This window comes from Clupea harengus, unplaced genomic scaffold, assembly GCF_900700415.2.
Source record: "Clupea harengus unplaced genomic scaffold, Ch_v2.0.2, whole genome shotgun sequence".
Lineage (NCBI taxonomy): Eukaryota > Metazoa > Chordata > Actinopteri > Clupeiformes > Clupeidae > Clupea > Clupea harengus.
Genome location: NW_024879900.1, coordinates 1 through 53050, shown reverse-complemented (window position 1 = coordinate 53050; position 53050 = coordinate 1). Strand labels below are relative to the sequence as shown.

The 53050-nt window shown below is 41.5% G+C and overlaps 2 protein-coding genes and 1 long non-coding RNA gene across 3 annotated transcripts; all 3 read left to right on the top strand.

The window, feature by feature from the left end:
- The first annotated feature begins 17841 nt into the window (after nt 1–17841).
- LOC122130682 lies at nt 17842–20840 on the top strand. The gene is made up of 5 exons (XR_006151942.1): nt 17842–17964; nt 18075–18194; nt 18459–18483; nt 19149–19281; nt 19594–20840. It is a non-coding gene; the product is annotated as an uncharacterized LOC122130682 (long non-coding RNA).
- A 9523-nt stretch (nt 20841–30363) lies between these two features.
- On the top strand, nt 30364–33021 carry LOC122130681. Its single transcript, XM_042705411.1, has 5 exons — nt 30364–30489; nt 30599–30718; nt 30958–30982; nt 31740–32271; nt 32548–33021. Exons 2-5 carry the CDS (start codon nt 30602–30604, stop codon nt 32633–32635), a joined length of 762 nt encoding a protein of 253 aa, XP_042561345.1. The 5' UTR covers nt 30364–30489; nt 30599–30601; the 3' UTR covers nt 32636–33021.
- A 14110-nt stretch (nt 33022–47131) lies between these two features.
- Nucleotides 47132–48829, top strand: LOC116222397 (probable E3 ubiquitin-protein ligase TRIML1). The gene is made up of 2 exons (XM_031576222.2): nt 47132–47836; nt 48123–48829. The coding sequence occupies exons 1-2, from the start codon at nt 47815–47817 to the stop codon at nt 48395–48397; spliced, it is 297 nt and encodes a 98-aa protein (XP_031432082.2). The 5' UTR covers nt 47132–47814; the 3' UTR covers nt 48398–48829.
- Nucleotides 48830–53050: the final 4221 nt, after the last annotated feature.

The window sequence follows — 53050 nt, the reverse complement described above, 5'->3', positions numbered from 1 at the left end:
GTCGATGATGAAAAAGGAGATAATGCAGAGAGCCAACTCATGCTGTGCTTGATGACTGTCATGCATCTTTACAACATAAAGAGAGGGGTGACTGACTGACACGTGTCATCCTGTTACAATGTCAGCTGCTAGTGAAAATCAGCTTCAGCAGATTCTTTTTGCAGTGTGCATCTTCAAAAGAAGAAGAAAATCCATCTATTGTCATGTTAATCCTGAAAGTGCATTTCCTCTAGCTTTAGTCATTGGTAGGCAAAGCAGTTGGGCTGATACTGATCAATGGATATATGGGGTATGGCCTATACTGTTTCGTATGCGGAGTGTGGTAAATACAATTTTCAGTTCACATAAACCTTGATGAATGCAGCCAGGAAGAAATTCTGAAGAGGTTGAAGGTTAGGATAAACAGTTGTGGCGTTAGCAATGAGGACACGTGGATAACGCACTTGCCACCAGTCCTTAATTAGCAATTTCAGAGGTTACCAGAATACTGAGTGGCAACAGATCAGGCACGTCAGTGTAGGGGGAATGACAAAAAAGAAATTAAAAATGTCATTAGCCTCTACACTACAGTAAGGCCACACAAGGCCAAAATATTGTTTCTTGTACGATCCTATTGATCAGCCAGCCACAATAGACTGTGCATGCGTAAGTGATAATAATAGAATAAGCATCAAGTGCTATGTATGCACAGTGCATTGGGAATAACACGGCTAGAGGCTACGTAAACTATAAAAGCTGTTAACCTGTTCTGTTCAATAGCCAGCATTCCATCACATGGGAGTATACAGATCTCCCACTTCACCACACTATACATTACAAATGATGAACAATAATCTGACCATGCTGGTTCTAAACTCATGCACTCAAACCTTTTATAAGGATTGTAGGTATACAAAACATGACAGAAATACTACAATGAGCCCTGTGTAACCCCTTTCCAGGGTGGCCTCTGCCTAGCATAATAAAGTCTGCATTTACAAAGACTGAGTTCTCCTTTAAAGCTAGAGGGTAGTATACTAAAATATAAGGCAACAGGATCCTTAATTCTCAGCAGCTTAAGTGTAACATTGCAGTATTAGTGTATTAAGTGTAGCATTATAGCATTCGTGTTAGTGAAGGTAAGTATTACATGTAGGTTAGAGAATTACTATCTGAGGAGTTATACCAAAGAAAGTATTTAAAGTAATGAATTAAGAAAATTATGTGATTCTGTCACTGTGGAAATACAACACTTATAATCTTTATATATCAGAATTTAATACAGTACGTTCTGTATTTTCCCCAGAGTAATTAATTAGTTAATTAGATAGTGCAGTAAAGACGATAAAGCACATTTTAGCACTACACATGTAAGTTGCATATGCTTACTGTGGCAGTGACAAGTTTCCTGGCACATTTTTAGCACCATAGCATCTCTGTGTCCCATTTACAAATAACATAACACTACATCTTATGTAACATGATTGTTGATGTACTATTCATTCAGTGGATGTATAAAAAGTACATACCAAACACTGTCAGTGATGTGCCTCCCTGGTATCCTACACCACTGATGAGGAAGCTCACAGTGTACTGCCCAGTGTCATTGTGAGTCAGGCCCCTGAGCTTCAGTGAAGCGGTGGTTTTGTTCACAGAGATTCTGCCAACATAATCAACATGTGTTTCATTTCCACCACTGAAGGAATTAACGATTATATTCTCTGTATATCCAGTAAACCTCCAGGTGATTAAATTAGGTGGTGGAGATGGTGGGTTAATGAGGGTGAACTCCACACTCCCTCCTACTGCTCCATCCAGAGGTCCATTCAGTAGTAACTCATTTTTGCACGAGCAAAATCCTGAAGGACCAGGAAAGGCACAGATTGAATTTCTCATAGTGGCTAAAAATACTACAGAGCACCATATACTTACAACAGGATTTCAACACTTCAGTGTACTTCAACCAAATCCTTTGGCAAAATCAAGACAGTGTTTGCAACATAGTTGGAAACACAATTATCAACAACCATGAAAGTATGAGTAATAATGATGTGCTCTGATGTGATCATTTGAAATAAACTTTCCCTGAGCAAGATATGGCATTAAAAAAAATTGTGTATGTTAGCACAGAATTATAAAGCTTTACACATACATTACCTAATAAAAGAAATGCAGTGGTTTTGTAGAGTAAATACTCCATTTAGAACTAACTATGATCAACTCTTAGGGTCCTGCTAAATGTAGTGTTTGCAAATGACCATCAATTCAGTTTCAAACAGGAACACTTCCTTTTAATTACTGAAACTCCCTTCACAAAAAATCCCGCCTCCCTAGGGTAATAAAATCAGACACTAAGACACTGACTTGAAAGTTTTTTTGTTTTAAATCTTTCCAAAAACATTTGATACCACATTTTAAATAAACTTTACCTGAGCAAGATATGCCAGAACCATATTATGACACATATTATGACTTCCAACAAATTAAACTATCATATCCCTACATGTAAAACAACAACACCACCATTACTGATCCAGTTTCAACGCAGATCCAGATTGCTTTCAGCTCCAAAAGCCACATGATGCTGGATTCCACTGTAAGAGGATCGGAAGGAAAACATCTCCTTGGAGACAACTCGGACAAGTTCCATGCCAGGGGTTATGTGGTCTGTCATCCCAGTCAGATGATACTGGTGGTAGGAGACTGGCTACTGCATTATTTCATTGCAGAGCTGTTATTACAAACATATCGATACACCCACTGGCTATATGTCGATGGGCATAGTCAACTAAGCTAAAAACTCTGTTCATGAATCATCTGGCCACATTAGAGGCCACCAATGAAAATTACAATAAAAAACGTCCAGTTTGCATTGCAAATATTACTCTGGTGCTGTAACTATTGCAACATGCAGCATCATTTCAAATGCATAATCTCATTAATGTCAATCCTTGCCGTAAAAGGAAAAAGTGCTCTAAACAAAAGGCAGCAAAAACATGTCTCGTAAATTGTGTACAAATATTTTTGATGCATCTGATTTGATGCAACCTTTGAAAAATTAAATTTTTCTTTACTTGAAAACCATGATTTGTTTTATCAAATATGTAGCTTAAAGCCTTACATTCTGATAACTTGAATACTGATAATAACGATGCATGCCCATTGCTCATAGCCTGCATGTTTGAAAAGTCTTACAGCCAACATCATAAGGGATACTAATGACCTGTGGTACTGTGCTGTCATTAAAGCAGGCCATCATTTTTAAGGTTGCTGTAAAGTTTCCCTAAACATACAATTTGTCCTCAAAGTATACATTGTTGTTGAAGCAAATCACACCTGCAGTTTTATCCTTCATGTATTAAAACATTAATCTCATGTCTCTTACCGATTGCTGATAGTATCCCTACGGTGAGTAAAGCGTGAGAATCCATTCAGCACGATGGGAACACACTGACTGAGCTCTCGTGTTAATGGAACTTATCTTTAGAATATCAAGGCTACAAAGCTTCCGTATTTTGTATTGTACCTGTACCCTTACATTTGTTCCATTTTTGTGATGTGATCACGGGACATCGACACAGCGACACCTTTTACTGACCTCTGCTGGACACAAATCTGAATTGCATTTGCTAATCCCAGAGGAGGACGAGAAAAACTAAACAAAATCTGTGAATTGATTGTTACCTGTGCGTGCCCAGTATTTGAATCATATGAGGGACCCCCAGAGATGGGTGAAGCACTAGTGTGTGGGGCACCCTGGGATGGGAGAAGTACAGCTGGACGATGCGTGAGGGATGCCTGAGTGTGTGTGCTTCCCGACGGAGTGCTGCATGCCCATGGCCTCTCCTCAACGTGTTCCTGTCTGTGCAGATAAACATGAAATACTTGGTAGCGTGTCAAAACATGTCAAATTCCATGAAACTTGTAGTTGATGCATGCAACATGCAGGGTTGGGTGGGTTACTTTAAAATGTATTAATTACCTGTTAAAATTGTATTCAGTAATCCAAGTATCACAACAATAAAGTAATGTAACTTGATTACTTTCCATTACTTTTGGATCACCTTAATGCCAAATATGCAAATGTCTACATCAGGGGTATTCAATTAAAATTCAACAAGGTCCAGTTAGAGTAAATTTCCTCAAGCAGAGGTCTGGAACATCATAATGTCTAACTTGCGTTATGATTCAGTGCCATATATATTAAGTACCCCAGTCATGGACGGATTAAGAAACCATGGGCCCCTGGGCCTGGACAGGTTAAAGCCCCCCCTTCGCAAACATTTTTTTATTGTGCGCTCGCAAAACACGCACGCACACACAAACACCATTAGGCGTATATATATATTTTACCAACAATGTGTTGGATTTAACGGTTGAATTAGATACTTTGGCTATTGTATTGGGAAAGTAAACAGGTTTACTCCGTAACATCCAACTTTGGTGCACTGCCCTGCTATTGTTTCTGACATTACATGTGACATGTGACAGAGCAACAGCCGAGTGATTCTTTTCCAAATTGAAACTGATTAAGACCTACCTGAGCAGCATGGGGCAGGAGAGGCTGCATGGGCTGGCTATCCTGTCCATTGAAAGAGCAAATCATGCATTAGCCTACCACTTTTATGTTTGAAAGGCGTCGTTCGGCAAGTGTACAGTGCCTCTGACTGTGCTCAGTCAGCTTGTAGGTCTTGACGTTCAGATTCTGCGCCTAAATTAGCTATATCGTATCGTCTCGTCACATGATCAAATAGAGACTTGACATTGGCGAACAAGATACATATTACCCAGCAATCATCATTACATATCTGTATATGACAAAAATAACAAATTAAATAAGAAATTATTCATTTAAGTGAATCGGCTTTTTAATAGTGTATGTACGATAAGCATATAATTGTGTTATAGATTGCTACTGACGATTTCCCCCTAAAAATTATGAAAACCATGACAGAGACAAAAACTGACTGTCAAATCAAATAAAGAAAGTACAATTCAGGGGCTCCATCTGTGGTTATTAAAACCACTTGTTTCGGGTCTATTACCCTCTTTGTTAACATCTCCTTTATGACCAGGTAGATGTCCTCTCCTCTTGTACTGGTCTGAAGGGGTTTAACACCTAACAAGTCTTCACAGAACTCTTTCTTCTCCTTTTTGAAGAACCTTACAAATTAACAGCTGAGCATTGTCACACACATCAGTGGACTCATCTACAGCTAAGCCTACACATGGTGCCTAATGAATTGCTTCATCCAGCTGTGCTAGCACATCCTGGGTTAATATTTATTTTTAATAAAATTTCTTTGTGGCTGATGATGTGGACATAGGTATTTGCTTGATTTTTTCACGTAACTCTTATTTTTGTTTTCCCTCAAGTAAGGTTTCAGCTACCGCACTCATGCACTACCTGACAACCCCTCCGTCAGTAAATGTTTATTTATTTTTATTCCTGTATCATACACGAATACAACCGTTGGCATACGCAGCATCGCAGACAGGCAAACGTATTGTCTTATTCTATACAACAGGGGTTCTCAAACTTTTTGGGGCCAGGGACCCCTCAAAGGGTAGAACATTTTCCGAGGACCCCCTCATAATCACATCCCAAATTAAACCATATAGGCTTATATGTAATGTTTTATGCTTTTGGACTCTTTTACTCTAAAATCATATAGTACTAATATTACAAGAGTTTTAGATAATCATTGTATTACATTCGGCATTACTTGACAGTATGTAGGATAGATTTGTAAATTATTTTTTGGAAAATGTGCTGAGAAGCTAAATAATGTTTACCTTACATAAAAACCAAATATTGATGGAATACATTTTTTTATCAAAGCAGATTGTAGGGTTTTCCAATACAACTCAGATTGTAGGGTTTTCCAACGGAGATGATTCTGAAGATTTATTTTTAACAAAGACATTAACAAACATGAAATATGTTATCCAATGTTATCCAAAACTGGTATCCCAGACTGACACTCCTGTGTGTGTGTGTGTGTGTGTGTCATCAATGAGAAGGGTGTTCCTGTCTCTCAGCACATAGTTTGTCCAGTGCAGTTTATTTACCCGGTCTTGTTGTCACTGAACGATGGCAACCTTTGGAAACCAGAAATCTGCAGTTGTTTTATGGCTGATGTGATGAGCACTTGTCTGTATTAGCGTTGTCACGAACACTTAACAAATGGCATTTATAGTATTATCCTCCAGCAAGATACTAATGGAAACAACATGGTGACATCACTGCATTGATTATACACGTATAGCGTTTTCTTTCTAGAGGTTAATTTTGACAATGAACTGGGCTACGTTCTTGCAGCCAAATTGAAAGCTAGATCAACGTCTTAAACGAGAATAGCTACATGCAATAGGGCTAACCTATCTTTAAAAAAGGGCCTTCTGCAACGATAAACACGACCTGTACTGATGGAAGATTAAATGCATCACTTGCAGATTATGGCAGTTAACATTACTAGCGTGAAAAGTGCGGTTTAGTTACGTTAACCACACTGCATTATGATCATTGTACTACGCATAGTCAAAATTTGTGATGGGGAAAATCGCTTGTCGCTAAACTAGGCTAAGGCTACTCGTGTTAGGCTGTATATGGGTGACCTTGTGGGTGTTCATGTTTTTAATCACATTTGCTAACCTGTCGTTCTTTGAACTCTCTGAAAAGTTCGGGGTGTCTGTCTGAGAGGTCCTTAGCCATATTTTACGTGTTACCTCCCTTTGCCTGAGTGGCTTTGAAGCATGTTTTACAGACGGGTCTCTGTGTGTCGATGGGCTTTCCTTCACAGTCTGCTTCGTATCCGAAGTAATTCCAGATCTCACTTATTTTTTTAAAACAAGCCGAGGACGGTCGGCCAGAGCTCCTGCACATGAGGCCATGTCTCCCCTGAGATGAGTGAAGGCTGTCTGTTGCATGGGTGAGAGTTGGGCAGCCCCGCCCTTGCAGTCAATGCGTGCAGGCAGCCTGACAGGGAGCGGAACAGTGAGTGCGCTCTGATTGCGTGCTTTTTAATGAAGTAACTATACTTATAACTTGTCTAGTATCGGTACAGCGTGTAACATTAGTCTACATGTTTTGTATACTGTATTGCAATTAAAAAAACACTTTCGAAGCCATACTTTTTCGCGGACCCCCAGGCAAGGCGTCGCGGACACCAAGGGGTCCGCGGACCCCAGTTTGAGAACCGCTGCTATACAACACATTAATCACATACAAGTAAACCAGTGCACAAACAATTCAAACAACCATGCACATATTACACACATATAACACACACATTTCGCTATTGGAGCAACATACCTGTGTCATACACAAATACAACCGGTGGCATACGCAGCATCTCCACAAGTAAAATAAAATGACAAAATACATCAGGTTCAGTATGGCAGCACGGTTAGCTAGCTAACGGAACGTAAGCAATGGGAAGTTCCCAGCGAACTAGCGATAGCTAGGTAATCACAGTGTTTATATATAATGAACCTCGTGGTACACAAAAATACAATCAAACTTTCTGCCCATTGACAAAACTACTTTACAACCAACACAATACATACTAATCATAGAAAATACACATTACTTGTCGAAGTTCTCGACATTCACTGCATCTACCAATCTAAAAGTTTACAAATTGTGATGGTCATTTTGCATAGTGGACCTAAACTTCTTCTGTCTAGTTACGGCAACAGCACACGAATATAAGCTGCAGACCTGCAGTACACCACAGCTCCAAAGGTGGCTCTAAAACACCAACACCCAATTATGGCGAAAACTCATTATACAGTTAAACAGATTTTTCAACTCCGTTACACAGGCTCCCAAACCCAAACTATTGTGGCAAGCTGGCCCAGAAGAACGGGGCGGACCCAAAGATCTCTGCACAATCCCGGGAACGCCGTTTATTGGCCACTGAACAGACTAAATGGCAACAGCATTGTGCACTAACACAGGCGCATTCTAAATTTGAACACTAATCACAGAAGTAACATTGACATCGAGCACACAATCACGGGAACTACACAGGCACGCTACAGTGATATTGCTCTCCGGCACGGACGTGCACAGGAATTTTGAAGGGCCATTGCTCTGACCAGAAAAAAGGGCAACCCCCCCCCCCCCAGCAAAAAACTGTATGGAGAACTGGGAAGAAAAGGGTCTTTATTAATAGTAATAAAAATAACACTTAAATACAGCAATTAATTTGCGCATGGCATCATTCTGTGGAGAATATTCCAGCCAGGGGTCATCATCATACCAGTGGGCTTGAAAAGAACGCCCTTCTGCATTTTTGGGGAACTTCACAATAGGACGGCCGACTGAATGTGAACATTTGATAAAGGCCTGCTTGTACTAAAATCTGTATTCATGGATTATGCCTCACTCTCCATCTCAATATCCTCCCTTGTTGGCATCCTGTCCTGACTTTCTGTGTCGTCTCTCCTTTCCCTGTTCTCCAAGTCTGTTCTGTTGTCATCTGGGTCTGGCTATGGCTCTTTGTCTTTGTCTGCAGTTGATATACTTGGCTCATCATCTGTCCAATTATATATTATTGTTATTACCTTTATCATTACTATTATAAGGCCCACTAAAAGCAGTGGTATGTTATTTTTGTTCTGCTCAGGCAAGATCTTTGGATGGATCTCTCAAATAGCACATACTTTTTTAAAGATTACAATAATTTAGTATGTGGCTCTTTATCCCTGTACTTTCTAGCATGGTCCTTTCATCTCATAGTTGGTGATCAGCACTACCTGTCCTATATGTTTCCTGGTCCACATTTTCCTCTGGTCTGGAGGCTTGTGGTTTCTGTCATACAACTGCTCTGATTCCAGACAGGCTCTCGCTGAAGTTGTCCACTCCTGGTGACAGGCCAGGCCAGGTATGTCTGTGCATACATTTATCAGATAGGGCAAACAGCAGCTGCAGGCAGACCATGGAGACCCAAGCTAGTGAGGGTCTCTCCACCACTGAGCCACTGGTTGTAGGGGGAAGAGGAGGTCCTGTGGTTGTAGGAGGTGCTGTGGGGAAAACACCATCTGAATATATTAACAGTCTGACTCAGTTGGCCCGGCCTGGGTGCATCAAACAAGACTCTGCGCTGCACTTCACTACATGGCACAGGAGCGCCCCCACTAGGCAGACAGGACAAACAGCAGCTGCAGGCAGACCATGGAGACCAGAGCTAGTGAAGGTCTCTCCCATAGACATATATAGACCCATAGACATATATAGATGTACAGATATATATCTATGTATAGACTTATATATGTCTATGGTCTCTCCACCACCGAGCCACTGGTTGCAGGGGGTTGTAGGAGGTGCTGTTAGTGAAACATACCAGATCTGAGTGAAAACTGTCTTTTAGAGACCAAATCTTATGGGTTCACTTGTGACATTTACTGAGTTGTTTCAATTTGCTACTTTTACGTTTTCTGGTGAGTAAACAATAATGTTGACTCGTGATGCTGATATATGAGGGTAAAAACTCAAATGATAAAAGTGGTCCATGATATTAGAGGTTTACTTGATTTTATCGATTGAAACACAAACGTCAACTACCAGAAGATGGCAGCAGACCCTTAGTCTCCTTTCTGATGAAACACACACCCACTGTACAGACACACACCGTACAGACACACACACACACACACACACACAGACACACACACTTTACACACAGACACACACACACCGTACACACAGACACACAGACACAGACACACACACGCCCACCGTACAGACACACACACACACACACACACACACACACACACTGTGTCCCCAGTGCATACTATTATGAAGGGCCCTAGTGCACGCTAGTTACTAGTTAAGAGGCGCGCGCACACACACACCATTAGGCGTATATGTATATATATATGATGTTTAACTATGTTGTTATTATGTATAATCCATTGTATGCTTGTGTAAGAGACACACGTGTAATGATAAAAGAATGTGTTCTGTGAAACGCTCCTGCTGCAATACATACACATACTGTTTTCATGCTTCTGCACGCGATATTCTGAGCTAAAGGCCAGTTGCGGTTGAAACCACTTCTGCAAATCGATATTGTTGAGAATCATGGTATTAATACAGTTGTCAGGTTCCTGCGGAACTCCGCTCCGGCCACGCCCCCTTCAGCTCACTAACTCTCCCAGCTGCACGCTCATCAGCTGCATTCAGGTCCCCAATCACACAAGCACATACACCTGTTCCACTCTCTCGCTTCACTCACCGGAATACTGATCACGTACACCTGTATCCTCACTCACCTGCACCGCGTTTACATTCACCGGGTTCATAATCACCCACACCTGTCACAGCCCCTACATATACCTCACACTCCCTTCACTCAGGTGTCTGGTATCGCACTTCAACGGATTCACAACCCTTGGATGTCCCGCGGCCTGACTTGCATGAGGATTACTTACTCTCCCGCCATAGTTTGTTCGGTTCGTTCCGTGACAACAGTAGTGTGGTGAACATGAAGCAGTTTTCAACAACAAGTGTCATTAGTAGTGATGGGCAAATGAAGCTTTGGTGAAGCATTGAACCATTAGGCACATTGTTTCAAAAATCGGTTCATTACTTGAAGCTTCAGTAACAGTGACCTCTCCTGGTGATGTGCCAAGCCAGACAGTGGCACGAATCTTTAAAACAATGACAATCTAGTGTGCACGCACCAAATCCCCCCCCCCCGCACACACACACACTCACACACACACATGCACCCGTATACAAAGATTGTGATATATTTTTTTTTTTTTACAAATAAAGATTAATTATTTTTTGTATATTGTGTTATTGAAGAGAGAGTGCTTGGGGAAAGGATGTGCTGGACAAATATGGCACAAGTTGGGTGTAACCATGTTGGATAGGGAACAGTCAAAGATTTTGATTTAAAACATTATTTGTTCTACACTTTTTGGACTGAGCCTGTTGATATAGTCTACTTTTCCTATAGCCTAAATATTTAACAGCCAGCGCACCTTATCATGAGCGATCAGAATAAAGTGTTCACACATGTCAGAACGACCTCTCTTCCTAGATGCTTTCATAATGATGATAAATCAATACGAACGTAATGACTGTCACAGAATGAGATAGGCTACTACGAACCAAACGCAATGTTGTGCGCGGAAGTTTTTATGCTTTGAAGGCGCTACAATTCAGACTCAAAACGAGGCAACTGACTGTTTCGTGCGTGGCGCTGTGAACCACTCAGCTGGTTCATTCGGAGTAAGAAGCAGTTGCTGTTTCGCACGTAATATGTCACGTGATTTTTCCGTACCAAAGCAACCTTCGAAGCAGTGGTTTTATGGTTGGTGTAGTTAAGGTATGAAGCACGTTCCGGCGCTTCAGTGTCAGGCTGCCATCACTAGTCATTAGGCCCGTGCGCCGAGACTAGTGTCTTGTTAGGTCAGTCAGAATGGCCCCTATGCAGAGGTGGGTGTCTTGTAAGGTCAAGCAGAAAGGCCTGTTCCCAGGGATGAGACTTGTTTTCGAAAAACAAGCCTACAGGTGCAGGCCGATGGAGACAGCCAAGCAGTCATGGAGGGGTCCCGGGATAAGAGATGCAGACAAATCAAGGACAGGCAAAGCCTCCCAAGAAGTTGTAGATGGGCTCTTTGCCATATTGGCAAGGACACCAACCTGCTATCACGAGTTACCATTGTCCTATATTCTGATTCTGAGTTTTAGGTGTTCAATTGGTTCAATTTGGATACTTTTTAGGCTTTTGATTGGAAAAGCATAATGATGAAATATGCCCTTTAAAAAGTTAGTTTACAAGGTTTTTGACAGAGCTGCTCCATGGACCACCACTCTGATTGAATGAAATGTCTGCAAAATTAAAACAAACTTTAGCTCATCGCATTCGGTCTTCTGACTCATTTAAGTATCAACTCTGATACTTGAAGAGGTTGTTCTCGCTACAACAATATCTTGCACGCACAGACATTTGCAGAAGGGACACCACTCTGAGCAGAATGTACAGAATATGAACATGCCCATATAAGCTTATGTGAGCACTTGTATAAAAGCTGGCTGCGCCCAGCTGCACTTTGGAGTCATGTGCATGATCTTGTTTGTGTCATCTCTACCCTTTTGCAAAAGATAAAGCAAATTCTGATTGCTGGTCTCTGTCTCATTAATATTAACTTCTTAATATTAATTTATCTAACAATATATATTACCAATTTATATATATATATTACCGATTTTACGGTCAAATTAGTTACTTCTACTATTGTTTTGGGGAAGTTGACAGGTCAAACAGAAAGCTATCAGAAACATGGATAGCACTCTTACACACTAACGTTAACAGACGGTCAAAGTGCTGAAAGGTTCTTTAAAAACACTGATGAAAGGCACGATTTGTTGTGGCTGCACACACAGCAGCTTTACCCACAAATGAAAAACACATACACAATCAAACAGGCGCTCGACCTGACTCCGAAATTATAACAACCTGTTAAATAGGGGCAAGGCAGCTTGAATGATAGCAGCTGTGCAGGAGACGTTATTGCTATGTCCCTGTTGTAGTGGTCATCAGCTCGTGATGATGATCTATATGACAGGGTAAAACTAGGGTGACCAGATTTGAGTTTGTGAAAAAGAGGACACTTCAGCAGAGACGGCCGGGAGGGGGGGGGGGGTTGGATGGATTGGTAGTGTAAAGCACAGTGGCGTACGGTAGTTACGACGGGCCCCAGTGCATGCTATTATGAAGGGCCCTAGTGTGCGCTAGTTACTAGTTAAGAGGCGCGCGCGCACACACACACACCATTATGTATATATATATACACTACCGTTCAAAAGTTTGGGGTCACCCAGATCATTTTGTGTTTTCCATGAAAACTCACACTTTTATTTATCAAATGAGTTGCAAAATGAATAGAAAATATAGTCAAGACATTGACAAGGTTAGAAATAATGATTTTTATTTGAAATATTAATTTTGTTCTTCAAACTTTGCTTTCGTCAATGAATGCTCCATTTGCAGCAATTACAGCATTGCAGACCTTTGGCATTCTAGCTGTTAATTTGTTGAGGTAATCTGTAGAAATTTCACCCCACGCTTCCTGAAGCACCTCCCACAAGCTGGATTGGCTTGATGGGCACTTCTTGCGTACCATACGGTCAAGCTGCTCCCACAACAGCTCAATGGGGTTGAGATCTGGTGACTGCGCTGGCCACTCTATTACAGACATACCAGCTGCCTGCTTCTTCCCTAAATATTTCTTGCATAATTTGGAGGTGTGCTTTGGGTCATTGTCCTGTTGTAGGAGGAAATTGGCTCCAATCAAGCGCTGTACACAGGGTATGGCATGGCGTTGCAAAATGGAGTGATAGCCTTCCTTATTTAAAATCCCTTTTACCTCATACAAATCTCCCACTTCACCAGCACCAAAGCAGCCCCAGACCATCACATTGCCTCCACCATGCTTGACAGATGGCGTCAGGCACTCTTCCAGCATCTTTTCACCTGTTCTGCGTCTCACAAATGTTCTTCTGTGTGATCCAAACACCTCAAACTTTGATTCGTCTGCAGGTACCATTTAAAGAAGCTGCCAGTTGAGGACCTGTGAGGTAGTGATGGCAGCCTGACACTGAAGCGCCGGAACGTGCTTCATACCTTAACTACACCAACCATAAAACCACTGCTTCGAAGGTTGCTTTGGTACGGAAAAATCACGTGACATATTACGTGCGAAACAGCAACTGCTTCTTACTCCGAATGAACCAGCTGAGTGGTTCACAGCGCCACGCACGAAACAGTCAGTTGCCTCGTTTCGAGTCTGAATTGTAGCACCTTCAAAGCATAAAAACTTCAGCGCACAAAATTGCGTTTGGTTCGTAGTAGCCTATCTCATTCTGTGACAGTCATTACGTTCGTATTGATTCATCATCATTATGGAAGCATCTAGGAGGAGAGGTCGTTCTGACATGTGGGAACACTTTATTCTGATCGCTCATGATGGCGATTTATATACATACTTTTCCTATGGCTGTTAAATATTGAGGCTATAGGAAAAGTAGACTATATCAACAGGCTCAGTCCAAAAAGTGTAGAACAAATAATGTTTTTAAATCAAAATCTTTGACTGTTCCCTATCCAACATGGTTACACAAGCACACCCAACTTGTGCCATATTTTTCCAGCACCTCCTTTCCCCAAGCACTCTCTCCTCAATAACACAATATACAAAAAAGAATGAATCTTTAATTATATCATAATCTTTGTATACGGGTGCATGTGTGTGTGTGTGAGTGTGTCCGTGTGTAGAAGACACGTCTCCGAAGCAGGGGCGGTTTTAGGCACGGGCGAACCGGGCAGCCGCCCGGGGGGGCACTTTTTCATAAGACGTGGGGGGCGGCACGAGCACTTAAAAAAAAATACATCTGGGCCGCGAAGCGGTTTTCTATTATCTATCATATTGTGTGTGGAATTGGCAAATTGGCGCCCCCTGCAGCTGCAGGCGCCTCTGCTCGCTAAGAAGGTGCCGTGGACAGATCCTAAGGGAGAAGGGGGAAGGGGAGGGGGCGCGGGGGACAGTTCACCTCTGGGTCTCCCAAATGGAACAGCAGCGTTCAGTGAGCAACTATAGGCAAATGAGCTCGAGCGACTTCCGGTTACGATTTTTCAAAATAAAAGTCCCTTATTAGCCCCGTGTTTTCTTAAACTATCAGAGATATTAATTTCATAGTAACATCAAAATGGGTTAAAAACGATTCACTGATGTTACAAAAGTATGGTTTTCTTGTTTTAATATAATGAACAATGACTAAACAGACAATATTGTATTAAGAAAAAGTAAAACACACCCCATTATGCTGATAAAAGGATTATGACTTCATTAAAGTTGGTTGAACTTGTTCAGAACTGTAAAGAAAGGGTAAAATATGTTTAGCAGGCATTATTCTGGTCATTCACTGTGAAAAAACACTTGACACACAGATCACACAGGTGAAAAGGGATTATCTCCAATGCCAGGGTATTGCCATGTGACACGTATCACTCTTTGCTGAAAAAACTAAAGATTGTCTCTCAATGAAAGGGGGGTGGAATATGTTCAGGACACTCCAAACATTAAATAAAATGTGTGAAGTAGTTCAGATTTGCGTCCCTGAAGGCTCCACAATACTTTAAACATAGGTGATCAGACAGGCGAAAATGCATTATCTTCAATGGCAGGGCCATGTGACATGTATCACTCTTTGCTGAAAAAACTAAAGATTGTGTCTCAATGAAAGGGGGGTGGAATATGTTCAGGACACTCCAAACATTAAATAAAATGTGTGAAGTAGTTCAGATTTGCGTCCCTGAAGGCTCCACAATACTTTAAACATAGGTGATCAGACAGGCGAAAATGCATTATTTTCAATGGCAGGGCCATGTGACATGTATCACTCTTTGCTGAAAAAACTAAAGATTGTGTCTCAATGAAAGGGGGTGGAATATGTTCAGGACACTCCAAACATTAAATAAAATGTGTGAAGTAGTTCAGATTTGCGTCCCTGAATGCTCCACAATACTTTAAACATAGGTGATCAGAGACACAATCATTTAGTTTCATCAGCAAAGAGTGATACATGTCACTATGGCCCTACCATTGAAAGATAATGGCATTTTCGGCCATGTCTGATCACCTATGGTTTAAAGTATTGTGGAGCATTCAGGGACGTAAAATCTCAACTACTTCACAAATTTTATTTAATGTTTGGAATGTCCTAAACATATTCCACCCCCCTTTCATTGAGACACAATCTTTAGTTTCATCAGCAAAGTTTTGATACGTGTCACATGGCAATACCCTGGCATTGGAGATAATCCCTTTTCACCTGTGTGATCTGTGTGTCAAGTGTTTTTTTCACAGTGAATGGCCAGATTAATTACTGCTAAACATTTTTTACCCTTTCTTTACAGTGTTCTGAACATGTTCAACCAACTTTATTGAAGACATAATCCTTTTTATCAGCAGATTGTTGTGTGTTTTACTGTTTTCTTACTACAATTTTGCAATGATGCCTGTTTAGTCAGTGTTCCCTATATTTAAACAAGAAAATCATACTTTTGTAACATCAGTGAATCGTTTTTAACCCATTTTGATGTTACTATGAAAGTAATATTAATTGTCAATTTTCAGCTACATCTTAGTCATTATCAAAGTATCCTGTACGCTTAAAATTAACTCACTATATCTTACCTTGTTTTAAAGCAAGTTAATATAATGCACAGTTAACAAAATACCATTATAAAGTCTGAGCTAGCGAGTAGACAGATTAGGACTTTATAATGACAAATAGGCTACTATAACTTTCAAACACGCTTTTAACTATTTTCCCGATCATTAGGACAAATGGAACAATAAAACTCGTTGCATATAAAAGGTTTTTATATTACCCAGTCGATTAACAGGGTTGTTTGTTGTAAAAACCTTTCATTTGATACAACAAACTCATTTTACTTCCTCGTTTCGTTTTACTTCCTGGGGTTATTGTGGGTTATCGTTGCTAGCAGAACGGAACTCACTTGACGAATGTCGATGGATTCCCCTATCTCTTGAAGCTCTTGCGTGACCTCTCCGATGACGAAATCCGGAAGCTACACTGGATTGGTGCAAACCAATAATTTTGCAAATAACTTACGAACAATCGACCCATGTCTGCCATATCATAAAGGGGTCTGAATACTTTTATGGATCTAAAAATGAATCTCTCACAGGTCTATGCTTTCCTTTTTACCAAGAGCAGTTTTTTTTTTTTACATCATCGGTCATGTGAGCGCATCACGCGATGGGGAATTCCTGTATACACACGAGACTCCAATGCACAGCCAGCACAGAGGTTAAAAGAAAAACACAGCCCTGCGAGAATGGCTCGTTGTACAGGTGAGTTAGACATTTTACTTAGCCCCTAATCTTATTTAGATCTCTCTGTCTGAACTGGCATGAATCAACTGAATCTATCTGGCTAGCAATTGTGTGTGTGGTCAAGTGCATAGTATTGTAGGATATGACTGACTGACTAAGAGATTGCCGGGGTACAGACAAGATGAATTGACTTAGCCACGAGTCAGAGTTGAGTAAAAGTTAGAGGATGGGTATGGGGCCAAACACAAGAGAATGGGAGTTAAAGTTTCTTTATAAAGACTGACCCGTCATTAATACGGTGAGATCATCCATGGAACATCTACTTATTGTGGCTTATTGATTACAATAAAACTTCATATTTCTACATTCAGCCTTCGGTCTTCTGATTGCAAAGTACTAGGAAGTTGCATTTTCGCTGATACAGCATCACAACTATGACTACTGGCGATTTATAATTGTGTGTAGCTTGCTAACCAGTAGCAGGTCATCGGCACATCTGATGCAATGTCTTGCAATGTCCGTTTGGTACCTATCTGCGTAGTTTGAGGACGTGCGTCTTCCAAAACTGTGATTACGCATGTTCCTCCTGGGCGGGGGGAGGAACTTTTTTTCCAGCCTGTTCCAGTCTGCAGACACATCCCTCGGGATCACTGTGTTAGTCCTTTGATACTTTAGACAGTACCCTACGGCAAGTTCAGAAACTTTAGAAAGTCTTTCAGTGGTGCTATATTATCAATGTTCTGGACCTCTCAGACCAGAATTTGCATTTTAAAGGGCTACTTTATCGTTAGATAAGTTATAAATTATGTTAGATCCCACACTATGGAAAGGAATTCCTATTGGAAGTAAATACATACGGCTAGTTAGTATTTTTCTTTTTTGTAATTGTTGACTTATAGTATGCATCTTTCTCTTTGTCATCTTTGTCACCCCCCCCTCTCCCCCTTAGGTAAATGGCTGGTGGTGGTGGTGTGTCTGAGTGGGATTAGGACTGCAGAAAGTCTGAACTGTACAGTTCACCTGCAGGATGATGGAACTGCTCTGTATAAGATCAGTGAACTTCCAAAGCCCAACTGTGATGCTGACTGGGCTATCGACGTAAGAACAAATCTTGCTCATTTTCCTTTAGGTGGGAACTCTGCACGTAACAAAGTCTGTGATATAGTCTTTATCTTATTTTGTGTGTGTGTGTCCCTCTCTGTGTTAAGGGTACAGTTGTTGCCTATGAGGGACACGTCAACGAAACTCTAGTGCAGCTGCTCACACAAGACTCTCTTCGTCTCATTCACCGTTATCCTAATGTCACTTATACAGTGGACTGTGAAAAGGTATGATAGTGGGAAAGCTTTGCATCATTGAAGTGGGTTGGCAGTAGGGGTTGGAATCATACAGGATATCACAATTTTCACTCTTGAGTTATTATAGAGTAAAGTCGATACATGGATTTGTATCTATGACTCATTTTCTTTATAATCTTAGTGACATAGAGGACTTTATGTAATATGTTATAACCATATAGTGAACTATAGGGAAAAATCCTTTATTCCCTCTTCTGTCGTTACTTATTTTTCTCCATCTGACTCTCTGGACAGGGGCTCGTTGAAGTCTCCTGCAATGGTGAGTAATGTGTAGCTTCTCTCTCCCAATTCCCTGTGGTTTTTGTCAGAGCAGAGGATGGAGCACACACACGCAGATGTAGACTGGTAGTAGCAGCATCTTTACTGAATTCCACAAACAGAGAAAATGAGGGGGGCAAGAGGGGTACACAAACAGCCCCTGCGGAGGGTAAGAGGCGTACACAAACAGCCCCTGAGGAAGGCAAGAGGCGTACACAAACATCCTCTGTAATACTTTCAAGAAGAATCAAATCTGTTGGACAATCCATAACGTGGGCAGACAAGCTAAAGCTCATCAGATCCACAAACAAACGAACACAAACACACCATCACCTGCGGGAGTACTCATAGGCAGTCTGAGATCAAACCAATCCAAAAGGGCAACCCGTGTCATAGTCAGACAAGCAACAGTTCAGTGGTCGGGCCGTCAGGAGAGTCAGAGATAATCCGTGACGCCCCAGGAAGATCAGGATGGGAGTTGTAGAATTCCTGGACCAGGGCAGCGTCCAGAATGTCACACAGAGGAACCCAGGACCTCTCTGTGACCGTGTTTTATAGAATTAGATTTAATATGCAGAGAGAGACAATATTTCATTAAATGTGTTTTGTTAGGGGCTGTGGTAGGTTGTATTAAAATAGATATGTGATTGGCTTTATATATTACAGGCCCTGCCTCTTCAAGTCTGAGGGAGGCTCCACATGATGCCAACCAGCGAAGTCGGGGAGCCATTTTGGCTGGTGGTGTCATTGCCCTCCTTGTCCTCCTATCAGTTGGTGTCTGCTGGTGGAAAAATAAGGGGTAAGGAACTGTTTCAGCTTAAGATTTTTTGTCAAATTCAGTGCTGTAAATGAGGAAACTAATGTAGTGGCTTGGACTGAGACATAAACAGTTCTAGGCAATCAGCATGTTGCTTCAGGAGCACAGAAGGGAGGAGTGTAATTTGACATTACCGTTCTTGCACGTATTCCCACAAGATTCCAACTTGTGGGGTCAGGCCCATTTCAGCACCCAATCAACATAAAATATAAATAAGTACGCACAAGAAAATGTAACAAGGAAATGGAAAGAATTGAAAGCATGATAATGGTTACATTTCATTCTTCCCTGTAGATGTGGCCGCAGCAGTCATGAGATGGTGTGAGCCAGCCAACCTCCATTTTAACGGTGCCAGTACCCTCGGGTCCAACCTCTCCATCTGGTCTTTTCTTTCCGTTTTTCAATGTTTGTCATGTCACTTTTTTAGGAGGCTAATGCTTAGGTACTGCGTTTCATGTATTTAAACTGCAATGGTTTAGTGAAATGCACAGGGTACTATGTGCTATGCAGCGCTGCTTTGTAAGATATATTATGCACATAGTGTTCAATATATTACATGCTACTAGCAAGCATTCATCACATCTGATGAAGTGGCTCATTACTAAGAAGGGCTGTTTTCTCAGTACTGTAAATGCCATACAACAACAGTGGTCAAAAGCAGACAGAAAGAGGCACGTTAAGGCACTGAGTTTGTATTTCAGATTAGCTTGTATTTTAGCTTAAAGGTTAAAGGTTGAAATTACTTTGTAGGGAGTGTGTGTGTGTGTGTGTGTGTGTGTGTGTGTGTCTGTGTGTGTCTGTGTGAAGTAGCAGAAAATGCATTACAGAAAATCCCCTTGGATAATATTATGAACCGTGAAGGTAGAGTGATGACAAAAGGGTAGACAATCTCCTATGCAGCAAAGGTTGCCAGTCAGTCACCAGCCTTTGAGCTGTGGAAGCGTCAAAGCTGTGCCAGTGAGCACACAATGAGTTAAAGCCTTTAGTGTAAATCAGTTCTGTTTCTATTCAAGATAGCATAGCATATTAACTTTTGATTCACAGTTATCAACATGGATAACTCCAGCTTTACTCTGGGCTTTAACAATGAATTAAACCTTTTAGTGTAAATCAGTACTATTTCTAATCAACATAGATGAGATTGTAGTGTAAGAAAACTGTTCTGGGCAGTATGTGCCAGGAGCATCTTTACAAGGAGTAAACTGCAGTGCTTCTTTTGTTGTTCAAAACAATTACATTTGCTGTAGCTTGTCAGACATGTTTTATATACCCTAGCCATATCCATTTGAACTGAATGTTATATTGTTAATCAAGGTGTGTGATTTTGAGCCTGTAAAAAAGAGGCTCCTATGCTGCCAATGTTGCCAGTCAGTCACCAGCTTTTGAGCTGTGGAAGCCTCAAAGCTGTGCCAGTGTGCACACAATGGGCCTCATTCTCGAACATTTTCTGAAGTTTCTTCTAAAATGTTTCTTACAGGCTTCGGAAAAACAATGTAAGGAAAAGACATCTGCCAAATTCATAAACGCTTGAAAATGTGTTCCTATGCAGCCGAAGTGTTCTGAGCTGTGCTCCACTGGAAGAGTTTTCCTAAATTGAAAGCGCGTTCTCGTGCTCCTGAATTTGCATACATACACGCCCCGACAGCTGCTTATAAGGGCACGCAACCGTAGTGACGTGTGCAGTCGGAATCGACCGAATCTACACGAAAGCAACTCGTAAACCAGTAATTGCATTTAGTCATTTAGCAGACGCTTTTGTCCAAAGCGACGTACAAGGGAGAGAACAGTCAAGCTATGGGCAATAGAGACCTAGTGTAACAATAAATAGCCTACTACTTTACATAAGAAATAAATAATAATAAATACGAAGGGCAGGAATGTAACTGCTGTAAGTGCAAGTTAAGCACTAGTCGAAGTGCCAGTTAGGAAGGGAGGTGCTCTCTGAAGAGTTGGGTCTTCAAAAGCTTCTTAAATGTAGAGAAGGACGCCCCTGCTCTGGTAGTGCTAGGCAGTTCGTACCACCAATGTGGAACTACAAATGAAAATAGTCTGGATTGCCGTACTTGCACAGACGGCAGTGCCAATCGACGCTCACGAGACGAGCGCAGCATTCTGGTGTAGTCCTTTTATTTATTTATTTATTTATTTATTTTATGACATCACGGTGCCTCATAGAATCATGACTATACATGTGAAACGTAATTGTTAATGAGACAAACCAATGAGTTAAACCCTTTAGATGCTAACTGCATTTCGTTGCCTCAGTACCTGTACTCTGTGCAATGACAATAAAGTTGAATCTAATCTAATCTAATCTAATCTAAATCAGTTCTGTTTCTAAGTAAGAGAGCATAGCATACCATCTCTTGTTTCGCAGTAATCAACGTGGATAACTCCAGCTTTGCTCTGGGCTTTCGAAGCAGAGACTCAAAGCTTTGTCAGTGAACACACAAAATGAGTTGAACCCTGTAGTGGAAATCAATACCGGTTTGACCCAGGTGAAATAAAAGTAAAATAAAAGAATTAAGACACACTAATGCTAATAAGGAGAGAAAACAAAGACAGTTGTTTTGTGAAACAACTGAAGTGCCTAAAGCTTTTACATCAAACTTTTATGTCTGTTTATGTATGTTTCTCAATTGATCCAAATTATTGAAAAGCTGATGCGCTCTTGTCAGTACTGCAATCTTTTTTTTGTTGGATTAAGTAAAAGTGTGTCCATTTTGTCATCGTATGAAATCCTCTGCCCGCTTTCATTTTGAGAGTGCAGAGATCTGGTTCAATTCATGTGGCTCAATTTAATATATCCAGACTAAATCGCCACTCAAAACTGATCTGATTTTGTAGTGTGGCAATCACTGACATCACTCAGGTATATTTGAACTTAGGAGATCATTCTTACCCCAATTGTGTGTGTGTGAGTGTTTGTGTTGTAATAGTGTCATTGTTGTTGTTTAGTTTGTTAGGATTTGTTAGAAAAAAGTGCCTTTTTATTTTTCATACGTCACTGCATTACATGGTAGGACAAATACATGATCTCTTAGTAAGCAGAAATGAAAAGCTACTGTTTGACTAACCCCAAGATGTTGTAATTGGAGAACTGTAAATTCCTCCTCGAAGGTCAGCCAGGGTTGCAAATGGGTAATATTATCCACTTCCTTGTTGTGATCTAGCGTGCCTTAACCACTTACACATACAACTTGTCATGACTCACTGTTTAGTTTGTGGATACACATACAGTACTGCAAGTGAGGAATTCAATGACATATACGAGACATTTGTGGAATTGGATTGATGGCACAACACATCTCTATCAGCCAAAGAATACAGTAACTGTGTACATTGCCATTAGTGCCTTAGAGCAAGCATGGCACTTTCAAACATGCACCTTTTTAGTGGTGGTTTGGCCAAAGGTAGAATGGTAGTGACAAGGGCTCCAGCTTTGTGTTGAACTGTGGAAGCTGACACTCAAAGCTGTGCCAGTGAGCACACTAAATGAGCAAGCAGCTCTTCAAGCCGTTATTATCACAGCGATGACGTTATTATCACAGGGATGTCTGATATATATATATGATATATAGTTTGATATATATTTATAATATTATAATTAGGTCATTAATAAGCTCTTATGAGCTATTTATTATTATACATACATTCATTCCACATATTTTACTGTATTCCCTCAGAGCATGATAACAGTTGAATTACAGTCTTCTGAATCCTAAGTAAAGTTTCTCTCTGTTTACTTTTCATATGTTTTGTGTTGGTCAGTTGGTTTCTGTATTGTGTGCAGTTTTTCTCCTGTTCAATTGTATCCTGTCATGGCACTGTTACATTAAAACTCTATATGGACATTTCTGCCTTTCCTGTCGATTTTGTGTGAGTGGTGGACTATCAATGTGTTGTGGGAATGGGCCCTCTGTTGAAATGAAATCAACCCTTGTACGTCGCTTTGGACAAAAGCGTCTGCTAAATGACTAAATGTAAATGTATTTCATTACCCCTTTTTTGACTCGCATACAGGCTGAAACCTCAAGGTGTCTCAAAAGGTCAGGTTTGCACGACAAGAACTGAGACAATCTGACTGAACTTGAAATGGCAGGGTTTAAATACACAGAGTAACTAACAGATTCTTCTGCTGAGGAAATCTAGGTACAAAAAAAAAAAAAGTATACTAAAAAGTAACACTATATTGTTCTTATTCAATTCTCTGCGACGTGTAAAAGTAACATATAGGGCACGGGACACGTTTGGATTACTTACTCATCATTGACCGACTAATTATTTTTTCAAATGATCAAAAGAAGTTTAAATGATGGAGTAAATAAAATGCAATCTGAATAACAGCTTTGAACAGCTGGCTTATGCATTACATACTGGACCATTGAGGTAAAACCATAAAGTAGTAGGCTAGACAGTTTCCTTTGAATGTCATGTGCTGTGGTCTACTGACATTTTGATACATGGTATACAGCAATAATTAAAGTATATAATTTTGTAAACTGAGATGGATTAATTCCTATTTAGCCAAATATTGCAGCAACGTCATACAGTGGTGTGATGAAATTTCCGGATGCGATCGCGTGATTCGGTGACGATGGGAAAGTTACAGACCTTCAAGTGACAGACCTTTCAGACGAACCCGTTGGAATGCGTTGATCCGTCAGGGTTGACGGATCCCCATTCACTTTGAATGGGGTGACGTCATCATTTGCCGAACTGAATTGTGGCTCCGTTGGGTTCCCGTGCGTTGCGTTTCATGCTTTGCTTGCAGCAAGAGTTGAAGAATGTTCAACTTTTCGTGAGGCAATGCATGCGTCAGCCAATCAAATTGCCTTTCATGCATAACTGACAGCACAGGCGCTAGCCAATCAGATCCCGTATATGCTCAGGTCTAAAATGCGGCAATCTAAAAAAAAAAAAGATGGCGACCAAACTCCGTAATGTTAGCATGCTACTGCTAACAAGGTAAGCAGCTTGCTAGTGGCGTGATTGGTTTGTTGACCTGTTAATCTCACTATAACTCTGGTATCAACAGTGTAGTATTAGTTAGAATACGGGGTAGGAACCTTCTGCATGTAACCCGTGTAACCACTAGGTGGAGGGCAATAAAGTAACACAGGTCTTAAGATGCAGTCACGTCTCTGCGAGTCTCCCTGTTATAAGTACCTATTGCAAGGCTAACTGAACATGGTGTCAGAAGTTAAGACAGTAAGCTGCACAGTATTAGTGTAGAGTCAACTGCATATTGCACAAGTTTAGAGCGCATTGTTTGCGTGCATATTCGTCGAGTGAAATTAGTTAAGCTAGTCAGATAGTTAGCGTTAGCATCACCAAGACGGGAGCAACGATGGCTCATTATCAAGTTAAGCCTCCAGAGAAGTTTTCGTTCAAGTCGGAAGAGTGGACGAAATGGATTAAACGGTTCGAGAGATTTCGCATCGCATCTGGGTTGGACCTACAGGATGAGGAAAACCAGGTGAATGCGTTGATTTATTCAATGGGAGAAGAGGCAGAAGACATTATAGTTTCCCTGCACTTAAACGATGAAGAAGCGGGTGAATATGCAACAGTGAAGGATAAACTGGATGCGCATTTCGTAGCGCGCAGGAACATTATATTTGAACGGGCTAAGTTTAACCAAAGACAGCAAGAAGTCGGCGAGTCAGCAGACAGCTTCCACACCGCGCTGCATTGCCTAGCGGAATTCTGCGGATACGATGCTCTGCACGACGACATGGTGAGAGATCGTCTAGTCGTGGGCCTGAGAGATAAACGCCTATCAGAACAGTTGCAGATGGACCCTGAACTGACGTTGGAGAAGGCAATTAACAAGGCGCGAACAGGTAAAGAAGCAACTTGAAATGCTGAAAACAAACTTTAAAGCAGAAGCCAGTAGCACTCAGCTAGACAGTATGCACGCGTGGCAGCTCAAAGCAAAGCAATGAGCAAAGTAGGCAGACATTTCATAAAAAGACACTGGATAGACAAACACAATGCAACAGATGCGGAGACACACGAGGGCATCATCCGCAGCAGTGTCCAGCTAGAGAAGCTGTGTGTAACCAGTGCAGACAGAAAGGACATTATGCTAGAGTCTGCAAAACTAAAAAGAAACTGGGAGTTCATGTAGCTGCAGTGAGTGAGGAGGACAGCGATGAGGACATCGCGTTCTTGAGCCCTGTGGAGTCCACAGGGGCCAGTCCATGGATGACAGAGGTAAAAGTGGACAATCACAAAGCAGTGTTTAAGATGGACACTGGAGCTGATGTCACTGCAATCCCAGCAAAACTGTACACACAGGGCCAGTTCAGTAAACTGTCCAGAGCCACAAAGATTCTTTATGGGCCAGGAGGGACAGCATTAAAGGTAAATGGAAAATTCACAGCTACTCTCAGTAAGGTCAATAAAAGCACAGAAGAAGAAGTTTATGTTGTTGATGGGCTACGTACACCACTCCTGGGTGGACTAGCCGCCATGAAACTCCAACTGGTCGCTCGATTGAATACCATTAGCCTGGATACCAAAGAGACTGTAAAAAGAGAGTTTCCAAAGCTTTTCTCTGGATTAGGGAAAATGAAGGGGGCGTACACCATCGTACTGAAGCCTGGAGCAAAGCCCTTTTCCCTCTCCACACCGCGACGCATATCCCTCCCACTCATGCCAAAAGTGAAAGAAGAGCTCACACGCATGGAGCAGCAAGGAGTGATTTCGAAGGTGGAGGAGCCTACAGCATGGTGCGCACCAATGGTTGTGGTGCCCAAGCGCACCGGCAAAGTAAGGATTTGCACAGACCTCACAGAGCTGAACAAGTCAGTGATGAGGGAGAAGCATCCGTTGCCATCAGTCGAACACACTTTAGGACAGCTCGCAGGAGCCAGGATCTTTTCTAAGCTCGACGCCAATGCTGGATTCTGGCAGATTCCGCTATCTAAAGATTCCTCTCTCCTCACCACCTTTATAACACCATTTGGGCGTTACTGCTACAATCGTCTCTGTTTTGGGATTTCGTCTGCTCCAGAACACTTCCAGAAACGCATGTCTCGTATTCTGGAAGGCCTGGAAGGTGTTCTGTGTCAGATGGACGATGTGCTCATCTGGGGTGCTACGCAGAGAGAGCATGACGAGAGGCTCAGGAAGACGTTGACACGTCTGCAGGAGGCAAAAGTGACACTCAACGACAAATGTGAGTTCTCAAAGAGCAGGATAAAGTTCCTGGGACAAGTTATCGATGCCTCAGGAGTCAGTGCAGACCCCGACAAGGTGGGCGCCGTGAAAGCCATGGCAGAGCCCAGAAACATCAGTGAGGTGAGGCGCTTCCTGGGAATGACCAATCACCTGGGAAAATTCCTACCTCACCTGGCTGAGAAAACGCGCCCTCTCAGAGACCTGTTGAGAAAATCCAATATGTGGGCCTGGGGTCCACAACAGCAGCAAGCCTTTGAACAGATTAAGACTGAGCTTACGACACCGCCGGGTCTTGCCTTGTATGACCCAAATGCTGACACACTCGTATCAGCCGATTCATCTTCATACGGCATGGGTGCCGTTCTCCTCCAGCGACGAAATGAAACAGACTGGAAGCCGGTGGCATATGCTTCGAGAGCCCTGAGCAACACCGAACAGCGGTACGCTCAAATTGAAAAGGAAGCTTTAGCCACAACATGGGCCTGTGAGAGATTTTCTGAGTTCCTCATTGGGAAGGACTTCCACATAGAGACAGATCACAAGCCTTTGGTTCCCCTGCTAGGCTCAAAGAGTCTGGATGAACTGCCACCTCGCATACAGCGTCTACGTATGAGACTCATGAGGTTCTCTTACACCATCTCGCATGTGCCAGGCAAGGACATCGCCACTGCTGACGTGCTCTCCAGAGCGCCAATCGAGAACACTGCAGACGGCTTACAGGAAGAAGAGGTGAACCTGTATGTGGATACTGTGATGGCAAGCCTGCCAGCTACAGACAAAAGACTTAAAGAAATAGAAACACATCAGGACAAAGACACTCTACTCCACACATTGAAGAGATACTGCGAGGAGGGCTGGCCGGATAAATTCTCCATACAAAGAGCATTCTGTCCCTACCTGCCATACTCAGGTGAGCTAACAGTTAATGGGGGTTTGCTACTTTACGGCTGTAGAATAGTAATTCCAGCGTCACTTAGAGCAGACATACTGAACAAACTGCATGAGGGCCACCTGGGACTCACTAAATGCAGAGAGAGGGCCAAGCAATCTGTTTGGTGGCCGGGCCTTAGCAAAGACCTGACACGACTGATAGAGAACTGTGACATATGCAGTCGTGAGAGAACCAACTTTAAAGAGACACTGCAACCCACCGAGTTCCCAGCAAGACCATGGTCCACTGTGGGGGCAGATTTGTTTCAGACAGAAAATAACAAACATTATCTGGTCATCGTAGACTACTTTTCCAGATTCTTTGAAGTGGTCAAACTCACCTATACAACATCTGAGGCTGTGGTGGAGCACTTCAAATCCATATTCGCGCGTCATGGCATACCAGATGTGGTGCGCTCAGACAATGGGCCACAATTTGCATCTGAGTACTTCCAGCCCCCACTTCCCACAAAGCAACGGAGAGGCAGAGCGGGCCGTAAGGACAATCAAAGGTATCCTGAAGAAATCCAGTGATCCTTACCTTGGCCTCATGGCCTACCGCGCCGCACCTCTGGCGAATGGACACAGTCCAGCAGAGCTCCTCATGGGCAGAAAGATTAGAACACCTATGCCTGTCATCCCATCCCAGCTTAACCCAGGCTGGACAGACATGGACAATCTGAAAAGAACTGAACAAACATACAGACAGAAGCAGAAACAGAACTACGACCGTCGTCACAGAGCACACGACATGCCACTCCTGCAACAAGGTGACCATGTGTGGGTCAAGGACACCCTTGAGAGGGGCACAGTGGTGTCCAATGCAAGCACTCCGAGATCCTACATTGTAGAGACGCCTAGGGGCACTCTGCGAAGAAACCGATACCATCTCTCGCCCACTCCTATAGCACCAGCAACACACACCAACTTACCCGAGGATGCCGCACCCGCTGCAGTGAACACACCTGTCACACCTGCAATCCCCTGTTACTCCGGGCAGCGGACACCAGTAAAAGAAAGACATGTCCCTTCCAGAGTGAGAGTACCTCCAGTGTACTTAAATGACTATGACTGTTCATAAAAATAAAAAAAAAATTAAAAAAAAGGAGATGAGTACTGTAAAAATGTTGACTGCTGTTTGGTAAAGTTATGATTGAATGATGTTCAAAAACATGAGGTGCAATGTTGAAAGTGAATGCCAACTGTTGGATATGATTTCATATTTCCAGTAACACTAGTTCATAAAGGTTAAAAGGTTATGAGATTAACACAAAACAGTCTTAGTTTATAAATCTGTTTATGCTTGAATATGTGAAGTGTTGAGTTAAATATTCAAGAGGACTGAAAGAAAAATATTCACTGTTTTCTTAACATGAGTTTTATTGTTTAGTCATGCATCTTCTTAGACAGCATCTTGAAGTCAGACAGGGGGATGTAGTATTAGTTAGAATACGGGGTAGGAACCTTCTGCATGTAACCCGTGTAACCACTAGGTGGAGGGCAATAAAGCAACACAGGTCTTAAGATGCAGTCACGTCTCTGCGAGTCTCCCTGTTATAAGTACCTATTGCAAGGCTAACTGAACAAACAGAACCCCACGCGCCAGACTCCTTCTCCGCCATCCGTTGGCGCAACGCATTCCAACGTGCACGTCTGAATGCTCCGTGTGGCTTCCTGCCTTGCAGTATGAAATGGGAACCTTCTACACGTGCGAGACATTAGCTTGCGCTTAATGAAATGATAGAAACTGGGGGATATTTTCATATGAATAAGGAATGGATTTACCAGATACCTGTTGAATGAGTGTAAAGATTAACTTTGGGTTACATTTCTATAAGTTTATGAGTATCTTTTGCTTTTTGCGTTGTTGAGCGTACTCCTTCTAAACTCGGAATGACACCTTGTTGCACAGGTGAGTTAGCCATTGTTTTTACTTTTACATACCGGTACAAGCGTATAACGATCCTGTATGAAAAGGGCATATGGGCATACTATCACAAGTATGTTTTTCTAACGACTTCATGTAGCTTGCTAACCTCTTGTCAGTAACAGTGCGTATTCACATCTGATGCAATGTCTACGCAACGCTTTAGTTTTTTGGCTTTTTGTTACATATCGAGACTGAAGACGTCCCTCTTTAGTGCATCCCATAGTCATGAATAAGTAGGAGTGGGCTACAGACAACGCATGTTGTCATTTCACGGGGGTAGCCAAATATTGCAGCAATGTCATACAGTGTTAATTATGATCTCAACAATCGATCCGAGACATTAGCTTGCGCTTAATGAAATGATAGAAACTTAAAATCAATCGCTGATTGGAGTGGATTTCAGTCTATGAGTTTATGAGTATCTTTTGCTTTTTGCGTTGTTGAGCGTATTTCTACTAAACTCGGAATGACACATCGAGGCACAGGTGAGCGGGGGGGGGGGGGGGGGGGGGGTTGGGTGGCTTCTGGGGCTCAATTCCCTGATACAATGTCTACACAACGTTATTTAGCCTCCTATCTTTTTTGTTGCGTATCTGCTTAGATGTTTGAGGATGTCTTCCAAATCCGTGATCACACCTGTTCCTCTTCTGCACACTGATGTCTCGGGCGCGTACTTTATTTCTGAGAAGCTGCTCGAGATCAGTCCTTTAGTACTTTAGACAGTAGCCCACGGCCAGTTCAGAAACTTCAGACAGTCTTTCAGTGGTGCTGTATTATAATTGTGTTGGACCTCTCAGACCAGAAGTTTGTATTTTAAAGGGCTACTTTATAGTTAGACAAGTTATAAATTATGTTAGATCCCGCACTATGGAAAGGAATTCCTATTGGAAGTAAATACATAAGTTAGTATTTTTCTTTTTTGTAATTATTGGCTTATAGTATGCATTTTTCTCATGCCCCCCCCCCCCCCCCCCCCCCCCCCCCCCCCCTTAGGTAAATGGCTGCTGGTGGTGGTGTGTCTGTTTGGGATTAGGGCTGCAGAAGGTCTGACCTGTACAGCTCACCTGCAGGGAGATGGAACTGCTCTGTATAAGATCAGTGAACCAGCAGAGCCCAGCTCTGACATTGACTGGGCTATCAACGTAAGAACAAATCTTGCTCATTTTCCTTTAGGTGGAAACTCTGCACCTAACAAAGTCTGTAATATAGTGTTTATCTTATTTCATGTGTTATGTCCCTCTCTGTGTTAAGGGTATGGTTGTTGCCTATGAGGGACACGTCAACGAAGCTATGGTGGTGCAGAACACGGGAAACAGTCTTCTTCTCAAAGCCTATTACCCCAATACCACTTATACAGCGTACAACCTAAAGGTATGATTGTGGGAAAACGTTGCATCATTGAAGTGGGTTGGCATCATACAGGATATCACAATTTTCACAAGAGTTATTATAGTCGATACATGTTTTTTTTATTGATGACCCATTTGTTTTATAATCTTAGGAACATATGTAATATGTTATTATGTAATATGTTATTACCGTATAGTGAACCATAGTGTAAAATGCTTTATTCCCTCTTCTTATTTTTCTCCATCTGACTCTCTTGACAGTGGCTCGTTGAAGTCTCCTGCAATGGTGAGTAATGTGTAGCTTCTCTCTCCCAATTCCCTGTGGTTTTTGTCAGAGCAGAGGACAGAGCACACATGCAGATGTAGACTAGTAGCAGCAGCATGTTGACTGAGTTCCACAAACACACAGAAGGAGAAAATGAGGGGGGAAAGAGGCGTACACAAACAGCTCCTGAGGGGGGAAAGAGGCGTACACAAACAGCCCCTGAGGAGGGCAAGAGGCGTACACAAACATCCCCTGAGGAAGGCAAGAGGCGTACACAAACATCCCCTGAGGAGGGCAAGGGGGGTACACAAACAGCCCCTGAGGAGGGCAAGGGGGGTACACAAACAGCCCCTGTAATACTCTCAAAAAGAATCAAATCTGTTGGACAATCCATAATGTGGTCAGACAAGCTAAAGCTCATCAGATCCACAAACAAACGAACACAAACACACCATCACTTGCTGGAGTACTCATAGGCAGTTCGAGATCAAACCAATCCAAAAGGGCAACCCGTGTCATAGACAGACAAGCAACAGTTCAGTGGACGGGCAGTCAGGAGAGTCAGAGATAATCCGTGACGCCCCAGGAAGATCAGGTTGGGAGTCGTGGAATTCCTGGACCAGGGCAGCGTCCAGAATGTCACGTCCAGAACCCAGGACCTCTCTGTGACCGTGTTCTATAGAAATGTAGACAGAGACAATATTTATTAAATGTGTTTTGTTAGGGGCTGTGGTAGGTTGTATTAAAATAGGTATGTGATTGGCTTTATATATTACAGACCCTGCGTCTATAAGTCTGAGTGAGGCTCCACATGATGCCAACAACAGAAGTCGGGGATTGGCTTTTTCTACTACAGGCCCTGCTTCTTCAAGTCTGAGTGAGGATCCACATGATGCCAACAACAGAAGTCGGGGATTGGCTTTTTCTACTACAGGCCCTGCTTCTTCAAGTCTGAGTGAGGATCCACATGATGCCAACAACAGAAGTCGGGGATTGGCTTTTTCTACTACAGGCCCTGCTTCTTCAAGTCTGAGTGAGGCTCCACATGATGCCAACAAGCTAAATTGGGGAGCCAAATTGGCTGTGGTTGTCATTGCCCTCCTCCTATTCCAGGCCTACCCTGTTCTCGCCCTCATTGTCGCCCTCATTGTCCTCCCCTGCCTTGTCCCCACCCTCTTTATCCTCGTCCTCCTTGTCCTCGCCAGTCTTGTCCCCACCCTCTTCATCGTCTTCCTCCATGTCTTCGGCGTCCTTGTCCACGTCCACCTTGTCATCCTACCTGTTGGTGTCCGCTGGTGGAAAAAGAAGAGGTAAGGAACTGTTTCAGCTTAAGATTTTATGTCAAATTCAGTGCTGTAAATGAGGAAACTGACATGGTGGCTTGGACTGAGACATAAACAATTCCAGGCAATCAACATGTTGCTTCAGGAGCACAGAAGGGAGGGATGTCATTTGACATTACCGCTCTTGCACGTATTCCCACAAGGTTCCAACTTCAAATATACATAATTACGCACAAGCAATTAATCACGGGAATGGAAAGAATTGACAGCATGAAAATGGTTACATTTCATTCTTCCCTGTAGTGGTTTCTGGAAGAAAAAACAGGAGCAAGGAGATCCTGAGGCCTCTGAGCAGCTGAAGGATGACATCATCAGTATTGAGATGGTGTGAGCCGGCTGACCCCCATTAGTACAGTGCCAGTACCCTCCGGTCCAACCTCTCCTTCTGGTCTTTTCCGTCACCAAGCCATTGTTACTACGTTTGGAGTAGTCCTTTTTTCCCAGCTATGTGGGACATTGTTTAAGTATGGCTGCTGCCTATGACAATCCAGCAATTAATTATTGGCATGAGCCAATTGTAGGCTAGTGTCTAGGCTATTTAAACTTGCCTGTTCTTTGAGTCGGGAGAGTTTCCGTTTGATAAGATGTAAGTCTTAGTAGCTCTCACGTTGACCAGTGTGGTCTTTTTATGATCTAGTCGGCTTCTTATTTAGCTATAAAGTATTTAAGATGAATATGATGTCAATTTATTTTCCTTATTGAAATGTATTTCTTTGTATTAAGTATTGTTTTTACTGCCTTTGGGCCTTATTTGGAAATAAAGAATCCCATTGTTCTACCAACTTGAACCTCCTGAGTCCTTCCTGAGAGTTTTCCATCTTGCTCTAACCGGCTCACGACCCCTACCTTTAACATGAGCATTAAAAACCTATTTCATTATAATAATATATAATAATAATAATAATAAATAATATATAATAATAATATATGAAATACTGCGATGCTGTTTTGTCTTTTTTTTTCTTTTCTCGTTCCCTTAGGTCTGTCTGTCATATGTCATGTGAAATGTCAATTGTTGTTGTAACATCATTTTATATGTGTGGGTGTGTAGCAGAAAATACATAACAGAAAATCCACTTGGATAATATTATGAACCGTAAATGTAGAGTGATGACGAAAGGGTAGACAATCTCCTATGCAGCAAATGTTGCCAGTCAGTCACCAGCTTTTGAGCTGTGGAAGCGTCAAAGCTGTGCCAGTGAGCACACAATGAGTTAAAGCCTTTAGTGTAAATCAGTTCTGTTTCTATCCAAGAGAGCATATTTAATAACTTTTGATTCACAGTTATAAACATGGATAACTCCAGCTTTACTCTGGGCTTTAACAATGAGTTAAACCCTTTAGTGTTCCCCCCTGTATTCCTGTATTCCCCCCTCTATACCCTGGCCTGACTGCCACACACCTACCTCCAGCCACTGAACATTTGCACTAAATTGTTCATTGTATATATCTATTTTTTTTTAATTGTTGTCATATTCATCGTACTTATATATTATCATGTCTCCTACTTAATTTATAACTTTATAACTTCTACTGCCATCTTCACCTGTACTTCACCTGCACTTTACATATCTATATCACATCTGCACTAATCACCATTATTGCTGCTCATGTTCTTACTGCTCATACCACTTATATTTTATGTCATACTGTATATACCCTATTTATCTATATTTATATTACCATTATGCACATACTCTGCACTCTTCTGCTTTGCACTTCTGGTTAGATGCTAACTGCATTTCGTTGCCTCAGTACTTGTACTCTGTGCAATGACAATAAAGTTGAATCTAATCTAATCTAATCTAATCTAGTGAAAATCACTTCTGTTTCTATCCAAGAGAGCATAGCATACTAACTCTTGTTTCGCAGCCATCAACATGGATAACTCCAGCTTTACTCTGGGCTTTAACAATGAGTGGTGGCTTGGCCAAAGGTAGAAAGGTAGTAACAAGGGCTCCAGCTTTGTGTTGAACTGTGGAAGCCGAGACTCGAAGCTGTGCCAGTGAGCAGACTAAATGAGCAAGCAGCTCTTCAAGCCTTCAAGCCAAGTTATTATCACAGGGATCACGTTATCATCTCAGGGATCACGTTATCATCACAGGGATCACGTTATCATCACAGGGATGTCTTAAAGGCATTATTATCACAGGGATCACGTGCTTATGTGGGGATGTCTTAGACTTCTTAGCAGGCCACTCGTTGATCCGTGTCATTCATGTGTGCGGATGTCAAGGTGCAAACAATCACAGAGGCCCAATGAGTAATGAATGAATTCACTGTTTTAAATGTTTTATTCCCAAGTGCATTACAAGCAGCTCACTCACACTGATTGAAAGATTTGAGTATGCTTATGGTTAGATGTATTCATTTTTAAATATAAGTATGTGATATACTAATATATATATATATATATTATATATATATATATATATATATATATATATATATATTATATGCCTATAATATATAATATATGCCTATAAATGTGCAATATGTAGTTGTAGTTGTCAAAACCCAAAACAACAATGCCCGTGCCATCTCTTTGAGGCCATGATGAGAGGCCACATTACCGCTATTCCTGCCCACTGCCTCTTCTCTTTGACACTGCCATTGTTTGTAGTTTTGTGGCCCTGAAACATCAATGGGAAACTCTGTAGCAAAGAATCCAGATGCACTGAATCCACTTTTAAACAGCTTTTAAGTCCTTGAGAACAGCATTTTTTGTTCGCTCTAAAAGGACTTGACAATAAAACCCACATATTGCACTTTTAAGAGTTAAAGTTTGATATATATTTATAATATTTATAATAATATAATAAGGTCATTAATAAGCTCTTAAGAGCTATTTGTTATTATACATACATACATACATTCCACATATTTTACTGTTTTCCCTGATATCATGAAGAACAGTTGAATTACAGTCTTCTGAATCCAAAGTAAAGTTTCTTTCTGTTAACTTTTTATATTTGTTGTTTTGGTCAGAGTTGGTTTCTTTCTCCTGTTCAATTGTGTCCTATCATGGCACTGTTACATTAAACTTCTATATAGACATTTCTGCCTTTCCTGTCGATTTTGTGTGAATGGACTAGCAATGTGTTGTGGGAATGGGCCCTCTGTTAAAATGAAATCAACCCTTGTACGTCGCTTTGGACAAAAGCGTCTGCTAAATGACTAAATGTAAATGTATTTCATTACCCCTTTTTTGACACGCATACAGGCTGAAACCTTAAGGTGTCGCAAAAGGTCAGGTTTGCACGACAAGAACTGAGACAATCTGACTGAACTTGAAAGGGCATGGTTTAAATACACGAGTAACTAACAGATTCTGCTGCTGAGGAGATCTAGGCACAAAACTCAAAAAAGTAAAAACACTATATTGTCTTGTTCAATTGTCTGGGACGCATAAAAGTAACATTATAGGGCACGGGACACGTTTCGATTACTTACTCATCATTTACCGACTACTTATTATTTTTTCAAATAATCAAAAGAAGTTTAAATGACAGAGTAAATAAAATGCAATCAGAATGACAGCTTTGAACAGCTGGCCTGTGCATTACATACTGGACCATTGAGGTAAAACCATAAAGTAGTAGGCTAGACAGTTTCCTTTGAATGTCATGTGCTGTGGTCTACTGACATTTTTATACATTTTATACAGCATTAATTAAAGTATATCATTTAGCAAACTGAGATGGATTGATTCCTATTTCGCCAAATATTGCAGATATGTCATTGTTACGACCCAGCTCCTGAGCCTCAGAGAGACACAGAGTGTACACATTTTTTATTTATTTCTATACAACACAAAATAGTGAATGCAAAACACCAGGACCAAACACATGGTGTTCACCAGCCTCCAAAGCACGGTGAGAATGCAAGGCCTTTTCTGAGGGCGACCAGCATGGCTTCCTGGAGGTGTGGACAATGGAGCTGATTACGCCCAGTCACCACCCAAAGGCTGTTGCACTGCCACTGACTGCAAAGCCAGTAGAGTCCATGGATCTCATGGTCTGATTGGGGACCATTGAAAAATGTCGGTGTATGGTGTGATGAAATCAACTGAGGCGATCGCGTGACTCGATGACGATGGGGAAGGTATAGCACCTGCCAGTGACGCTTCCTGTTTGCAGCATGAAAAAAGTAAAACATGATATATTCAGACTACTTAAAAAAGTTTAAATGAAGGAGTAAATAAAGTGCAATCCGAATAACAGTCAGGATCCATTATTCTGGCTAGGGATGTCGTCACATACAAGGAATTTAGTTCTGAACGTTGGTGACTAAAGCAATTTCTGTTGTTCAGCGGAAAAGATGTTAAATTCCTTGTGAACCCACAGCGGCCAAACCACTCAATGACAATACAGGCAAGATACAGCTTTTATTTAAAGACTATACGCAATATACAGATAAAATACAAGTTTGTGTGGCAGTGCAAACGGTATTCTACAAGATGTAGATGTGATGTGTGTAATGAATGCATATGAAATTAGAAACGATAACGATAACTTTGATGATTCTGGTTAGCTGATCCATGCTGAATCGACCCATGTCTGCCATATCATAAAGGGGTGTGAATACTGTTTTATGGATCTCATGTTCTGCACTCACTGGCACTAGAAGTCTGTGTGATGTAATCCCCCATCTCAGCCATGCGCTGTCGTCACTGTGCTCATGGTGTGCACTCCTTGCGCGAATGAGGAAATGATCGGAGTTTACTGTAATCTGAGTTCAACAGCACATGTATTTCCCCGTGCTCAAGTTATTCCTTCAAAACGCAGAATGACAACTCGTTGTAGAGGTGAGTTAGCAATTGTTTTTACTTTTAAATAACAGCGTTATAGATCCTGTATGGAAAAGGGCATATGGACATAGTATCCCAACTATGTTTTTCTGTAACGTCTTTAATATGTAGCTTGCTTACCCCTCGCCAGTAACAGTGCGTCGGCAGGGACAATTATCATTGTGTGATAATAATATTTCACTCACAAAAGAAAATATTAACAGATTGAAATGAACAGATTGTTCACGTAGCACGACACAGACACGTGAACGTCCGTGTCGTGCTACGTGAACGTTGGCGTTACCTGACGATTGAAGGAGAAAAGAGAGATAGTGCACTGTCAAAGTCAAAGTTAAGCAGTAATATCAACAAATTCACGGTAATGCATTGGTTTTTGATACCCACATTTCCACGAGTAGAAGAATCATGTGACGTTGAAGAAGAAGAAGAAATGCAAGGGGTATCGGAATCTGATTTAGAAGAAGAGGAACTGCTACACCTGGCCTGCTGGCTTGCCCGGATTTTGGTTTTGCTTATGGCTTTTCGAACATAGTTTTGTTTGCAATTTTGCCTGTTCTTTAATACTTTAATTGTACAGTGATCTAGCTCTGATTAGTGTGGGTTTGAGTGCCTACTGTTTGGTTTCATTCACTTTTAAAAGGGGCCTGCATCTTTACAACGCTTAAGATTTAAGGTGGAACAGTCTTGTTAGATGTGTAACATTAATAAATGCGGTCTCTTTTTGGGTTTTTCTGAATCCGCCTTAAATGTAATGGCATTTCTTTTCAACAGTACAATAACTAAATGCACCTGTACCTCAACAGGATTTACAGCGCACATACACATTTTCTAACACACACACCATTAGGCGTATATATATTACCAACAATGTGTTGGATTTTACGGTCGAACTAGTTACTTCGGCTATTGTATTGGGAAAGTAGACAGGTCAAAAAGAAAGCTATCAGAAACATGGATAGCACTCTGACACGGTAACGTAAACAGACGGTCAAAGTGCTGAAGCGTTCTTAAAAACACTGATGAAAGGCACGATTTGGTGCGGCGACACACACAGCAGCTTTACCCACATCTGAAAAACACACACACTCGGAGGCGACCTGACTCCGAAATTATAACAACCTCCTAAATAGGGGCCCGGCAGCTTGAATGATAGCAGCTGTGCAGGAGACGTTATTGCTATTTCCCTGTTGTAGTGATCATCAGCTTGTAAGCGATGATGAGCTGATGACAAGGCAAAACGTCTGTCTGACCACTACAACAGGGACATAGCAATAACGTTTCCTGCACAACTCCTATCATTCAGGGCCTGTTTAGAGTAGAGATTGCTCAGCAGTCCGCAGTCTCCCAACTTGCCAAGATGCTGATAGTGGATTATCACTCCGTAACATCCACCTTCGGTAAGGTGTGCACTGCCCTGCTATTGCTTCTGACATCTGTGACAGTTGCAACAGCCGAGTGATCCTTTTCCAAATTGAAACTCATTAAGACCTACCTGAGGGGCAGTATGGAGCAGGATACTCTGAATGGGCTGTCTATCCTGTCCATTGAAAAAGCATATCATGCATCACCACTTTTATGTTTGAAAGGCATCGTTCGGCTTGCAGGTGTGCTGTGCCTTTGGCTGTGCTCAGTCAGCCTGTCCGTCTTGACGTTTAGATTTTGCGCCTAAACTAGCTATATCATATCGTCTCCTCACATGATCAAATAGAGACTTGACATTGGACAACAATATATATATATTACCTAGCAATCATCATTGCATATCTGTATATGACAAAAATACCAAAGAAAATAAGAAATTATTCATTTAATTTTAATTTTTTAATAGTTTCCATGGTATATAATTGTGTTATAGATTACTACTGACTATTTCACTCCCCCAAAATAATGAAAACCATGAGAGAGATAGGTTTGCCATTTCGAGGGGATATATAGCATAAGGTACTCTTTAAGATGTATTATAATTCATCTTTGATCACAGGCGTGTTTACATAGCAACGCTGAGAGACAGGCACTTACGAGACATGCTTTGTAGGTGGGTCCGCTTTGCCCAAGGGCCCCAGTGCAACTGCACTGTCTATAGTTATGCCCCTGACAGCGCAGGTACACTCAATTAAAGCCAACAGCAAATAAACAAAATGCACCTCTTTCAACCACAAATAAGAGATACACAACAGCGACTTCACATAGAGGCTCTGGCTTAGAGGCCCCCTGAGCTCATGGGCCCCTGGGCGTTCGGTAATCCATCCCTGTCTATTCGTGGTGAAATTGTAGACAGCGACAGTCTTATATCATATCGAGGCATCAAACGTAGTGCTGTATTATAAATGTGCTGGATCTCTCAGACCAAAATGTTGCATTTTAAAGGGCTACTTTATCTTGAGATAAGTTATAAATTATACTAAATGCCGCACTATGGAAAGTATGTTGGTATCTTTCTATTTTGTAATTGTTAGCTTATTCTATGCATCTCTCTTTCTCATGCCCCTCCCCCCTCTCCCCCTTAGGTATATGCCTGGTGGTGGTGTGTCTGAGTTGGATTAGGGCTGCAGAAAGCCTGACCTGTACAGTTCACCTGCTAGAGAATGGATCTGCTCTGTATAAGATCAGTGAACCAGCAGAGCCCAACTGGGAAGCTGACTGGGCTATCGGCGTAAGAACAAATCTTACTCATTTTCCTATAGATGGAAACTCTGCACGTAAAAAAGTCTGTAATATAGTGTTTATCTATTTGTGTGTGCTTGTGTCCCTCTCTGTGTTAAGGGTACGAATGTTGCCAATGACGAAGAATTCAACAGAACTTTAGTGGTGCAGAACACGGGAAACAGTCTTCTTCTCAAAGCCTATCACCCCAATACCACATATATAGCGGACTACTCTAAGGTATGATAGTGGGAAAGCTTTGCATCATTGAAGTGGGTTGGCATCATACAGGATATCACAATCTTTACTCTTGAGTTATTATAGAGTAAAGTCGATACATGGATTTTTATTGATAACTAATTTTCTTTATCTTAGTGACATAGAGGACTTTATGTAATATGTTATTACCATATAGTGAACCATAGTGAAAAATCCTTTATTCCCTCTTCTTATTTTTCTCCATCTGACTCTCTTGACAGTGGCCTGTTAAAGTCTCCTGCAATGGTGAGTAATGTGTAGCTTTTCTCTCCCAATTCCCTGTGGTTTTTGTCAGAGCAGAGGACGGAGCACACATGCAGATGTAGACTAGTAGTAGCAACATGTGTACTGCGTTCCACAAACACACAGAAGAAGAAAATGAGGGGGGAAAGAGGCATACACAAACATCCCCTGAGGAAGGCAAGAGGCGTACACAACATCCCCTGAGGAAGGCAAGAGGCGTACACAAACAGCCCCTGAGGGGGGCAGGGGGGGTACACAAACAGCCCCTGTAATACTCACAAGAAGAATCAAATCTGTTGGACAATCCATAACGTGGTCAGACAAGCTAAAGCTCAGTAGATCCACAAACACAAACACACCATCACTTGCTGGAGTACTTATAGGTAGTTTGAGTTTAAACCAATCCAAAAGGGCAACCCGTGTCATAGTCAGAAAAGCAACAGTTCAGTGGTCGGGCCGTCAGGAGAGTCAGAGATAATCCGTGACGGCTCAGGAAGATTGGGATGGGAGTCGTGGAATTCCTGGACCAGGGCAGCGTTCAGAATGTCACGCCGAGAACCCAGGACCTCTCTGTGACCGTGTTCTATAGAATTAGATTTAATATGCAGACCGAGACAATATTTTATTAAATGTGTTTTGTTAGGGGCTGTGGTAGATTATATTAAAATAAATATGTGATTGGCTTTATATATTACAGGCCCTGCCTCTTCAAGTCTGAGTGAGGCTCCACATGATGCCAACAAGCAAAATCGGGGAACCAAATTGGCTGGTGGTGTCATTGCCCTCATTGTCATCGCCCTCCTTGTCATCGCCCTCCTTGTCATCCTATCAGTTGTCTTCTGCTGGAAGAAAAAGAAGGGGTAAGGAACTGTTTCAGTTTAAGATTTTTTGTCAAATTCAGTGTTGTAAATGAGGAAACTAACATGGTGGCTTGGACTGAGAAATTAACAGTTCTAGGCAATCAGCATTTTGCTTCAGGAGCACAGAAGGGAGGGGTGTAATTTGACATTACTGTTCTTGCACGTATTCCCACAAGATTCCAACTTGTGGGGTCAGTCCCATTTCAGCACCCAATCAACATCAAATATACATAAGTACGCACAAGCAATTAATCAAGGAAATGGAAAGAATTGACTGGTTACATTTCATTCTTCCCTGTAGATGTTTCCGGAAGAAAGAAAAGGAGCAAGGAGATCCTGAGGTCTCTGAGCCGCTGAAGGATGATGGCATCAGTATTGAGATGGTGTGTACAGTGTAGATGTTTCCAGCTGAAGGATGGCCGCAGCAGTCATGAGATGGTGTGAGCCGGCTGACCCCCATTAGTACGGTGCCAGTACCTTCCTGTCCAACCTCTCCTTCTGGTCTTTTCTTTCTGCCTTTTATTGTTTGTCATGTCACATTTTGGAAGGCTTATGCTTAGGTACTGCATTTAATGTATTCAAACTGCAATACTTTAGTAAAATGCTATGCAGCGCTGCTTTGTAGGATAGATTATGCACATAGTGTTCAATATGATGCATGTTACTAGTGAGCTTTTTGTTTCCCTGCACTCATACAGTTTCAATCCACCAATGACTCATTTCAAAAGCATTCATCACATCTGATGACGTGGCTCATTACTAAGAAGGGCTGTTTTCTTAATACTGTAAATGCCATACAACAGTGGTCAAAAGCAGACAGAAGGGAGCACTATAAGGTCAGTACACTGGAATGGAAGGGAAGTTATTCACGAGCATTAAAAACCTATTTCATGAATGCAAACTGCAAACTATGATGTTACAGAGATGCCAGTGAGTCTCATGTGTAAACAAAACACTGAATATGTATTTCAGATTAGCTTGTTTTTAGAAGGGAAGGGGTAAAAGTTGAAATTACTTTGTTTGAAAATGCAGGGAGTGTGTGTGTGTGTGTGTGTGTGTGTGTGTGTGTGTGTGTGTGTGTGTGTGTGTGTGTGTGTGTGTGTGTGTGTGTGTGTGAAAGTAGCAGAAAAAGCATTACAGAAAATCCCCTTGGATAATATTATGAACCGTGAAGGTAGAGTGATGACAAAAGGGTAGACAATCTCATATGCTGCAAATGTCGCCAGTCAGTCACCAGCCTTTGAGCTGTGGAAGCGTCAAAGCTGTGCCAGTGAGCACACAATGAGTTAATCCCTTTAGTGTAAATCAGTACTGTTTTAAGCAAGAGAGCATAGCATACTAACTCTTGTTTCGCAGTTATCAACATGGGTAACTCCAGCTTTACTCTGGGCTTTAACAATGAGTAAACCCTTTAGTGTAAATCAGTTCTATTTATAATCAAAATAGATGAGATTATAGTGTAAGAAAACGGTTCTGGGCAGTATGTGCCAGGAGCACCTTTACAAGGAGTAAACTGCAGTGCTTCTTTTGTTGTTCAAAACAATAACATTTGCTGTAGCTTGTCAGACATGTTTTATATACCCTAGCCATATCCATTTGAACTGACTGTTATGTTGTTAATCAAGGTGTGTGATTTTGAGCCTGTAAAAGAGAGGCTCCTATGCTGCATATGTTGCCAGTCAGTCACCAGTGTTTGAGCTGTGGAAGCGTCAAAGCTGTGCCAGTGAGCACACAATGAGTTAAACCCTTTAGTGTAAATCAGTACTGTTTCTAACCAAGAGAGCATAGCATACCAGCTCTTGTTTCGCAGTTATCAACATAGATAACTCCAGCTTTACTCTGGGCTTTGGAAGGAGAGACTCAAAGCTTTGTCAGTGAACACAAAACGAGTTGAACCCTGTAGTGGAAATCAATACCGGTTTGACCCAGGTGCCGTGTTATTACAACTATTATTTTAGAAATAGGTGAAGCAGAACTCTGCTGAGACTCTGACAATCTGGCACTTGCTGCAGAGCAGAAGAGATCCGCTCTATTTTCTATAGAAATAAAATTTAAATTAAAGAAATAAGACACACTAAGGCTGATAAAGACAGAAAACAAAGACAGATGTTTTGTGAAACAACTAGGTGCCTTAGGCTTTTACCTAATACTTTTATGTCTGTTTATGTATGTTCCTCAATTGATCCAAATGATTGAAAAGCTGATGCGATCTTGTCAGTACTGCAATCTTGTTTTAGTTGGATTAAGTAAAAGTGCCTCCCTTTTGTCATCATAAGAAATTCTCTGCCCGCTTTCATTTTGAGAGTGCAGAGATCTGGTTCAATTCATGCGTCTCAATTTAATATATCCAGACTAAATCGTCACTCAAAACTGATCTGATTTTGTATTGTGGCGATCACTGACTTCACTTAGGTATATTTAAACTTAGGAGATCATTCTTACCCCAATTGTGTGTGTGTGTGTGTGTGTGTGTGTGTGTGTGTGTGTGTGTGTGAGTGTTTGTGTTGTAATAGTGTAGTCATTGTTGTTGTTTAGTTTGTTAGGATTTGTTAGAAGATAGTGCCTTTTTATTTTCCATACGTCACTGCATTACAGGGTAGGACAAGAACATTATCTCTTAGAAAGCAGGAATTAAAAGCTAGAATGCGTTACTGTTTGACTAACCCCAAGAACTGTAAATTCCTCCTACACATACAGTACTGCACATTTGACATTTGTGGCATTGGATTGATGGCACAACACATGTCTTTGTAAGACAAAGGATACAGAAACTGCAGTGGACATTGCCATTAGTGCCTTAGAGCAAGCATGGTACTTTCAAACATGCACCTTTTTAGTGGTGGCTTGGCCAAAGGTAGAATGGTAGTGACAAGGGCTCCAGCTTTGTGTTGAACTGTGGAAGCTGACACTCAAAGCTGTGCCAGTGAGCACACTAAATGAGCAAGCAGCTCTTCAAGCCGTTATCATCACAGGGATTACGTTATTATCGCAGGGATCACGTTATTATTACAGGGATGTCTGATATATATATATATACAGTTTGATATATATTTATAATATTATAATTAGGTCATTAATAAGCTCTTATGAGCCATTTATTATTATTATACATACATAGGGATGTCTTAAAGGCATTATTATCACAGGGATCGTGTTATTATCACAGGGATGTCTTAGACTTCTTAGCAGTCCACTCGTTGATCCGTGTCATTCATGTGTGCGGATGTAAAGGTGCAAACAATCCGATGTCCAATGAGATGTTGAATGAATTCCGTGTTTTAAATGTTTCATTCCCAAGTGCATTACAAGCAGCTCACTCACACTGATTGAAAGATTTGATTGTGCTTATGGTGGGATGTGTTGATGTTTTGGTGGTGGGTCATTTAAATATAAGTATGTGGAATACTTATATGACATATGAATGAAATGAGATGAAAACATTCCCTGTTTTTAATTTTTTATTCCAAAGTGCCTTACAAGCAGCTCACTCACTGAATGATTGAATGATTTGAGTATGCTTTATATTTGAGTATTTTGTGTGTGTGTGTGTATATATATATATATATATATATATATATATATATATATATATATTACACACACACACACACATATAAAATACTCAAATATAAAGCATACTCAAATCATTCAGTGAGTGAGTATACTGCCTTGCTTGTATATATTATATGCCTCTATGAATTTGCAATATGTAGTTGTAGTTGTCAAAACCCAAAACAACAATGCCCGTGCCATCTCTCTGAGGCCATGATGAGGCCACATCACCGCTGTTCCTGCACACTGCCTCTTCTCTTTGACACATTTTAATCCGAAAGTGCCTTAAAAGCAGCTCACTCACGCTGCTGGAGAGACTTTATTTTGCCTATGGTGTTGATGTTTTTGATGGTGAGTCATTTAAAAGAAGTATGTGAAATACTTTATTATTATTTATATATTAATATTGTGGCCCTGAAACACCAATGAAAAAGCCAGATGATAGAATTAATTTCGAAAAACTGTTCATGACTTGACATGAATGTATTAATCAAGTGCCTTGTATTAATAATGACCTTGTATGAATCATGTGCGTCACTGTGTGATGTTAGTGAAATGGCTTCATTTTCATCCTTGTGCTGTGAGTGAGCCCGATTGCAATTGTTACTTAATAAATATACTCAGGGGTCCTGAGATATCACTTTATTTTGGCTCTAAAAATACTTGACAGTAAAACCTACATATTGCACTTTTAAGAGTTAAAGTTTTTTATATATTTATAATATAATTATAATAAGCTCATGAATAAGCTCTTATGAGCTATTTATTGTTAGACAGACAGACATTCCACATATTTTACTATATTCCCTGAGAGCACGAAGAATAGTTAAATTACAATCTTCTGAATCCAAAGTAAAGTTTCTTTCTGTTTATTTCTATATATTTTTTGTGTTGGTCAGATGTATTTGTATTATGTGCAGCTTTTCTCTTTTTCAATTGTATCCTATCATGGCACTGTTATATTAAACTTCTATATGGACATTTCTGCCTTTCCTGTCGATTTTGTGTGAGTGGACTAGCAATGTGTTGTGGGAATGGGCCCTCTGTTGAAATGAACTCACTCATATCATTACCCCTTTTTTGACACACATACTGTAAACATAGCCTACTAGCTTATAGCAGAATACTGGAAAAGCATGAGGCTGATAGCATTAGATTAAACTGAATTGTCAGAATAATGACATTGGTAGTTATTATCCACATCACAGGTACATGCACACGGCTTTACATCAATTAGTTCATTTTAGAATGTCTTTGAGAGATTGCTGAACAAACATAAGCAAAGAAGTATGATATTTATCCAAGTCTAACTTCTTTCCATAGCCGGTGAAACATTCATACACTACTGTTTCTTCTTAACCGTCTTCTTAGGTGACCTTTTCAGGTAAAGGTTAAAGCTCTTTTAAATGACTCTTCTTACCTGCCCAAACATGCTGAGACAGACAGACACACACACACACGCCTCCTGTAGTATGCAATGTCATGTTTGGAGTTGAAAAACCTGTTCAGTGCAGATCCTTCACTCTTAGAAACCATACCTGCAGGACCGACATCTAGTCTGCTCCTTAAAAGCTCCTTATTACACATGCTGGCTTTTCCCCTGGGACCGCGTATTTACGACTTTGTTTTTGTGGTACTCTGATTTACCGATCTGGGATATTTAGTCTCCAAAAATAACAAGTCCTTGGATCTGGACAAAGGAAAGCACAGCGAGCCGTCATTTTAAAGTTGAGAAATACCACAGAAGAACCCTTGGGCTGTGAGAAAATGGCCTCTGAAGCTTGTCTCCCCGAGAAGAACCAGACCTGCGCTGTTTGCTGTGAAACCCATGAGGATGTTCTTCTCCTGTGTGGTCACCAAGTGTGTAAGTCCTGCCTGCAGCTGACTTTGAGGGGGTCTTACCAGTGCACGGTGTGTGGGGGCGTTTCTAATGAGGAGGATCTGCTCTGTGGCTCGGGTGGAAAGAGGCAGCGTGACGTCCCTTTACAGAAGAGACCTCAGAGAGCCACGGAGGGGAGTGAGGTGCTCTGCGCTCGACACGGTGAGAACGCCAAGTACCTTTGCCTGGAGGAAAAACTGTTTCTGTGTGATGTATGTCAGGACTTAAAGGAGCACGAGAATCACAAATGCTGCCCCATTCATGAAGCAGCTCTTGAGCTCAAGGTAAGTGTTATTTTCATTTAAATTGTATTAAATTCAAAGCAACTTCCTTAAAATATTCACAGTAACGCAGGGTTATTATGCACTCATTTCCAAGCTAAAGTGATAAATGTTATCACTTAAAATATAAAGCCTGCATGGTATTTACAGCTTAGATATCAGCCTCTTAAAGCAACAGTCTCTCCCACAACTATCATTCAATCACATTACCTACAGGAAATATTACTAAGAAAGCACCCCTCTAGTTATATCTGAATTTTTTCAGAAGGAACTGGAGATTCTTCAGGAAGACCTTGGGGCAAGCTAGAGATCCTAAAAGATATTAAAGACGCCTATGTTTGTGCCTCAGAACATATTGTGGTGAGAATACACATTCTTGATCAAATATCCCATGATTTCATTTGAAAACCTAATTCTAACCCAATTTTGAACATTTCCTTTGACATATCTAACCCCAGAACCAAGCCAATTATTCAGAGCAAAGAATTAAGGAAGAGTTTGCCAAGCTCCATCAGTTTCTTTGGGATGAGGAAGCGTCCAGGATAGCCACCCTGAAGGAGGAAGAGGAGCAGAAGAGTCAGGCGATGAAGGACCAGATTGACCAGATGAGTAAAGAGATTTTGTCTCTATCAAACACAATCAGGGCCAAAGAAGAGGAGATGAGAGCAGAGGATGACGTACCCTTACAGGTCAGGATGTATACATGCGGAAAAATACAAAAACATAAACATTCTTCACAAATGCCAATTCTTACCCAGTTTTTTTCCTCGTTTGTTACATGTACAGAACATGGTTGCTGCAGTAGGAAGGTGAGTGACTCGTGTCTATGTTGTGTCGCTGTAATCCAAACCTACAGGTGCACTGACTTCTGATTGACTTCACAGGGCTCAGTGTCCATGGCAGCATCCAGAGGGCATCAGCTCCGGCGGGCTGGTCAACGTGGCAAAGCACGTGGGCAACCTGGGGTTCCGAATCTGGGAGAAGATGAAGGACATGGTTCAGTGCAGTGAGTTGTTTTACACGTGCATACACTTGGAAGTAATGATACACTTGGAAGTAATGCACAGAGGTTAATTCACACAAATACATGTCTTATATTACAGAGCACTGGTCATTTGTATAAAGCATACATATTTATGCATACATATGAGAGGATAGATGGAAATGTTCTGCTGTTATAATACTGTGCTAAAATCTTCCTCCTTTAGAAAACGAAAACGGGCAGAGAAAACACTCTTATCCTCTCCTCATCTCTCTCCCCATATCCTCTCCTCATCTCTCTTCCCATACAGCTCCTGTGTTGCTGGACCCCAACACTGCAGACTCTCGTCTCTGCATCGCCGCGGATCTGACCAGTGTGAAAATCAGGGATGAGGCCGTCCAGCTGCCTGATAACCCAGAGAGGTACGACATGTTTGCCTGCGTCCTGGGCTCACAAGGCTTTGCTTCGGGGACTCCCAGCTGGGTGGTGGAGGTGGAGGAGAACACGAGCTGGGAGGTGGGGGTGAGCTCGGAGGCCAGCCAGAGCACAAAGGGGAGGCTATCTGGGCAGGTGTCTGGAGCATAGAGTTTTGGGACGAGGAGTAATACAGCCGGTCGCCGGGGCAACCAGAGAAGACGCGTCTCCAGGTGAACGAGAAGCTCCGGAGGATCAGGGTGAGGCTGGACTGGGACGGAGGCGAGATGTCTTTCTCAGATGCTGTCAGCGGCGCACATCTACTGACTTTCACACACACCTTCACAGAGGAAGTCTTCCCGTTCTTCTACAATGGCTGTGACATTTACCCTCTGAGTGTCCTTCCAGGGAGGCATTCTCTATAAGTGGAAGACTGAAGTGCAAGGACAGCAATGAACTTTCAATGGCAAGTGTCTGTGATGATGTCTTAAGTTGTAGTGACTCCAAATACATATTACTTCAAAGAAACTCTGGAGATATTTGTTTTAGTTTAATTTTTCATTTTCTGAAAAAAAAACTGGTTTATTTTATAGGATTTAGTCAGGGTGTTCAGACCCACACTCCAGTTCAGAAGGTGGCGGGAATGCACACCAAAAGTTGCTTGCCAACCGCCATAAAACAAAAAGAAGAAGAAGAAATATAGCTGCAGGCAGCAATGGCGGGTTCCTCCTCAACATTCCAATCACTACAAAATTGACATGACACTGACATGTATTTCATACATGTACACAACATTGGACAGATAATTGGATCAATGGCTGATTTGAAGTAATTTTTTTTAAATTATTCACAAATTGTCACTGTCGAGAAATATCCATGCTGGTGACATTATGGGTTCTTGAGACTTTTTTGTTTCCCATGAGCAATAAGTCATGGGTACCAAGTTTTAGACATTTTGGACTGACAGGGTTAAAATGCCACCCTTTTGAAAGTGACAACTTTGAAGCGTGTTCTGTCAGGCCACCTGTGCTCTGGTCAGGCCCTTAATGCAGAGATCCATTCTTTAAAAGCTTTGATTACAACAATAACTGTATGAAAGTGAGGATACACTTCACTAAAGGACGTTTGTAGGTTATGTACTACTACTGCTTGCTCTGCCCACACACTTTCCCCATCCATGCTGTTTCCCTCTTTCCCAGTGCAGGTCACGCCAAGGGATAAATGCGGCGGCCGCATGAGGATTAGAAGTAGCCCAAAAAACGTAGTCCCACACAATAACACTGTTTTCAAAATTTCCCAAAACTGGTTAAAAATCCATGGTTATAGGAACTCTCCCTGAATTGACATCTCTCTAGTCTCAGTCATACACAACTGACAAGAGGCATGCAGTGAACTGGACCAAGGTACAGCTAATGTCCAGCTGTTTGCAAGTGTACCTTGTGATGGTACAGCAGCTTGACAATACTTTATCATGGTCAGACTCTCTCATTCCATTTAACTACACAACATGCACAATCAGGGTGACCAACAGGATTATTAACATGAAAGCTTGTCTCGGGGGGTCATGCATCTCACTACAAGCTTTTGATTAAACGTGAGGACCCTGTTAGCAAGTTATTTCTATTCATGTTTTGTTTGTGATTGAATGGTAATGTCAGCTAGCTAAAAACAATGTTAGTTAGCTTGGCTAAAATGGTTTTTATAGCAACAGATAGCAACAAATCAGATCAATGGAACTTTATTCAGAAAGGGGGGGTGGATGGAACATATACAGTAAAGGTGAAATGGTAGGCATTGTTCTGCCTTGAAGCTGCATGCGCATCCTCATTGTTTGTAACCACCAACCCATCTAAATGTAAAGATAATATCCAAGCTAGCAATTTTGCCAAATTTGACTGCAACTTTTTAGCATTGTAGGGCAAACACACTCACTGCAAAGTGTACTAAAACGTGTCACCACAGAGCTGCCAACTTTTCAAAAAACCTTGGAGTGAGAAAATGTTGCCGTGCACGCAGCTACACACGTTGGGTGGCTCAGATATCAGGGAATTGGAATTAATTTGGCGTTGTACCCATGTTGTGCTCTGCATTCTGTTGGTTTTTGGGGCCCAAAGTCTGCCTACTGTGGGGCCTACTGGAAATGGACAACATTGGTTACATTCTGTGAAGCAAAGACATAGCTGAAGGTCCACCCCCAGGACATTTTGGTTTAAGTAGATGTTATTTCCTGCATTCTAGTGGATTTTTGGGTGGTATGCTAAAGATGTGCAATACCTGAACTTATTCTGATTCATGTTCATCTGATCATGACTTGTAGGGCCTTTTAGACTTGAGCTGAACATTCAACCAGAAAACTATTCTTGTGCCTCAATGACTGTCTATGTACCACAATATAGCCTAATTAATAGACCTGTGTTTAAGATTTTACCAAGGTAGGTTGATTGACATTTTGATTACAATGGTATTCAACTAATTCTTAACTGGAACCTAACCTATATTGTTAATAATTGTATTTAATGATTTATGAGCACTTAACGATTTATGAACAGCAAAAAATGACACAAGATTAGTTAGGGAGAAATATTTTTCACTATTCAAAGCCTCCCACCACACGTTCCATCAAACAAAAAAGTGCAACAAATAAAGTGCTTAAACAGTAGCCTTTTTAAGCAATAAAATAGATCAACACATGACAAAAATAACTAAAAATGAGGTATCAGGTGCAGATCAGAACCTGGTTAGTCATTTTCTAAGATCTGTGGGCAAGGTTGTACTGGCCTGTGGCCTTCTTGGAGGCCTTGATGACCTCTGAGGGGGGCTCCCATCTGAAACAGGGCTCCAGGTCGGCCATCTTTATGGCCATTATTGAAGACAGGGTGCCATCCAATGCCAGGCTATTTCTGGTCTTAGTTTTGTTCAGTCCCACTGAACACTGAAAACACCCTCTCAGCATCTGCATTCGAATGGGGCAACACCAGGACCAGCTTGGCGACGGCAACAAGCCTCTCAAATTCTTTAGTTCCTGCCACCTATTGAGAATGAACAAAGAACAAAATGGAAAAACATACCATATTTTGTTTTGATTAATACTGTAAGTACACTGTAACAAAGTTCAGATACAACATGCATAGTTTGCATCATGTATGACACGATATAGGCATGCATCAATAATAGCAACAGATGTAGCCAAGCCACACCTGCCAAAAAGAAAGCCAAAAAAAAGTATACCTTATGTTTCCGTGTTGCCATTCCAGCCCAGAAGCTTTCCATCTCAGTTTCGTCCTGAAGGGAGGTGGTTGGCATGGTCTGATAATTCAGAAACTCCTCACCCAGGTGGTCATGCTCCTCTGGCCCATGGTATGGGAGGAGATGGGGAAACCTATTTATGAAAGTAGAGTTACAGGTTGTTAAGTTATAGGTATATTTAGAACGCCGTCTCACAGAAGCAAAAACTATGTTCAAATTAGTACTACTGCTAACACTTCAATAGCTAATCGTATCAAACGAACAATTACAAAAATACTGTACTGTAGTTCTATATGTTTTCAATGGAGCTTCTAAACGATCAAACCTTGAACCGCTTAATACGTAGCAAGTACAACAACCATGGTAGTGTAGCTACCATTGCTACGAGTTTAATGGTAGGTAGCCTAACTATACAGCTAATTAAGGTAGCCTAGCTAACTAGCCAACTACAGTTTCGAAAAAAAATTCTTGCGCTGTGGAGACCGTCAGAAAAACTTGGAACGCACTAATTAAAACAACACAATTACATCCACAATGACATGTAAATATACAATAACCCAACCGTACAGGTACGTAGAGTACGTTAATTTGAAACGCCGTCCACAGAAGCAAAAACTAGCCTATATGTTAAGGTTTGTAGTTATACTACTAGCTTGCTATGCTACCATACAACATACTTTCTACTAGCAAAGATGAATTATTTACTGTGTCGTCTCAGTTACACTATCAAACCTTGGAAATACTGTGACTTGCTCAAGTAACGAAATGGCTAATAGAACATCACATTTCATAATTATTTCAGTGAATGAAACAGCTCCAAGACCCAGTGAAATATTAAATACAGCTAACTTACATTAGATAGCTACAACAGCACGGAGTCACAAAGTGATACTGGAACAAGTCAATAAAACACTTAATTTGTATTCATCAACGCAAACGAACTGTGTTAAACTTCTGGCCTTTGGTTAAATCACTTTCTGAACACAATTCCTCAAAATGTACCTATCGGTACCAAAGTTGCCTTCTCCCTAATGCTAGATAACTATCCAGCTAACTAAGCTAGCTACCATTTCGACCCAAAACATCTGCGCTACCTCAAATACACTAACCAAGAATAAAACAGAATAAAATCGTCTTGCAGTTATCATACGAATTAAACAGTAATAAGTATGCTTTTATTACTTACGGTCAAATGTAGACGAAAATCTTCTCCACACCAGAAATCGTCCTCTTCTCTCGTATCCACAAAATAGTCTCAATAAAATTGTGTCTGTCCGTCTCGTGCATGTCGCGCGCGTGTCAGGCAGCATTCATAACAGCACGTCAACCATTGGCTGCCTATAAACTCCTGGGTCCTAAAGCTACCCGGTTACATATTCACCATTCGCGTTAGCGATTAATGCAATTTGCTTTATATCAATCATTTTTGAAGATATGAAGTTGCCTTTGCACACGGGGACATGTTGTAGTGTCTTCCACGTGCATACCAAGTTTGATGTTGATATCTGAAAGATTTGCTGAGATATGACTTCACTTCCTGTTTGAAAGCTTTTCTGCTGCATTTGAGTGGCTGTGTCG

Excerpts from the sequence above, each read along its gene's own strand:
- LOC122130681 (XM_042705411.1), top strand. The coding sequence starts at position 30,602 with ATGGTTGTTGCCTATGAGGGACACGTCAACGAAGCTATGGTGGTGCAG. Across the intron at positions 30,719-30,957 it reads ATACAGCGTACAACCTAAAG|TGGCTCGTTGAAGTCTCCTG; the intron begins GTATGATTGTGG and ends CTCTCTTGACAG. Across the intron at positions 32,272-32,547 it reads CGCTGGTGGAAAAAGAAGAG|TGGTTTCTGGAAGAAAAAAC; the intron begins GTAAGGAACTGT and ends TCTTCCCTGTAG.
- LOC116222397 (XM_031576222.2), top strand. The coding sequence starts at position 47,815 with ATGAAGGACATGGTTCAGTGCA. Across the intron at positions 47,837-48,122 it reads GAAGGACATGGTTCAGTGCA|CTCCTGTGTTGCTGGACCCC; the intron begins GTGAGTTGTTTT and ends CTTCCCATACAG.